This window comes from Corvus cornix, chromosome 1 (genome assembly GCF_000738735.6).
Source record: "Corvus cornix cornix isolate S_Up_H32 chromosome 1, ASM73873v5, whole genome shotgun sequence".
In the NCBI taxonomy this organism is placed as follows: domain Eukaryota; kingdom Metazoa; phylum Chordata; class Aves; order Passeriformes; family Corvidae; genus Corvus; species Corvus cornix.
The window spans coordinates 101,040,304-101,101,251 of record NC_046332.1 but is presented as its reverse complement, the minus strand read 5'-3'; the positions used below and the strand labels follow the sequence as shown (position 1 = coordinate 101,101,251).

General features: G+C 41.2%; 2 protein-coding genes across 2 annotated transcripts; one reads left to right on the top strand and one right to left on the bottom strand.

Moving 5' to 3' along the window:
- The first annotated feature begins 2,475 nt into the window (after positions 1-2,475).
- On the top strand, positions 2,476-27,718 carry ACE2 (angiotensin converting enzyme 2). Its single transcript, XM_010394433.4, has 18 exons — positions 2,476-2,696; positions 5,656-5,814; positions 7,708-7,801; positions 8,419-8,562; positions 9,916-10,028; positions 10,544-10,652; positions 11,366-11,463; positions 12,847-13,016; positions 14,092-14,318; positions 15,125-15,269; positions 16,829-16,927; positions 17,564-17,686; positions 18,036-18,208; positions 19,097-19,155; positions 23,659-23,759; positions 24,714-24,830; positions 26,058-26,252; positions 26,932-27,718. Exons 1-18 carry the CDS (start codon positions 2,508-2,510, stop codon positions 27,050-27,052), a joined length of 2,436 nt encoding a protein of 811 aa, XP_010392735.2. The 5' UTR covers positions 2,476-2,507; the 3' UTR covers positions 27,053-27,718.
- Positions 27,719-30,452: 2,734 nt separating this feature from the next.
- On the bottom strand, positions 30,453-52,472 carry BMX (BMX non-receptor tyrosine kinase). Its single transcript, XM_019282704.1, is given in 14 exon segments — positions 30,453-30,485; positions 30,487-30,528; positions 31,491-31,645; positions 33,436-33,548; positions 34,484-34,548; positions 36,500-36,665; positions 36,667-36,702; positions 37,361-37,428; positions 38,998-39,052; positions 39,839-39,898; positions 43,301-43,529; positions 51,209-51,340; positions 52,342-52,439; positions 52,441-52,472. Coding segments are annotated over 14 exon segments (1,284 nt in total).
- Between the last annotated feature and the right edge of the window lie 8,476 nt (positions 52,473-60,948).

The following is a 60,948-nucleotide window of genomic DNA, read 5'->3' as shown; positions in this document are numbered from 1 at the left end:
TTAAGTATGCAATAAAAAGAACATAGGAATAGGGCTGACAATTTGCAGCATAATTCAGTGTGACTCTACCTGCTCCATTTTCAGCTCACTACAGTGCTTGCATACACCTTTAAATGCAGGTGCAGAGGCAAACCCTATATGAAATGAGGTGACACCCTTCTCTGCCCTACAGGACTCCCCTAGAAGTATGCTACTATTTGGGGGCTCCTGAGTCATGTGTGTACCCCTTGGGGTTTCAGGCTGTGCACAGACAGGTGGCAGCAGCAGGCAGGAGTGAGGAGCAGAGGTGACTCCTGCACCATGGCAGGGAGTTGACAGCTACCAGGGCTGCCTCTGGGGAAGCACAGCACTGTAAAGGAGGAAAAATAACACCTGCATGTAAAAAGGGAGTTTTGGATCAGCCAGCCCTGTTTCAGTACCCTAAAAAGTACCCAGTTCATTGATTTTGCAATTAACTTGCCAGCATAGAAGAGAAAATAGTAGAGTTGAAGTGAAGGGTCAACATAGTCCCTGATCTCTACTGAAGAAGAAGAAGAAATCAAGGTAATAATAGGCATAATTCTCTGCTCTGACAGACAACAGCTGAAACAACAGCACAAAATCCTTTCATCATTTCACCATGTGACAGTCTCACTGGCACATTGAGAAGTGATGAGCAAGACAAGAATCACAAAAGGCACATAATTGCTTAGCAAACAGGCTTCATGGTTCTCAGTCAAGAAGAGGGGTCATTTTGGTACCTCTCCTGGGCCTTACTATATCCCATATCATCTGGATGTGTGAAGAGAATATGTATATATTAACAGGTTTTTGGGCATTGCCAAGCACTGCCAAGGGAGTCCTTTGAAGGATTACAATTCCAAATGGTCATAAAATTTTGAAAAATGGTCTAAAAATGGTTTTAAAAAATCAGTGTAAAGCGCTTCAGCCCAGACAAATTCACAGTGCAGCAACTGGTGCCACCCTAGAACCAGATGTACAGAGACAAAAAAGGGAATGGCTGAGAAAGTGGCACTACCAGAAAGGTCTCACCTGGAACATGAGCTCATGTTGGCAAATGTCACTGGAAGGAAGGTTTGTATCAGCGAGGCACAGCATGTAAAACGTGATTGGGTTACTGGTCATTGATACAGGTTCAGTTGTGTTCAGATATGGACACCCTTGCTGATGAAGCACAAAAAAAGCAAGTCTGGATGGCACCAAGAAGTGCAACATGAAATTTAGGGAGCATGACCTGTGGGGAAAGGTTGAGCAAATATTGCTAACTTTTGCTTGAAAAAAACGATTGTTAGAGGATTGTACATGGATGAGAGAGATCACTCACCCCTGGGTACCACAAGATATTGAAGCCAGGTGTTTCCTCAAGGGCCCTGGTTTCTGGCTGTGCTTGCCAGATGCTTGTTGCTAGTGGCCCTGCTGAGGCTGTGCTGGGTTCCCAAGGGCTCCCCAGGGCTGGAGCTCCTCTCCAGGGTTTGGAGCTGATTCCTGCTACTCCCATGGAGGCACACTCATAGTGGTTTTGGAGAAACTCTGCTGGGAACAGGAAACCAACCCCGTAGATGTGGCTTCAGAGTTGCATCTCAAAAAAGCCCCCACAAGACCCAAAACAAAACCAACCAAGTGATCCTGAGCAAAAATAGGTTAATTAAAAAAGCACTAAGGCATTGTGTGATCAATAAGACTCAACCCAAGCTGCATTTCCAGAGCTAATTCATGCATTGATTTTCCCATTGATTTGCAGTAACTGCTGGGTTCTTAGATAGATTAGCAAAGGTATTTAAATATTAAGATGGAGTCACTTCAGTAGCCTTAGTCACCTTAGTACTTAAATCCAGTTGATTTATAGTTCAGATTAGGACTCTACACAGGATGCTGTGATCCCACAAAGTCTCTTGCCGCTTTTTGATGGCTCAGTGAATACATTTAAAATTCAGGTTTTATATGCCCTGATTGCTTTGAAAATGAGGTCTGGTCCCCAAATCACCTGGGCTTTGCAAAATCTTTAAAAAAATTGCCCTAAACACCCAACCAGGTACCCTATCTCAGACTAACTAGGGTTTCTTCCTGCCTGGGAGTTTAGGTTCTTGGCTTGATGTTTCAGTGAAGTTTCTAAATATTTTTACAGCTTATCACCAACCTGTTAAAGGATTGACAGATTCTGTGAGCTACCAGAGACACGGGTAGGCTATAGATAAAGTGACCAGCTGTATCATTGACAGCACATTTGGGAAACATTAACCAAAAGTAAAAGCCTTTTATAAGAAGGCCATAAAATGGCAGGAGTAATTATGTTTTTCCAAAGTTAATAATTGACTTTTGTTTATTTGGCTTTTTATAAAAAACTTTTTCCTTTCTCTCCTATAATGAATAAAACCTATAAAAGGTACAGCAAATTGGATTCAGCCTTTCTTCTTCATGCTGGCCACGCTTGAAGGCTGATGAGGCAGAGACTGACAGAGAAGCTTCCCTGAGGAAACCTACTTCATTGGGAGGTTCTCATCTTGAACATGAATATGTTGGTCCACTTGTGGCTTCTCTGCGGCCTGAGCTCTGTTGTGACCCCTCAGGATGTCACACAACAAGCCCAAATGTTTTTAGAAGAGTTTAACAGGAGGGCAGAAAATATCAGCTATGAGAACTCTCTTGCCTCATGGAACTACAACACCAACATCACTGAGGAGAATGCCAATAAAATGGTAAGTGCTCCATCCTGTGGGCTTTACTGTTGTCTTAGGAATCTGACACTTTCTGGTTGGTTTTGCTTCCACCAAGCTTGGCTGAAATTGGAGTGTTGCTTCTCTGGTAGCTGTGTTTTAGTCTGGGGAGGGTAGAGGAGCTTGCTTTAATGTAGCAATGCTCACTGGATGTGCCTGGGCCACTACCAGCCTCTACAGCCTTGGGTTAGTACCTGGATTACCTGCACTGCACAGGGATGTCCAGAAGCTGGACTGTCCCTAGCCATCACTTCAGGTCACCCCAGTGAATGGAGGGAAAAGGCAAAGGGGTACTGCATGTTCATCCCCAAAATCTGTGTTGGATGGAGAGAGACACTTTCTTCTGCTGAGTCCAACACCATCAGTGCCTCCTGGTGTAGTGTTTCTCTGCAGTGTTTCCAAGAGCAAAGCAATTCCCTTTCTCTTGGAGAGGGCACATCCCAGAGGGGATGATCTTCCCTGAGGGTCTGGGGTGCTGCCCTGTGGTGCAAGGAAACAGGATTTGAATCTTGTACCCATGTGAGCTCAAATCTCCCACTTTCCCTAAGACCAAACAAACACTGGGCTTTTTACTGACACAGGCAGTTGTTTTACTTCTCAGTGAATATGCAAATATTTTCTGGATGCAGGCATTCTGTTAAATGTTTGCTGATGGATTTATATAGCAGCCTACACCAGTTACCCAGTAGTGGACCTTTCCCCCTGCCCCTATCACTCTTCTCATAGTCAGGGCTGTTGGTAGACTGCCTGGAGGTATTAGACTGGGAAAAATGAAATGAGATCACAGACTAACAAATGCCAGCAGTGGAGTTTCTAGTGGTCTAGTACATTGGTTTGAAAGTCCATTTCTATCTGCAGGAAGGACCACAACATTTTTACTTCCAACTGTCTTCCAACATAATCCTTGCTTCTCAAAACCAGCCTCTGTCTGCCCCAGTCCCGGGGGTCTCTAGGCAAGAACTTGTCAAGAGCAGGCAGCCATGTTCTGGCTGGTTACTGATATTGCCATGCCTCAGCTCAGCATTTCAAAATTAACAAAACCACCTTGTTTTGAGGCTGCATGTGTTTTAAAGTTAACTCAAGCCTTAGAGAAAGCAATTCAGAGGATAAAAATGTTGCTGAACATCCTACATCTATTTTTGCACAATGGCTGGTCTTTCACTTTGTGGTCATATAACTTAATTAAAACATGTTTTAATTATCATATTTCTTAATTAAAGCAAGGAGACTGATTGCTGGAAGAAATCCTTATGACTAATCATTGTCAATCTGGAACTTTTTCCGAGGCACCAGATACTTAAACTGTAATGTTTCCAAACACATAAAATGAAAGCCCTATATAGTATTTTCAACATTAATGAGATGATAATAAAATACATAAGGAGATATCAGCAATAAAAACCAATTAGTCTAGTGTTCAGAGAGAACATTTTCTCTCGCTTGATCTCTTCAGCAGCACTGATAATAAACCCACTGATTCCCCTCCTCCCGTTCTGCTCAAGGAGAGTTAATGAATACTGTCCCTTCTGGCTCCTTCACATCCATTTTCCTTGTAAATTGTGTCACAAGCCCTACAACTATTCCTCTGACTTATCAACCAATTTCTCTAATTGCGGAAATATCAGACAGCAAGATAACTTCTTTCCCACGGCTTTTGTAGCCAACGAGCCCCCCCTTCTGCCCTGCCACTCCTGAGGCACCTCTCTGTCCCTGCTCAGGACAAGGAGTTCAGGAACACATCTGGACAGTGATGCTCTTCCTCTGGGTTTTTATCAAGCTCTTGCCCACTGAGCTTTGCAAGCTGCTGAGGAGTGTCAGGACTGTTTGCTCCTGTGAAGGGCAGAGTTTGGAAAGTCTCCCAGTGATGGCTGCCCTCCTGCAGCCAGGATGGAGGAGGTGTGGGGATGGGATTACCATGGGCTTACATCTGCCACCACCTGTCTCTGCTGGAGCCTGGAGCAGGTGCAGTGGATGCTGTGCCCCTGTCACACAGGGCTGGACAACCCGGGCAAAGCCCTGCAGAAAATGTTGGCCTTGCTGTGTGTCTGCACAGGGATTATGAGTGCCTGAAGGAGCTCTTCAGGTACAATCTGACATTTGGGTTCCCTGACGCCTCAGCAGGGAGGGATGCCACAAGCTGGGAAGCTCTGGCATAAGCGCAATTAAATAAACTGTCCCAAGGACACAGGTTAATTAGTACTGTTATTCTTGCCATTTGGAATGGGTTCTGATGTGCTAAACTGTGTACAAACACATTAGAAAAAGCTGAATAAGACAGTCCCAACTCCAAATTGTGTTCTAATGCTGCTTCTTTGTGCGCTGAAATTTGGGAGTTTCGATGCCGTGGTCTGTAACTGCAGAAGCGTTAAAAGCAACCTTGTGCAAAATGTTGAGATTTTGCATGCCAAATTTGCGGACCTGTTTAGAGCCTCCTTTGTCCAAGTATAATCTTTTATTTACCAGCATTTCAGAAGAAAGTGATATTTGCCTTACAAACAGACTCAGTATAAATATCTTGGCTGCTGAGTGTTCCTGCTACTGCAGCAGAAGTGGGAATTGACATCTGGGCCACAGATCTCTTTGTGCCCTGGCTTGTTTCTTCACAGGTGGGTGAAGAAAAGCACTAAGGGAAGAAAATTTGATTTAGAGTAGCAGGAGACACAGCAAAGAGATGCTGGATCAATTATAACAAGCAAGGTGTGAGTAGACAGTCATGCTTTTTGCTGTTCCCAAAGAAAAATGGTTATCTGGGTGTGTGAATAAAACAAAGCCAAAAAGCTCTCCAGCCATTTAGCTATGAGGTGCAAGTGCTCAGCCTGCATTCCACAGGTGTTCTTCACAAATGAAGTTCTTCCCAGAAGTGATATTTTTGTCTGGAGAGGCATCAGGCCACTCCACTCCTTTGAAGAGGGTAATTCAGGGTTGTGTGAACCCCTTGCAGAACGAGGCGGGTGCCAAGTGGTCCGCGTTTTACGAGGAGGCCTCCAGGAATGCCAGCAGCTTCCCGGTAGACAGTATCACGGATGACCTCACCAAGCTCCAGATCCAGATTCTCCAGGAAAGAGGATCATCTGTGCTGTCACCAGAAAAATATAACAGAGTAAGTTGTTGAATGTAGTTCATCATTTTTGGTGTGTGAATTCAGCTGCCTCCCACAACACCCTCAAGCCAGGGCATGGTGCTGTCGCCACCCTGCTTGTTTTGGGATGATGCTGTGTATGGTATGGAAGTGTACCTGTTCTAGGTGTTCATAGCAATACAGGACTGGAGGGGTAGTCTGGGCTGGGAAGCTGGTTACCATTTCAGTCAGCAGTTTTGCCATGGAATAAATTTCAAACGTGTACATACACACACCTCAGAGTAGTCCTTGTGCTTATATCTGGGTTAGTCATAAAACCAAGAAAGGACATGTGGTAAGTGCTTGGTGTAGTCCAAACCGAGGGCAATGAGCAGAAAGAGATGGGTGAAAGGCCATTCAATGAGTCAAAAGGTGGAGATGGAGGAAGTCTTTCTTTCTCTGAACATGGTACATTATCACACTGTGAAAAAGAAGGAATGTTTCATTGCACTGGGCACCCTGGGATGCCTGAGAATGGAGAGGGTTCCACTGAAAGCTGCTGAAGGCCAGAAAGATTTGGCAAGAATCATAATGAGATTTGACATTTGCGCTGGCAAGTTCACCTAAGAGGCAGGTAGATGGATAGTAGATGGAGTGAGCAGCTATGCAGACTCAAAAGGGATTTATAACCAAACACTTGAGAGTTAAATTACTTTCCTTTTGCTGAAGATCAAATTGAAACATAGCATTGAGTCATGAAAGCCTACAGTCCAGATCCTACAGTCCTGATTACAGAAGAATCCTGAGATTTTCCTGCTAAGGTCAGCAGTGATGACCACCATACAAGGGAGGCAGCAGATTGGCTGGATCTCTTGTCTTATCCAAATATAAGATGCATTTCTGAAAAACAGATTGTGATGGTGGGAAGGCTGGCAGTTCATACAAACCTGTATTTATTTTGAATCACAACAGTGCACTGATGGTAGTGTTGTCTCTGCTGAGGAGGTGTGTTCTTCAGTAGCCTCCCTGTTTAGACACTTAGAATTTCCTAGATAATGGCCTTTGGGGCTGAAGTTGTTGATTCATGTTTGAAAGTGACTTATTTTATACAGTCTGATGGGATTCCATAGGAATATTTAAGTATTCTTCACTGACACAAAAATTTGCCTGGGCACCCATTTTTTTTATTGCTGACAGAGATAAAATTAGAGCTACTCACTAACTACCCCTCCCACTGACAGCTCTTCATAGCTCTGATTTAAAGCTCTAAGTGAGAAATTGCATAGTCCTAAAGGGAAGGCTAAAAGTGGTACATGTTTTCCTTGATGCATAAAGATATGAAAACATTAAAAAATATTAAAACCAGAGCTGCGTAGCATAGGTTCTGAGATAGAGCTGAATGATTTCAGATGCATTTTGGCCTTCAGCTGGCCCAAGACATGAGCCACAGCTTCTCTGTGATAGAGTCTAAGCAGATCCATGCAATCAGTGGGATGTGATGCTAAAACCCACAAGCAACAGTCAGCCTGGCAGCACCTGCCAAAGGGGCCCTTTCTGCTGCCACTCAAAGCTGCAACCTTCCTGCAAAGTTTATGTGGGTTCATAAAACTTTAAAAAAACTTTATTTTTTTATTTCTGCTGTGTATTGATAGCTCTCTTGTGACAGTCAGTGCTCATTGAATCCTGTCTGACTGGATATTAAGAACCTGTAGGTTATGTCATATATTTGGGAGATTATCTGTCTTTTCCAGCTAGGTCTGGTTCAGTAATGCATTTCGGCAAATTCTTTCATTAATCTCTACTGAGCTCAAACATATGCTTAAATATTAAGCTGGTGGGTGAAGTGTTGATTCTAGCTCTTAAGGAATTACCATAATTGGCTGTTATTTTGCACAGAGTGGGTTTCTAACAAGCTATCTTGCATCTAACTTGCAGCTGGGCACTGTACTAAATACAATGAGTACCATCTACAGCACTGGGACCGTCTGTAAAATCAACAATCCGACTGAGTGTTTGGTGCTGGAGCCAGGTATGACACCAACCACTGCCCCTACTGTGTCCTTCACCCTGAGGGTGCAAAAAGAGAAAGCCCAAGGGTGGCTGTGGCTCCTGACTGCAAAAGGACAGGCTGTAACGTCAACAGATATCTCCTGCTATCTAAAGCTTAGTAATAATTTAATTGCACCTTGCAGTTCAGGGACCTCCATTGGACCTTCTGCCCACGAGACATGCTGTCTCCTGCTTGTAGCAAACAAAGTTTGGGGAGGGCTGCTCTGCTTGTGTGGCAGCCTGCCTGTCACCTGGGGTTTGCCTATATCCCAGAAAATCTATTTTTTTGTTCCCTGCTATCAGTCTTGTTGGACTCAATGTTTTATTGAGGCCAGTCCTGAGAATTCCACCAACTTAAGGGAAGATAACGTGGAGAGAGCATTTAAGAGACTCATGATGTGCTCCATGCTTCTTAAAGACAAGGGGAAGACATTAAATTAGGAAAGGATGCAAGGAAATAATGGGATAGTTCAGTATATCAAATACAAAGTGTTTTCTTCTCCGTTCATGAATTTCTTTCACTTTGGTTCATTTGCCTGCTGTGAAAGAAAAATTCTGCTTTTTCAAAGCTTAGTACTTATTTTTTTGTTCTGACAGGTCTGGATGCTATTATGGCTGAGAGCACTGATTATCATGAGAGACTGTGGGCCTGGGAAGGCTGGAGAGCTGATGTTGGCAGAATGATGAGACCATTATATGAAGAGTATGTTGAACTTGAAAATGAGGTTGCAAGGCTTAATAGTAAGTCACTTTTTTTTTTTCCTTTTTGTTTCCTTTTTCTTTTTTTTTCCTTCTGGCTTCCAGAAACCAGTAAACATACTGCAGGGTTATATAACTTTCCCAGGAATTCAAAACACATACATAAATTGCACATGATTTACTCTTGGTGTGCATGTCTCAATGTAAGAGGCGATGCAGACAGCTGCCATTGACCAGTTTAGAGGTTTCTTCCCAGCCTGGAACAAGAGGCACCCTTTCTTTGGGATCCTTCCTTGTTGGCCCTTTTCCCAAAGGCCATAATGCATCAGTGTCCCTCATTACATACCACCCAGAACTGCACCATTTGTGATTTATGGACAAGCACACTCCATTTAAACAGCTTCTGAGTGTTGCTGAATTTTGGTGACGTCTCCTCTCTCCTATGGGCCTTGACCTTCTTGCAGCAGCCACAATCACTGGTACATTTATAAAGTGTTATTCCCTAACTGGAATGATCAGATGTGGTAGGCCTGGGACAGCAGGTGCAGCTGGCTGTTCAAAAAGGATTTTGTGCTAAGGGAAGTGTGCTTCCAGTCTGAGATCTCCACACAAATCATATTGAACTGTCTTTTTAAGGAACAATAGCAGCTACCTTCTAATTTTCTTTTGGGGTCTTCTAAGATAGCTTCTGAAGTAGCTACATCATCTGTCTCTTGGCCAAACTCCAGCTGTATCACCTGCTTTCCCATGCTCCTTGTTTTGCAAAAACTGTCAAGTTGCAGCTAGATAAGAAAATATGGTCCAAATAGTAAGGCATGGAAAAAAGCTAAACATTAAGGAATGGTCATTATGGCCTTCCTCCGTACCACCAAGGAAGAAAGGTGCCATTTTTACTTCAGGCTTGATGGAGCCAAGTGGACTGGAAGACTTAGTGGAACTGGGAGCTGAATGTCACTTCTGGTGTCCACATCTGTCCTGGTGCTTTAGTTTCTGCAAGAGCAGGCCCATATTCAATGTCCACCAGTTTATACCTTCTGTGAGAACCCCTTAGCATCCAGCCTGAGCAGAGGCTGCTGTCCCTCATAGCTACAGGAGCTCCAGTCAGGATTCATGATTTCCTTTGACCTCCATCTACAGACAGAATGACCTTAACTAGCACATAGCTGTCTCTGCAATTTCTGAATTTCTTGGAAATCTCATGAGAAAAATGTTCATGACACAGATCCTCAGAGAAGCTTTTTCCTCTCTGCTAAACCTGAGCTATCTTGCACTTTGCTGCTTTGCTTTGGGGAAAGGCTGCAGGTCTGCATGGGATCAGCAGGGAGCTGCACTTTTCCTGCAGACCAAAGCAGTGCCACATCTGGTGTCCTCATGTGATGCATCCATGCTTTACAGATTATGCTGACTATGGAGACTACTGGAGAGCAAATTATGAAGCAAAGTCTCCAGAAGATTACAAATACAGCCGTGACCAGCTGATCGAAGATGTGGAGAAGACATTTGAGCAGGTAGAGGCAGGAAAAGTTCTCACCTGGGTTGCAGGATTATGTTTTGAAATGGTGGGCTCATATGCCAATGTTATGGAGGAAGATGAAACCTTTAAACTAGCTGATCTCAGTCTGCATGGATTTAACAGAAACAGATGTGAGGAGACATACATGACATTTCTACCTGTGCAGCCATTCAGGGACCAGCTTGGTCCCAACGGCTGGGAAAAGGGAGCTCTGCAGGTCCATGTCTCTCCTCCCAGCAGGGTCCATGGGGTAGATGGCATCCTTGGTACTCCAGCTTGAAAGTTAGCAATGCTCCCTCCCTCATATCTGAACAGGACTTCTGTGGCTGGAATCTGGACTCAGTGCCTGAGCCCTGAGGCAGGGGGCAAAGTTCAGCTGCAGGTTTGGGGTGCACTTACCTGCAGCTGAACTTTGCCAGAGACAGCTTTGAGGCTCTCTGTTTAGGAGCGATGAGTGGAATAGAGCAAAGTGAAAAAAAAAATAGTTTCTTTCTCTTCCTCTGCCTCCAGATAAAACCTCTGTATGAGCAGCTGCATGCCTACGTGAGACACAAGCTGGAGCAAGTGTATGGCTCCAAGCACATCAGCTCCACAGGATGCCTCCCTGCTCACTTACTGGGTATGTCAACCTGTGTCCCTGTCGTGCAAACCTCACTTTATACATAGGACAGCCACCTTCAAGGCACATGGGAGGAGAGTAATGTGACTGTTTAATCAGGATATTAACAAAAAGGTTACAGATAAAGGGAAGGGTAGAGGAGAAATGGATAAATTCCTAGCAGAGATGACACAAGTGCTTAGCAGCAGTGGCAGGAAGGGAAGGCAGGTGTTCTCATCCTCGCCAAATGTCACTCAGCACAAAACTCTAGCACTGGGCTGGGATATTTCCCTCCCCTCTGTGGCACTTGTCTTCCTTAGAAATGAGAGTTTCAGAGAGACTTGTTTTTCCTTTTGAATTTTACTCTAAGATCCCACATTTCCTGACTTGGCTTTCAAAGTGTGCAGCATTAAGCTGCTGTAACTGTTGTGTACCTGAACATGGCACAACAATCATGTGGACTAACAAAAAGCATGTTCAGTTGTCATACACCTCTAGGAATCTAATCAGTCCTGAAACTATATTATACAAGAATAGCTGATACTGGGTAATAAAAGGATCCTTGATCTGAGTTTGACCTATGCATGACCTTTCAGAACTGCTCCCATCCACATCTGGATTGGGCCTTGTTAGATGTATAGGAGTCCCTATTCTTGACACTGCACAATTTATAGGCCTGTCTGGCACCTTTGAGCAATACATAATAAAGTATTTGTTTCTCTCTTTTTGTGAAGGTGATATGTGGGGTAGATTCTGGACGAATCTGTATGCCTTGACTGTTCCCTATCCAGCCAAACCAAACATTGATGTAACTTCTGCAATGGTTGAAAAGGTAAGACATGCCTTCATGCAATATGCATTATGTAACAAATCTAGATGGTATAAAAATCATGCACCACATATCAGCTGCTCTCTAGAAATCCATGTCTGCCCTCAGGCAGATGTACTGCCAACAAAGTGTTGCTTTTTGCATCCTTTTTTTTGCTTTTCACCTTAAAGTGTTTATGCATTTTTCAATGTACCTGTCCCCTTAGCTGTTCTTTTTTTTCCTCCACCCTCTTTGACTCCCTTAATCTTGTTTCCAAGTATATTTTCCTCAGAGACACTTATCCATTAAGAGATGTATTTTGTACTTATAAATATTTCATGACTCCTGGAGTGGGCTGGTATCAAATATGACCTTTGCTAGTTGCCATAATCAGATAGTTTGTATATCACAGTTTGTTTTATTTTTGTCAGTCTTGTTTATTTGGATACAGCTAGAGAAACTGCAATGCTGCCTGTTATCTTTTGATAACTGCATAGTACCATAAGGTCTGTGTTTGAGATCTGCAGAGTTAACAGCTGTGACAGCACCTTTACCAGACCAAGAGCATGGATGAAGATAATTCCCTGTAGTCTTGCCAAAGCCTCACTCCTTTTATAAACTAGAGTGATAGGTAGAATTTGATTTCTGAAATGCAGTTATTCACCTGAAATCTACTCTCCTGTCATAGGCAGCACTATGTCATAAATTTGTGTCTGTTGACTTTCCACTTCAAGAAGGGAAACATTATTTACAGAGCCTTTGAGCAATGGGTGGGCTCATCCTTGTTAGTGGGTGTGCCCAATTTGGGATTTTTGTCCAGATGAGCTGTTTGCCAGCCAGGTCTCTGTGAGAGCTCAGTCCAGTAAATGCAGAGTTCCTTCTGGGTAGAATAATAAAACTGCTGAATGGCAGAATTATCCTGGACATTGCCATGCAGTTACAATCTGATAAGCAACTCCTGTAGATACATTTGCCAGGTTTTACAGTTCTGCTGAAATCTCTCATGCTCATCTGCTGGGAATGCAGCTCCACTTCCTCAAATGAGTTGTCCCCAAGCTGGCTGAAGTGGCTGAAGGGTTGGATTGCAGATCTGACATACTACTGACAGGAATGCATTTTTTATCTTAGCTTATCTTTTATTGAGAGCTTCTCTGGTCTGGGTCAGGTGCTATCTGCTGAACCTCTGAGTGCAGAAACCTATTTTGTTTGCAGCAAAACCACTTCAAGTTCCCAGCAGAATTTACAGAACTGCCAAAGGCAGACACTACTGACTTGCTCTCAATAGGCCAGGTGGAGGTGTGAAGCTCCTGGGAACTAAATATGAAGTCAGCTGCCCTGCATTAAACAGGGCACTGGGAACAGGCTCCATGCGGAAGGAGTGGTTAATGGTGGCATTGTCTCTTTCAGAATTGGGATGCAATTAAAATATTCAAAGCTGCTGAGGCCTTCTTCTTTTCCATTGGCCTTGATAACATGACTGAGGGCTTCTGGGAAAACTCCATGCTCACAGAGCCGACCGACAACAGGAAGGTTGTCTGCCATCCTACAGCATGGGACCTGGGCAGAAACGATTACAGGTACTGGAATTGCTATGACCCCTTTTTATACCACCTCCTAGAAAAAACATATTTTCACTAAAGGAGCACCATGCTGGTTTAAGTTAGAATTTCTCCTTTTTTTTTTTTTTTTCTGGCTGATAAGAGGGGAAAGGAAGACAAGAGAGCAGGGATCCTTTGGGATTGTAAACTTTTCTGTGTAACTTTTCCTGTGAAGATCTACTGAAATTTTTTAGTAGATCTACTCAAGATCTACTCTCAAATTTTAGCATAGAAGTAACTAATATTTTTATGAATTAGAGAAATGATGACTATGTTCTAGGGCTTAGCAAATAAGCAGAAATGTGTGTGGATACTGGTGAGATTTGTGGAGAGCTGCACATTTTTCAGCAATGGCAGCGGCTCCCTGGGTAGGAAGGGAAAATCTCCTGTGAGCCCACTGTCCATCTTTAGTGGGGTTATCCAGTTTCATCAAAATCCATCAGTCTCTTCCATATTTACAAAGGGAGTGGGACAGCAAGCTCCCACACAATGAATACTTCTTGCAGAAATTCTGACCCCTCTTGCAGTCCCCAGAGTCACCCAGGGAAAAAAGATGGTGCCCAGCAGAGCCTTAGTGATACACATCAGCGTCACACCTCAGCAGTCTGGGGAAGGTGAAAAGAGCCCCTCTTTGGAAGGCATTCCTTTAGCAAATAGTACCTACATGAGGATGAAGTAGCAGGAGTCACCAACACAGAGAGTTTTATACATTACTGTCTTCCTGAGGTTGGTGGTGGTTACTCAGTCCCATACATACAGTGAGTTTATTGCCAGGTTTTAGGAGACAGCTGTTCTCACAAAACAGCAGTTTTCTCTTACTCCCTGGACAATTTCAAGGTGACTGAAGGTGTTTTGCTGAGTTCCCCATGAAGTCTTGCTGTAGCAGGAGGATGTGAACTGCATACTAGGATGTAGCTGCCCAGGTTTTGCAAGGGGCAAGAGGCATTTGCAAGCCTGGAGGGGCTTTGCCCCATGGCTGTGGCAGACAATGCTCAGGCAGCCTCTCTCTTGGCCACTGTCTCTCTAACCACAGACACTTTGTTCTGGTGTGCAGGATCAAGATGTGCACCAAAGTGACCATGGATGACTTCCTGACTGCACACCATGAGATGGGCCACATTGAGTACGACATGGCATACGCAGGGCAGCCCTACCTGCTGAGGAGTGGTGCCAACGAGGGCTTCCACGAAGCTGTAGGTGAAATTATGTCACTTTCTGCAGCCACTCCTCAGCACTTGAAATCTCTTGATCTCCTAGAGCCGACTTTCCAAGATGATGAAGGTAAATAAATGTATAAATATTATATATTTATGTGAAAGCACTTGCTGGCCTTATTTTGTAGCAGAAGATTGCGTCTGAAAACTCAATATTCAGCTGACAGGCTTCTGAAAATCTAACTCTTCTAATTTACCAGAAATACTATTTTTTCCGCAAATCACATTGTGCAGCAAGGATCCCTGCTTTACAATGCTGCTACATAATTTAAAAAGAAATAGCTAGCACTTCATTACCTTCAGTACTGAACAACTCATCCTTAAATCTTCGTAGTTCATTTAGATGAGTCTCCAAAACTCTTTTCAATCTCTGTTGCATGAATCCGTACATATCTCTATCAAGATATGTATTTAGCAGTTCAAATGAAACTGAAACCTCAAGATTTACATCTCCCACTTAAGTGAATATTGAGTGACAACACAGGTAGGCCCTCATTATAATGCAGTTCGTCTGGCTTCTGAGTACTGCCTGAGACAGATAAAGATGTACATTTTATACATTTTGAGATGTCTTCAGATCAAAATTCCCGGAGACTGGAAAGGTTCACAGTGATGGCTAATTAAATGTAAATGTCAAAGGACTAGGTTATTTAAGAGTTTGGGGGAAAGAAAGAGAGATAAAACTGTGTACAATTCCTAAATGATCTTATCTCATGTTTTTTTCTAGTAATATTCTTCCTTCCACTTTTTCTTTAGTGAAAATCTGTAATTCAAACAAGATGTAAGCATTAGCTGTAATGGGAAGTAACTTTAGCCATCTAATCAGATACTAATTGCTACCATAACTGTTACCTTAACTGCTTCTCTCTCCAGAAACTGAAATCAACTTTCTGCTCAAACAAGCACTAACGATTGTTGGAACAATGCCTTTTACTTACATGCTGGAGAAGTGGAGGTGGATGGTGTTTAGGGGTGAGATTACAAAGCAGGAATGGACCAAACAGTGGTGGGAGATGAAGTAAGTTTGAGAAACAAAGGGGATTTTTTTCATATGAACCTGCAAACTCAACCCTAGTTACTCAATGTACTGAGGTGCTTGTGCTCCTGTAGGGCAGGATCTGTGTCTCTGAGTGTTTCTGTAAATACCAGTAGAGTGCCAGATAGAAATACCCAATAGTGGTGCAGACAATGCCTCATAAGCCGTGTGTCCCCATTAACTCTGTGTATATCCTCTAGCACTTTACCCTGCCTCTCAAAAAACTTCCTCCTTGTTTCCTGTGTCAGCTTCCTGATAAAGACAGCCCATGGCCTTTGCATGGCCTTTCAGATCAACATTTCTGTCCCCCTGACACATTCCCCAAGACATCTTTGTAGCTAAAGTACAGCCCTTCTCTAAGTCTCATTGGTCATGTGTTCTGGTTTGCTCCCCACATCCTTGAGGACAAGTGGAAAGTGAAGTTCATTGTACTTGCCAGCCAGAGAAGCATGCAGATCTCAATCCACCAAGTATCTGAGCTCACTTGTCTGCTTTGTGTTTCCTCCCCACTGTATAGTGGTTTTGGAGGCAAATTGTCTGAAAGATTTCAGACTGAATCTTTCCTTTCTTGCGTACTAAGATACCACTTTTCTCAGTAATGAAAATACAGTTCCCTCAGCAAGTAACCACCAGAGGTGCCTTTTCAGATTATGCCCATCAATCAGTCTATTTTTAGCACCTTGGAGCACAAGATTAAAAATCAGTATGATTCAGACAGGAGTTTGTAATTTCCCAGGTTGGTTTTAATATGAGGGCAGAAAAATGCAAAGAAACCAAACAAGCCTCACACTGAAAATGGAGCCTGAACTCTAACACGAACACGAACAGTAAGCCTCCATCAGCAAACAGAATCTATAATATAACTTGATATATGCAAGCCTCCTGACCCACTGTAAAAATCAATCAGCTTCAATGTATTCAAAAGTAGCAGAGATGTCAGAGAAACAGAGAATGACAAACTGTTCAGCAAAGCTTATCACGTCTGTTGCAGAGTGCACAGCTCTCTGCTTGAAATACAGGTTTATGAAAAATATTTCTATGGAAGCTTATTATCATTTTCAGAACTTAAGGCAGGGGTTTGTTTCTGTAGTACTTCTCAGGAGAGGAAAATAAAAAGAAAGCTTGTCTCTGGCCCAGTGGCACAGGAGACCATCTACCTTTTGGGTTGCCCAGTCTCTGCATGCCCTTGCCCAGAATGAAAATGCAGGTCTCTAAACTGGGGATGTCCCAGGGCATGAGGGCTGTGTGTGTGAAGCTCATGTCTTGTAGATTATTTCTTACCACTAATTTCTCTCTGCACACCCTGCTATCATACAGATAGATCCCTTCCTTGCACAATGAGTTTACAAGCAGCTTCCTCTCTGTGCTTGCCAGCTGTGGAGCAGAACTCGCTTGGGCTTACTGGGAGCTGTATGGAATTCTTCTGTTTGCAAGTGAGAGGGGTGGCCATACGTACCAGACAAAACAGAAGAAAAGCTGAGTCGGATTACCTTTCCTTATTGTCTATAAACAGAAACCCTATGTTTTTCCTTCATCTCCAGGAGAGACATAGTTGGTGTTGTGGAACCAGTCCCTCATGATGAAACCTACTGTGACCCTGCTGCGCTGTTTCATGTGGCCAATGATTACTCCTTCATAAGGTAGTGCAGTGTTTAACTCATGACTTAAATTTTGTCTACAGAACGAGCCCGAACTACCTAAAACATCTGCTGGAGAGTCTCAGGACCCAATCTTATTTTGTTTAAAGCCCAGACCGAAGGTTGCTGATTTCAATGGGAGTGTTTCTCTGCACATCAGGGGTTGTTCCATAATAATCTCTGAGCAGTGAGGAGGCTGATGAGCTTCTTGCTGAGGAGAAAAGTTTCATGCTGCCATCAAACCAGCAGGAGCACTTCTGTATGAGGTGTTTGCCTTCTGGGTAATCACTGTGCCCCATGCCCCTTGGGCCATGCACATGCAGCCCTGGATGTCCTCTGTGTCTCAGCCACCTCATTTAGAGGGCTCAGAGCAGAGAGCTGGATCTTAAAAACTTTACTCTCTCGTGATTTATGTCGCAACAAACAGATTTGGGGCACTTCTAGTCCATTTGATCTTGGCATTTTGCTAAATTTGACTTAGCTTAGGCTATAAATATCAGCTGGCCTCTCTCCCTGTAGTGCAGTCTCCCAGGAGTGACAGCTGACACAGCAGAGCCTTCCAAAGGCCAAGGGCTTGCAGGTTTCCTTGACAGACAACTAATAAAACCTGTGCCTCCCTTTTCCTTGCCTTTCCTTTAGGTATTACACCCGCACCATCTATCAGTTCCAGTTCCAGGAGGCACTTTGCAAGGCAGCTAACCATACCGGGCCTCTTCACAAGTGTGACATTACCAACTCCACTGCAGCTGGTCAGAAACTCAGGTAACGATGTAAATTTCTCGCACGTAATAAATCAGAGTACAACAAAGCCTAAGTCATCCTTGAAAATTTCTGGAGTCAATGAGGTTGCATCAAGAATAAACCTAGCTTATTTAGTATATACCAACCAATTCATTTTGACAGATTGACTAAATTTATGTACACTAAGGTTCTAAGCATCAAAGGTTTAATTACTTGTTTGTGGGAATAAAACATTTTTTTTAATAGGAATAATGGGAGAAAGGAATGAATTCAGAAGCAAAAAAGAACACTTTTATACTGATCACAGATTGTTTTTCTCATCTAGACAGAACATGGCAATAACATATTACTTCTCATTTCACACATACAGAAAATTGCTGGAATTAGGGAGATCCAAGCCCTGGACTCAAGCGCTGGAAAGTGTAACAGGAGAAAAATACATGAATGCAGCTCCCTTGCTCAACTACTTTCAACCTTTATATGAGTGGCTGAAAAAAAACAATTCTGGCAGATTCATTGGCTGGAAAACAGACTGGGCTCCATGTACGTATGGCTTGTGGGTAATTTAAAGACACTTGTTAGTCTTCACAACCCTTGATTAGCAAAGCCCCTCTCCCTGGTAGCTGTTGGAGGCTATTCCCCCTAGAAAAGCAGGGTTATGGGAAATAAACACTGAGCTGTAAGTTTTAGTCACAGAAGACAGACTGGCTGCCTCATGGCCAGAGCTGGAGAAGTCAGCACAGGTGCTTGTCAGAACCCCACCCAGTTCCCAGAAACGGAGGTGTCTTTTTTTCATAATGGCAGCACTCAGAGTATGGGATGACTGTACAGAAGGAAGAAAGACCAGAAGCTTGGTCTTGTGTGGCACTTGCCTGAAAACAGTGTGCCTGTATTGCAGGGCTGGGAGCTACGGGTCCTGGGAGCCAGGCATAGGGGCAAACCAGTACAGAGAAACTACTGCTATGCTTTTTGCTAACATGTGTTAGTCAAAGAGGGGAGATCAAGGGGATGAAAAGGAGGAGACTGTGGAAAAATGCATTTTTCATCTTATTGTGACACTGAGCGATGAACCAGCCAGGTTATATATGTGTAATCACTGCCAGTACTGGAGAGCACCATAACTCTTACAGCCCTGTCCCAGTCTCTGAAAGTGGGATTCACCAAACCAGGCACCAGCATCTGCATCTAAGCTGCTCATTCCCAGTGGTGGGAAAGAGGAATTTTCCTTCTATCTTCTACAAAACCAGACTTGGGAACTCAGATGAGTGTGTTTGCAGTAGAGACGACTGAAAGGAAACAAAATCAGTCCCACCAAGCTCTCCAAGGGGAGCAGGGGAACCTGTAAGGAAACTTTAGCCACCTCAGCACTTCCCAGGAACAGACTTTTTGTTGCTGCAGCTCTAACATGGCCCTTGTTTCTTTTTAACCCAGATTCTAGCAATGCCATCAAAGTACGCATCAGCCTGAAGTCAGCTCTGGGGGACCAGGCGGTGAGTGTGTTTGTCCTGTGGCACCCTTCTTACTGCTTGGGCAACAGAGGTGTTGTGATAATGGTGCTCAGAAAATGGGTCAGGGTATAGCTGATCTTTGTGTCTGAAGGGTGGCATCAGCTCAGGTGAAGGGTTATCACATATAAGATGTCTTGTCTGAGTTTGTGGTCAAGACTCCCTCTAGAATTATTGGAGGAACTCCTCCAGGGAGTTACCCACCCATTTTAGGAAAAGCATCTCACCTAGATGAATTGAGTTATTCTGTAGAGATACCAATCATGATTTTTTGCCTCCTACAGAACAGGCCTGGAGGGCTAACATAGGGGAACCTGTGTACATGAAAATGGCTGTATTTTTCCCAGATTTGCTGATGTGTCCACATAAAGCTTCTACCTAATTTCCTCTAATTGCCATTATCATGGCTATGGTGGCTGCCTTCAGAAGTTATTAGAGCAGCTACTTCACATTTAAAAGCAGGCTGGTGGATCCCACTCTCTATTCTTAAGTACTCTTGATTTCAAACTAAAATCTATTAGCATTTCTCTGTAGATTTTTGTTTGCCTGTTTACTGTAATATTTCCAGGCCCTGGAAATATTTGCAGCTGATATATTCAGCTGCCTCCCTGCCCTCCAACCCTGATGCAGAGACAGCTTTGTTATTGAGATTGCAGGGGACAGTGCAGTGCAGCTGCTTCTGTTTCAGATGAGGAGAAGGGCTTACATTCTCAAGAGTTTATCTCTTTCCCCAATTATACCAGCTGGTCCAATAAAATGTATTACAGCAATGAAAAAAATCTCATCAAAGCCAAAGATGGCTTTTACGATTTTAAACAGAGCATTGCCTTAGCCCATCTGCTTAACCCAGGCTGAAAATTCATTCCTTATTCTAACTCTTCCTCTTTATGCTAATCTCATGGAGGCAGTGTAGAAGGTTTAAGTGCAGACACTTCATTCCTGTTAATAGCCATTTTCACCTTGCAGGACATAAGTAATTTTCCAAGAACGAGTATGTCATCAGGCAGGTCATTTAGACCTGCGTGTTGGAGCCTATTGCACTAGCAAGGACACAAACCATGGGCTCATTTTTCATATGAATTGATGCTCTTGCTTCTATCACTCTCTCACATGCAAGCCCTACTGGAGTTTTATTGCTTCCTAGACTGCCTAGTCAAGTTAGATACAATTCAAAACTGATATCAGCAGCATGAAAAGGTTCCATATTACAACACATTTATTAGTCATTATGGTTAATGTTTAGCTTAATATCATTTTTATGCCTGCCTTTAGCCATCATAGTCTTTTGTTGTGCAATTGAGCAGCTGTAAAACAATCTCATACAGATTACTTAATTTGAATTATTGTATGGATGGTAGGTTCCTAAGATCTGAAGAGCAAGACATACATTTTCCTCTCAAAACCAGTTCACATCACCAACTCTCAAGAAACCTTTTCTATTAGGTTGCTTTCTGCCTCCCCGCAAACTTCCCTTTTGCTGAGCCCCCAGGGACATGGCTGAATGCTGGTATGGCAGCAGCAGGTAATGGTACATGCATGACCTGGCATAGAGAAAGGCAGGGGGAATCTCGGGCAGGAATCTCAGCCCATCTATACAGAGCAATGTGTTTTGGGTGCTTTTCATGGCTCACAGTGCACAGAAGCTGTGGGCCCTGTGCAGCTGTTTGTTTAAGGTGTATTTTGAGTTGCTTTGCACTAACCTAACAAGCACAAAGCACTCTGAGTATGCCAGCAAACGTTTTTGCATTTGTGTTCATTAGCTCTGGAGAGAGCAGGCAGGGAAAGATTCCTGCTCTTGGGCAGAGGTACAGCTGTGCTGGGGGTGCAGGGCAGCTGCGGCTCTCGGCCACGACTCAACCCTGGCTGGTACAGCAGGGAAGTTTCAATAGCCCCAAGTTCCGGCAAATTAAACATCCAGACTCTCGGATGGGCCCAACGCCAGCTGTACCAGAGCGTCCACTGCCACAATTACCCTGCTAATTGTTTTCAGCCTGATGAGATTAGAGCTGCAGCCGCAGCATCCCTGGATCACCAGTGCAGCTGATGAGGCTGAAACATCCACAGCTTTGCTTCAGCTGGGGCTTTATGAAAGTGCCCGCACAAGGGAAAGTGCTACAAGATCCCCACTGAATCCCTTGGGGTCTGTCATATTTAAAATAAACAGGTCCAGGAGTGCCAGCCTCTGACTGCCACTTGAAAACCAGACCCCTCTTCAAACACTCATTCAAAATTCTCCACCATGTCAATGCCACATGTGTGATCACATTGTAAAGGGCTGCCGCACAAGACAGTGCTAGGGAACTGAGAGCTGTCAGCCTGCAGGCATTTAGATGTATTTTACAATGAAAAATCCTTTTTGAATCAGAGGCCACACTTACACTGTCTTTCAAGTGGCATGTGGGATCTTGGAGGCAGCACACTGTAACAGAGCAGAGGGGCTTGGCAGAGTTCATTTCTCTCTGGAAGCAAAGCGGCTTCTGTAACACGCAGTGTGAGGTGGGCTCCTCAGATGCCTGGGGAAGCTGTGTGGGTAGTCATGACTCAAACACAGATCAGAAGCCAGCCAGGTACTTCCCATCCACACAGCTAGTAATAGTATTTATAAAGGCAATTGAGAGCCACAGTGGCAATTAAAATACATTAGACTGAAAAAGAAAAAAATATAAGCTAGAGAAATGAATAAATGATTAAAAAGTTGACATGCTAAGTACAGAAAGCATCAGTAGAGGAATCAAGCTCAATTAGATTCTGGTAAAAAAATTATAATAAAACCAGCACCGTAAGCCTTAAGATGTTGGGCATGAATAGAAAATAGAGAAACCCCGACAATAGCTTCTTAGCTGTGATAGTGAACAGTGCCAGCTGCCGGAGGCAGCAGCAGTAACAAGAAGAGGTGCTTTGGTGCAGGGCTGTGCAAGCAGGAGAAAGCCAGGGGCATTTTAACTCACAAAGGCAACTCAGCCTCAGCCCTTCCTGGTGGGAACAGCCAGGGCTGGCACAGCCCCTGCCCTCCAAATGCCATGGGGACTGCTCTGATTGCCATGGCTTTGGATACTTGCGCCTTTCCTGGGACCTGGTCCTGAATGGACTGAAACCAGTGGGTTCTTTCTGCTCTTTCCTCCCGTGTATTAATAGAATCAGGACAGTTTAGGTTGTGAGGGACCTTTAAAGACCAGCTAGCCCAACCCACTGCAATGAGCAGGGACATCTTCAGTTAGATCAAGTTGCTGTAAGCCTCACCCAGCCTGACCCTGAAAGTTTTCAGAAACTGAGTATCCACCACCTCTCTGGGCAACCTGTTCCAATGCCACACAACCTTCACAGTAAAGAATTTCTTCCCGGTAACTAATCTAAATCAACTCTTTTAGTCTAAACCCATTACTCCTTGTCCTAGTGCAACAGACCCAGCTAAACAGTTTATCCCTGTCTATCCCTGTCTTCCTCATAGATATTTATACATCTCTCTCATTTTATATCAGTGTCAAAGAGGTGGATATGGTTGAAAAATGTAGCTGGGTTTTATAACACCTGTTACAACAGAGCTGCCTTCTACCACACATTCCTGAATAACACTCAAGAAAGTCAGGAGCTGTGTAAGTCTATCACTGACAGCATTTACAGGCCTTCCTGCCCAGGTACCATAAACACAATCAAATCTATGCCTTAGGGGAATAAAAAGATATTGCCACGGAGTTCAGCTGGGAATTTTCCCTTCATGCACGCATTCTATTGCACAACAGACCAGGCTGCTTTATCACCTCCTGTGGTGGTTTTTGCCCCCTGTAAAGCTCTTGGTTCCTGCACCAGAGAAGCTATTTTTGTCTTCCACTGCAAATAACTTTGGACTCATAAGGCAGGCCAGGAGAAGCCTGCACACAGGCAGTACATTTTTTTTATATCACCTATCTATTCTCCAGAGAAAAACAACAAATATGTGTTTGCTGCAGAAGTACAGATGCAAAGAGTTTTTTACCAAAACAGATCCCAAACAAAAATCCCAGCTCATCGAGGAAATAAATTAGCCACCTTCACACAACTCTACCACAAAGGTTCTCATCCTTAATAGAACATGCCTGCAAATAAAATTATGTGATTAAAACAAGATATAAATTATGAAATCTTTAAAATTCAAAGAGAATGCACAATATTTTGTAGGAATAGCCTTGCTGATGCCTTTTCTCCCTCTAAGGCAGGGAGATGTGCTGGGACAGCAGCATATTCAGCAGTCTCATATAAAGGTACCAGAGATTGCAGAGGGACAGCATGATGTCTGGCAGCAGGGATGCCTCCTTGGTTATTCTCCTGCACAGTGCCCAGATTAATGGAGCTAAAGAGTTTGGGTCGGTTTCTGATGTGCTATCATGGCACAAATAAATAATACTGAAGTTCATGCCAAGCATTACAATTGCTATTTCTTTTTAGAAGGATTTCTCAGCGTCTCTGATTTGTTGCCATCTCTGATGAATTTCTCTTGTGCTGTTTCTGCAGTATGAATGGGATGAAAGTGAGCTCTTCTTGTTCAAGTCATCCGTTGCCTATGCCGTGAGAAAATATTTTGCGGAGGTGAAGAAACAGGAAGTTGACTTCCAGTGAGTGGCTTGCTTAATTGTGCCAGCTCTGCCTGCATTGCTTCTGATTGGCTAACGGCATGAACTGGTGGAATTAATTGTGCCTTCTGTCAAATGTAAGGTGACAGAAACAATGTCAAACATCAGCTGTTTGCAAAAGGCAAGATGCCAGCTTGGCTACATGGTGTCTTTCCACTCAAGAGCCTGAAGTTTAGGATTAATGTGCTAAAGTTAGGTAAGAAGGCTTTGTCTCCCACAGCTTATCAGTGATGGAGATGAACCTTGACAATTTGTGCCCAATGCCTATATAGGAACATCAGGGAAGGTGGACTGATTAGAAATAAACATTTCTAGCAATGTATGTGTATGATACTGAATATCCAAGAAGTTTGGGGCCAAGGAAAGACAAACATGTTGACTATAAACCACTAGAATTTGGTACAGACTTACTAATCTTATCTAAGCTCGGTTACAAACAAAATCTTTCACCTGAAAATGATTTTGGTAACCCTTTTGATTAAGTATCTTCAATAACGTTCAGGAGCTGTCTACTTAAGCTATTAGATATTACTTTATAGAACATCAGTCATGTAATATCTAGAATCTACTCTAGAAAAATAAGGAAGAAAGCTTTTTTATTTTTTCACTTGGTACTTCATACATCACCTCATCCAGGGGGCCAGCCCCAAACACTCTCTGTTCTGCAAGTGATTATGTGCTGTAGAAAATTATACCAAGGATTGTCTTAGGTATGAGGTAGACTCTCTCCAGCTCAAGATACAGATTCACAGATAGAAAAAGAAATTCTGGCAGGAAAATTGATTTCGCTTCCCAGCTGATTTCACTTGAAAGCATTCCCTAGCATAAACTAAGCCCCTGGCAATGCCAATCAAATACAACTGTTCACTTGCCCAAATTTAAAGCTGTTGTCATCTTAACAATGAAAATAACCGTTCTCTTCTGTTTCTCCTTCAGAATTACTGACATTCATGTTGGGGAACAGACACAAAGGATCTCCTTCTACATTACTGTCAGCATGCCAGGTAACATCAGTGATATTGTGCCCAAAGCTGACGTGGAAAATGCCATCAGGTGAGATTTTGCTCTCTGGGGGAAAAAAGCCCCAACCAAACAACCAGATGAAAGGGTGGAAGGGAAAACACTGCTTAAGTCAGCTGAGGCAGAAGCAGTGACAAGGGAGTCAATATTGCAGTTAAAATGGAAATAGTGGGATGTGAGAAACTAGGATGAAAACTATTATGACAGAAAGGAAACAGTCCATCTATCAGATGGTGTCTTGGACAGCAGCCAATGTAAAATGCTTCAGGGAGCTTGTAAAATTGCCAAAACACATCTCACTGCATCATACCTCGTCAGCAGATATAATTGCTCAAACTTTAAAAGGAACTATTTTTTATTCTGAAATCCAGAATACAGTAACAATGTGTGCATGTACACGTGTGTTCTTCTTCTCATTAATGAAAAGGCAGTGCAAGAATTATTGTTAACAAGGACTCCAGAATAATGGTGCACTAGAAAGACAGCCAGATGTATTTGATTATATAGAAGAGGTCAGAGCAGGAGCTAGTTTCCACTTACAGGTCAATGAGCAGCTCTTTTATAGCACGGTGTGACACCACTGTAAGTCATTGCTATAAAAATGATAAGTAAAACTGCAACTCTGCAGAAGATCATGGGTAAGGTGCAGTGGGAAGTGAAGAGGGCACAAATCTAAAAGTGGCATCAACATGAGATGGGGTTGAAAAAGCAGTGAGATAAGTAGGTGAACTAAGGGAAAAGAATATGGCTGTGAAAGTCACTCTCGGGTTAGCACTCAATAGCAGATGTGGAAATTTAGGGAAAAACCAGGCCCAGATGATACACCAGGGAAAGGGTTTTCAGGGCAGTGAAAAACACAAGAATAAAAATCGTGTAAGATTGTAGGGGGGAGATAGGTAAGATGTCAAAGGTGGGGTTTTATGTGTCATATCTAAGAAACTTCTGGATAGAGAATGAAGGGCAAAATACAAGGAGAGAAGAAGATCAGAAGGTTCATTTGATAAATGTTAAGACTGAGTTTAAGAGTCCATACAGTGTCTGAACATGTCAGTTAAACTGCTACAGGTGAAGGGTTAAAGTTCCTGTGGTTGTCACTCATATCCCAGAAGGAATATGGGTTTAGCAGTATCTCCTCTGCAGTCCTTTCAACTGAGCAGTTCAGGGAAATCTTGGCACACTGGAGATATATAAAACAACTGAAAACTGTTCCTTTCCTTCCAATAAGTGTGTGAAACTCTTTGAATTTGCATTTGATGGCAGGATGTCTCGGGGACGAATCAATGAGGCTTTCAGACTGGATGATAACACGCTGGAGTTTGTGGGAATACTTCCAACCCTGGCTGCACCTTATGAACCCCCAGTCACCATCTGGTTAATTGTATTTGGGGTGGTCATGAGTCTGGTTGTCATTGGAGTTATTGTCTTGATCATCACTGGTCAAAGAGATCGCAAAAAGTGAGTAATATTTTTTGATACTATGACCATGACCACTGGAAGATGTCCCGATAATTAAATCATCAGGATTTTTTACAAATTAGGCTGCCCAGTTTACCTGAAGCAAGTTAAGGAATGAAAACTTATTATCCCTCTCCCCTCAACAGTGACAGCTAAAGGTTCAGCTCCCTGTCTCTCAGTACATGGCAGCTTTGGCAGCTTAATGCAATTTCCCCACTGCCATCAGTTTAACCAGTGCTGTGGCCACAGGGAGCTGCAGGGTGTCCAGGCTTCTGCCAACCCTGCTGCAAGGAGGATGGGATGTCCTGCTGGGAGCATGGTGCCTTTTCCAACAGCAGAGTTGTTCACATTTATCAGCACCTACAGTTTTCTGTAATCTGATTGTAGGCTGTACAGTAATGAAGTCTTCCTTAAATATTATTGCATTAACAACAATAAAGTTTGGTTGGTTTTCTATGACTCTCCACTAACAGGGTTTCTAAGAACATAGGAGGTTTGCTACAGTTCTTCTTAAATCTAACTTGATTTCTTTTATATAAAAGAAATATATATATATTATGTTGAGAGATATATATATATATGTAATGTTGAACACAGTATTATTTACAGTGTGGGATTCTGGGGATCCAGGAGGACTTGAACAGAAGACTTTCTAATATAAAATGAATTTTCATTACAGGAGAGCAAGAGAAAGCAGAGGTGAAGTAGGATCAAACAGTGGAGAGGTGAACCCTTATGGTGAAGAGGGGAGAAGCAACCTGGGCTTTGAGCCAGCTGAAGAGACACAAACAGCATTTTAAAAGGTGTGGGTACACTAAGGGCTTCTGGTTTTTTTTTTATTTCACTTTTAACAATATTGCCTAGCAAAGGAGAAAACCACTATGGACAGCATCAAACAATGTCCTCTGGTTGACCATTAATCTACTGGTTCATGGCCAATAGCAACTAAATCTGCTATTTATGTGGCAACTAGAAAAAACACATGGCTTTTCTATGAATTATGTGCATAATATTACACACCATTTGTGCTGCTTTTCATCCAGCTTCTGTTTCCTGTGTCATGAGATACAAAAGCTTGGAAGTATACAGTTGTATACAGACCAATACACACATAAGAATAATTCATATCCTCCTGAAGAACATCTCGATCTTTCCAGATGGAGACCTCAAAAGTGTTCTAAGGACAGTGACAAAAAAACCACCTGACTATCAGAAGAACCTTAGTGATGAAGAACTCAATTTGATATGAAATAACTGCAATTTTTGCACCTTCAAGAAATCTGTATCAATGTAAAATTGATACTGGATGAAGACTAACAAGCACTGGAAGTTTATTAGGGAGTTATAAGTTATTTTTCTAACAGTTTGCTTGATAAGTATTGTAGAGACAAAATAGCCCATGCTCCCTCAAAAAAAAAAAAATCTCTTTTATGTTGACATTAAAAATGGAAACTTCCTTAATACTAAATGATCAAAGTTGTTTTGGTTATTTTAACCTATTCCTTGGGCATTGCCTCCACTATTACAAATACTGCATTTCAAATGCCGCATAAAACAAGTACACTTGTGCTATTACATACAAGGGGCAGTAGGCTGAGGCTTGGGAAGTTCTGGTTGCACCTGAAAAACAAAATCTGTTCACATGGAGGATAGTGCAGCACTGGACCAGGTTGCCTGTTCTGTACTCTGTGAGATCTCCACCTTTAGAAGTGTTCAGAGATCAGGTAGACAAAGGTAAGGCTGATGGACCAATGGGTATAATCCACTCTGAGTGAGAAGTTTGGCTGGATGACCTCCAGAGGACATTTTCAGCCAGATTTTCTGTGATTCTGCGACTTGTAGGTCCCCCACTGTAGCTGCAACCATGCCAGTGTGTTTTTTTCTGTACACACCCAGTCACTGAAACTCACAAGGTGTCTGATACTCAGTCCTGGATTGCAACAAAGAGCCAGTAGCAAACATGATCCTGCATGAAAAATGCTCAGAAAATTAATGGACTCTTAAAATCATGGACCTCCAAAATGATCACAATCTGTAGAAAGCAACCAAAAATATATTTGAAAAGTATATCTGGGCTCTACAGGTTCACAAAACACTGACATAATGCTCCACATTCATTTCCAATTTAAGAGACAAGACCGTTAAATGAAGCAGTTCAAAATGGTAAGCAGATGATACTAATTAACTGCAAACTAGACACTAATGCAAAGGAATGAAAATACTTTTTTTTAAGTTGCTTATCTATACCACATATTCCATTGCCATAACATCCCCAAACCTTAGTACTTGAGCTGAACTTTTAGGAGAAATAAATCAACTATTTGTGGTCTTCCTACTTACTGTGCAGTAACACAAAAAAGGAATGGCAAAGCTAGAAACAATCAAATAAAGTAATTGGTCATGACAGCCATCTTCAGATCTGTTGTTAAGATTAACTTTTTCATTATGACAAAGCTTTAATTTCAATACAATTAATTTTAAAAGCTGTGCTATGAATCAAAAAACACTATTGAGAATTGTCAGCACAAAAAGCCACTAAAAGGATATAGCAGGGTGTTGGAAGAACATAAATAAAAAGGCTTTTATATGAAAAAAATCAGCTGCATGCATTAGCCCCACCAATAGCTCTCACCTGTGCTGGGGGGCCCTCCCTCTCCTACTTTCTCAGGGTCAGCACCCCTCCCTGACCGTTTCTCTGAGTCAGCACGCCCTGGCCCAGGTTGGTTCACAGGCAGCATCATAGCAAGCCCTACCCCTCCCTCCCGTGCAGCCTCCGTGGCCCCCAGGCCTGCACAGATCCCAAGTCATTTGCATAACCCCAAATGCAGCTTTCCTTCAAACACACCTGCAGCTCCCCACGAAGACAAGGATGTGCTCTCCGAGCCAGCTTCCAGTGCTGGGACCAAGCAATGCGGGCAAGCACAGGCACGGGAGCCTCTGTCTGGCCAGAGACCTTCATTTCTTTCTCCCCTTCCCCACATGTCTTCACCCTGCATTTCTTATTCCTTAGGTTCAGGAGAGCTCAAACTAGAGCTGCAGAGGGGTCTCTTTTAGGGCTGGGCCAGCTCCATCAGGGAAAGGGCAAGCAGGCATCACTTGGACTCTTATGGGCATCATACGCTGAACTAGCTCAGATGTGAGAAGAGAGAAAAGGAATTATTTCAGAAATTATTTTAAAACCTCTTTATACATATTAGATCAGCATTTTGCAACTGTCAGTGTCTAAGTTTAGATCCCTCTGTTACACTTACGTAGCTTCAGATGTATCTGGTATCTCAAGACTTGCTGAAGTTAGCACTAATTTTTGTAGTGCTGTGCACATTTGAAAGGTGGGTGCTCCTATTCAAGCACTAACATCAGAAGCCAAATTTCAGTGCCTCAGGAGTAAAATATTTGGCTAAGCAATTATATTAATGCATTTTCATTTATCTTCAAATTTTTGCTTCTCAAGTTTTATAGAGATCAGCAAATTTACCGTTTACTGTTTCAGTGACTATAGAATTCCGCATAAAACATTATTTTCTTTATTTCTACCAGTTATTGCAGGAAGCAATAACACTCTAGTAGATGCCTCATATGTTGCTAAATTGAAAATATCCTAAATATGCAGCTTAGAATGAATTTCAAATCAAATATACGCCTTCAGGGCCAAAACTAAAGTCAATAATACTGATGAGAAAACAGATATAATATTTTACCTGTAGTAATTTCTAAGTAATTGAAAGTAAGACTATATCTATTTATGTTGCTGTCACTTGCAGTAGTTCTAAATTTGACTTTAGGTGTCAGCTTCAGGTGATTATGAAGAAAAAACACATTCAGATGAGTTATGATAATCAGAAAACCTACCAAGCATATATTTCCCTTTTACACTTCCAGTTAAGGCCAAATAACGACAGTTTGGAGGCACTGAAGGAGGGCACATAATTGGTATATATATCTCAGTGTCTGAGAAGTCTTGAAAAAATGCTAACAAAAATTATATTCTTCTACAATATCATTCCAAATTCTGTCACCCACAGAGTGTCACAAACTCTTTATCCATATGCTGCTTGGTCAACCCCCTGATTAAATGAGAAGAACACTAAAATACAGAATAATAAGGGTGGCTAATGTCAGGCAGATTTTAGGTTCAGCTCTTGTATAGCAGGCAGGTGATATGGAGCCAGTATGCAGTCATCCATTTCTGAATCCTATTTTTCAAGCTCTGTTACCTTCTCTCAATGCCTCAAAAGAATGGTAACAGCTGATAAAATGCAGGGAGCTGTTCTGGTAGGTAAACAAAGCAAAGATGATGGGTATAGTAATTTAATTTTAAAATAATTCAGGAACTGTAATTTGCATTAGTTTTTCATGATTTTAGCTTGCAGAAATTCATAGAGAGTGATGTTGCTACAAATTTCTGCATGCTAAAATAAAGTTGCAGGAGGTAAATATAAATAAACTTAATTATCTATCTTACATTATGATAGTTTAATCTTCTTTCTTTGCATTAATATGTCCTCTAATATAAGTCACTTTACTCATTTTCCTGACAATTATATTAAAAAAAGGAGAGAACATCACAGTCATTTCATGGTGTCATCAATAATGTGCAAAACAGTTCTTTGTTGCTGGTGAGAAACAAGTCATGGTCTACAGAGAGCTGATCAAAATTTAGGTCAAGAGGAACAATAAATCAGGGTAATTTTTGGCACAGAAGATGCAGATCTCAAAACCAAATGAGCACGATCAGTGTCTGACGTAAAACTCCTAGAAGCCTCATGGATGGGGTAACACATCCTTCTCGTTGTAAGGGCAGGGTTATTTCACACAGAGTTACCCCTAAAACTGGAGTCCTCTATGTCTGTGAGAGGAAGGGCAAATGACCATGGGGAGATACCAGTAACGGTCCTGTAATCATGGAACAAATTTAGACAGTGAGTTTAGCTCAGCACACAATTTTTAAACTGTTAAAATTAGGTGAGAGAAATCTCATCCTGTACATTTTGTTGATGCTGAAGGGCATTATGTTAAATATGTGCTTCTGAAAAAAAAAGAAGCCAACCTGCCTTTGTGCCCCATTTCCTGCATTAACCATGTCCTAAACTAGATAATATAGCATGTGTTACTTACAAGCAATGGCTTTTATTAAAGGATATTTTCATTATAAGCATCAATTCAACTATCAGCAGAGACTCCCAGTGACTCCTATTACTTTGTTTTCTCCAGTTTGTATGTGCAGATGTACACACATACCTCATACCAGCAGTTGTCCGGTATCTGGTAGATGATGGTTGAAACCTGCTGTGGTCTGTGAAGTCTGTATCCTTGAGAAACTTTCTGCATATTACCATGAAGCTCACAGGGCTGCTTTCTCAAAGTGAACACCTCCCACATTAAGATATGAAATGAAAGTCAAGAAATACAAGATTAAGTCCTTTTTCATGAAGCAAGATACACATGCAACATTAAACTGCTCATACTCTGAGAATATTGTCCAAAAAAGATGACTGACAAGTGTGATTCTGTACCTGAATGTAAAATAACTCCTACTGCAGAAGTAGATGCATTTAGGTGATAAGGTTAGTTATAAAATATATTTAATGGGAACAATGTTGGGCTGAATTTTCTGCAGAATACATGCAGACATCCTCTTATGTATGTGTGTGTGCACAGAAGGAAGGAAAAACAAAATGAAAATTATAGGTATCTATGTCTTTCTAAAATAATAAGAAAATATTTACTGATTTTTCTGAGTGTGACATACACTTCTTTGGTATCAGAAAGATTTCCAAATATTTTACAGTGTCAGTTACACATATGCTTAAAAACTGGATTACACAGAAGCAATAGAAATACTGAGTAATATAATAATCAACAATTCATAATTATAGCCTTGCAAGAAACAATTTTGGTTGTAACTGAATATATGTGATAAACATGCCTACCCTAAAGAAAAAAAAAAGTGAAATATTTATTTCACAATGATATATAATATTGGCTGTAAGAAGTTTTTTTAAAAAAGAAATTTATAGGGTGTTTGATCTCTCTCCAGCTTGAAGACTAGAGCATTGTAGTGTCACAGTGACACTAAAATGGCATCCAAATCCCAGCTTTCTGTGATGAGAACATTAAAAAACCAGGATTCTTTGTTCTCTGACATCTGCTTTTGGGATATGAATACATCAGATCTGTTCTTTAGCCCTTTAGAGGCTCATTAGTTAAAAACAATCAAACAAGAATGGACTGATCCCACCCTCCCCTTGCTTCCACAGCATCAATGGATAGTGTTAAAATGATAAAAAGATCTTCTAAGGAAAAATAAAATTTCTCATTGAAGTTAACGCCAATATTGAAGTTAATGACAGCAAAGCCTGGGGCCAGGATTTAATCAATAGGAGCAAAGAGAAAATGTATCACCACAAAATCCAACTTCTGATTTAATTGTATATATTATAAATGACTTCTAAAGGGCATGAATGAGCTGTTTTTCTGCCAGAGTTGCTAACACGGGGAGACTAGCTGAGGTTAAAGATAAGAAGCCACCCAACATTCAGAAACACTTTTATCTGCTTTATTCACTGTGGTTCAATGCCAATCTTTCATCGATTTGACAGCTGCCAAAATATTCCTGCTAGAGGAGCAGATCCAGGTAAGTGAAATTCAAGCCTGTTCACAAAATATTTTCTTTCCTTTGACACCTTTTGCAGACTTTTAGAAACACTGAGCAGACTCCAGGGATTTGGAAATCACAGCTTGAAACCACAGAAGTAGAAGTTCAAATGTTTAAAATTCCTGGTGGAAAGTGATCTGCAAACAGATACACTTTTTGTTGAGATAGAGTCCTAACTCACAGAGACTCCCACAGCTGGGCAACACTGATTTATGGTCAAGGCAGACTAAAGATTCGACTTGATCTCCACTGCCAAAGTTTACTTGACCCTATTAAACACATATGTAGCAAATATGGAGTGGGCAGTTTCTGTTTGCCTTAAGGAAGAATCCTAGGGCTAAAAAAATCCAGATAGGATAGGGCTTGTTTGCATAAAAAATATTAAAAAAGAACATAAGCTATAACTGCTTTTTATAGCCCTTCAGCATGTTCAATGTCTAACATTTCTGCTTAACAAGCTGATGAAATCCAAATGTAATGGCATACATACATACAAATTCATATGTCAAATTCCATGCATAGGAAAGGCCCATGCATCTGACTTGCTGCTAAATTTGGTGTGATGAAAAACTTCTTGTGCTGACCACTTCACTGGAAACCTGGTTCCTAGAGAACTTATATACAGGTTATCCAGACCATACCTAAAAGGCAAGAACCAAACTTGGTTGTGAATGAGTTACAGTGAAATACTATTTACTGCTTCTTCCTTGAACATCATAAGGCTCCTAAAGAAAGCCTAGGCAGAACCTCAGATTTCCAAAGAATACCTGATAGAGACATTACCTATAATCTTGAACAGATCATTGCTATCAGTTTACTAGGGAAATGATGCAGGATCACAGAAACACCTGTTGTCAGGCCAATCTAGCCCAGCCTTCTGCTCAAGTAGGGTTACTCCCAATATCAGAGCAGGTCAGCCATGGATCTGCATTGCTAAGTCTTAAGAACCTCTAAAGATTGCCATCTTCCTGACCAGCACGTTTCACTGTTCCACCACCCTTCTGGAGAAACAACTTCTCTTACTATCCAGCTTGAACTTCCCAAGTTGCAGCCTGTGGCCAATGTCTGCTGTTACATGACCTGGCACAGATAAGACTTCCTGGGCTCCAATAGCTTTGTAAGTGGCTATAGGGAGCTTTTAGATCCCATCTATCCCCCTCTTCTCCAGGCTAAGCAGCTCTCTCCCTCAGCCTCTTCTCAGAGACCATGCTCCATCAGCTGCTCATCCTCTCCAATTTCTCTTCATTGAGGCCACTGATTAAGATGCCTGGTCCCCAAATCAGGTGCAAATCTTGTACTCAAGGTAAACTTTGAGATTTCTTTACAAACATGACTACTGAAATCTCTCAGCTGTGATTTGCCTTTAAGCCTTACCTTTTTGCGACAGCTGAGGGACTCTATATTCTTTATTCTTATTGCATAATGACTTATGGTCATTAATGGAAAGAAAACACAAAGCGCTGTGTCACACTCCATGTCTTAACTTCCCTGACAGCCAGCTGCAGCTGATCAATGCCAGTAAAGTGCATATACACCAACATCAGAGCTTCACCAGGCTGCCAATTCTTTCACCTACCTTGTCATCCCAAGGTCAGATACTTTCACAGTAAGTTTGCTGTCAATCAACCAGTTCCTAGCAGCCTTTAGTGGAGAAATGAAAAGAGATGAGTGGAAAGAACACAAAGAGGACCAAAAACCATCAGGTGTTTGCTAATAATTACTGTTCTTTCGCATTTCAATGAATAATTACATCTTTGATTGACGCATTTAAGTTTGAGACTGTTAGGGAATAGTAAGTCACTCTCTTGTTTCACTTTTTGACTATTGATTGAAAAAACATTCTGTAGCATTATCCCAGCTTTAAAAATAAGGAAATTGTAGGATGAGAAACAAAGGTGAGAAACCCACATTCATCTGGAAAAACAGCAACAGGGCAAGAAACTAAACAATATCTTTTAAAAGGCTTCCTACTCTGGGCCCTTTTCAGTAGTCTCAGAATTTTTCAAGGCATCAAAAAGTGAAAAGCATTGATTGGATTTTTTGCAATGCACTACAAACAGAGTGAAAGCCAATTTAAGCAGTTTAATTTATGAGAAGTTCAGTAGAAGCCTATTTCTGCAAATGATCACTTGAGAACATTTATCTAGGGCTGTATTCTCTGTGTGCATGCTCATTAACTTCTGTGATACTGTTTGCATCTGCAGTTTTCAATCTGAAATCAAGCTCAAGTTTTATTTCTGCTTTCCCATGGTGCACAGCCAGTTTTCAGGAAACTGACTTTATATTTACAGCTTGAATTCTGCTACTTAAGGTCTCTGATATTTCTGATTTCTGAATCAGTTTGTGGTAACTGGTGAAGTATGGATGTAACAGCTTTGTTTACACATAAAGGCAATTCTTTGAAAGCATCAACAGTATAACAAAAATGCTACCTGAGGGGACTGCACCCCAATTGAAAAATAAAGCAAGACTGTAACATAAATTGTCAAAAATCTTCAGTATGTTTTTGTCTAGAGTTAGAAGGCAAAATATTGCTACTGACCCTGAAGTGTAATGCACCAGAAATTTGGTTGCGTTCACTATTATTAAGCCAATAAAATAACAGTTTATTTCCCCAATGAAGGACAGCATTTTTGAAAGCTAAGTTTTACATAAACTTTAGGTACAAGACCTTGAGAGGACTGATCCCCTCATCAAAACAACTTGAAATACTTGCTTGTAAACTTGCAGATAAATGCGGGGTTTTCCCACCATTAAGGCCACACTTTTGTGCTGCTAAATCCTATTTCAGGTTTTGGCTATAACACTGTAATTTTGTCAATACTGAGTCTTCTTTTGATTGTCATCAATTAAAAGTTTCAAAGTAATAAGCAGAAGAACATTCAATCCTTCTTGAAATGGAGTAATTGAAGTCTGAGATGGGACTCAGTTTCAGATGGGATCCAGTTTCAATGATTTCTTTCAGTACATTGTATTGATATTTGAAGAACAAAACTTAGAGAAATGTACAATAATTTCTATTTATTACTTCACGATTTTATTTTTTTTTTATTTTGGGAAACTTAATCATCCCAAACACTTTGTGCTGTACAGTGTATGCTCAAAATTATATTCCATATATTTTTTGACTGAATACTTGTCTAATGGCTGTTTGGTCAGCTACTAAGGAGTCATGGGAAGGGATCCTTCCTACCCGTTACCTTTCTGGAAGTATGTTGGATGTCTGTGCTGCGAAGCGGCACGTTAATTCCTGAGCCCAGAGCCCATGAAGGCAGGCAGCACAGTGTGCATTGCTGTAGAACTGTCAGCTCCACTCTGCAGCAGAGTGCATTAGAATGTAGAATATCCTGGGTTGGAAGGGACCCACAAGGATCATGTTGGGCAGTGCTGGTTACATGTGACCTTAGTGCTGCTCCTCCAGAGCTGCCTGTGCTGAGCCAGCTGGGTGTCTCTGCTCAGCAGACCACAATGCTTTCTGGGGAGACTGCCAGCAAAGGCAGTGCAGCTGTGGCTGACCCCGAGGGGTACAACTGACCAGTGTTAGGTCATGCCCCTGCCTTCCCAGCACCACTTCTCCTGTGGGATACCTTACAAGATCTCCTTGCCTGAACTGACAGCTCTCCAGAAACAGCACCAAAAACATCCTAACGTACTTCCAGAAAGCTAAGTTGTGCTGGTGGTAGTGTATAACTTTGGGAATTGATTCAAAGCAGTAATTTTCAGTGAGGTAGTACTTGTTCTCAGGGGTTTGTACATATGTAATGCTTAACTGTTCTTTTTTTACTAATTAAAAACATCACATAATGCAGTACATGGCAAAACCTTGCAAAGTGCCTTCCAGCCCTTGTGTTAATAGATTGGTTAGTTGTTGCATGAGCTGCAGTGCTCCAGCTGGCCAAGTAAAAAAAATACGTAGTAGATGTCACCAGGAAAACTCTTACATTTGCCTCAGCCTGCTTCTGCCTCCTGAGATATGCAGTACAGGCTCCCTGGAGCCCACTGGAGGTTCCTGCAGCATATTCCAGTGAAATCTGATGGTTAGCAGTTGTCTCCCAACAGTTACATCTGGAGCAAAAGACTTTCACATTCTGCCCTTGCATTGGTTCTACATCCAATTTTTAACATCTTCCCTTCCTCCCCCTCCTTTTCCCCATCCCTTCTCCCTTCCCCTTCTTCCCATTCCAGCTCCCATTCCCATTCCCTTCCTTCTCTCTCACTCTTGAGACTACTCTATTCCCCCAGATTATGTGCCTGCTACATGTCATTGTTTCAGGGTCCCATTCAGGGAGCCACTTTCATGTTCAAATTCAAAGAATGAATATGACCCGAATGTGCCCCAGGTTAATTTTTAACACAATGTAGAGATTTTGCTGTTGACCAGTCACACCAAGCCATGTGTCCATGGCACACTCATAGAAATGCTACACATTCACTGGATACTCAGCAAGGAGCCTTGTTGAGTACAGACACAGTCTACATTCCTGCCTGGCTAGACAGAACCAGAAAAGCACCTTCTTTTCCCTAATTTAAAAAACCAAAACCAAACCAAACAAACAAACAAACAACCCCCCAAAAAACCCCCCACTTACAAGAAACAAGCAATGAGGTTGGGATTAATTTCAGTGAGTTCAAGGCTTTTACAGCGTAATGTCCAGAAAGAAGGAGACATGACTCATCCGAACTCCTTTAAGGACTACATTAGGACAAGATGAATTATGCCTGAGAAATATTTCTTTCCACTAAAGAGAAGGTCTAGGTAAGTGGCTGTGGTATCCCACTATAAATATTTAAAATTAGATGAGTTCTACCCCAGCCCAGACATGAAGTAAGTTGTTTGCAATTTTGTTTTGTTGCAGAGATATAGATCTGTAAGTGGGGAGATGAAGAGTTATTAACCTCATGTCCCCTCCAGCGGCTATGCAGTTTATAAGACCCAATCACCACCACATATAAGAGCCCTACCCACCACACTTAGTTCCTTTACATTAAGAATTAGACTGATGTATTTTCTATTGTCTAAGTATTTCTGAAATACTGAAGAAGTAAAAAGATTCTCACTGTACTCTATCTTTGCACTGTTTTTAGTCTTTATGTGGTTCTCTAATCCTAACCTTTGCTATCCAACTTTACTTCTGTTAATGGTTTGCCAGTCTGGGCTGGAAATTCTGGTTTTCAGAGTTCATTTAACAGCTACACCTCTATATTGCACGGAGGAAAGAAGAAACCTAGAAGTTCATTGCTGTGAAGTTTGAAGGAAATTTCCTGTCCCCTAAAGTTAATTGGAGCCAGTGGTATCCAGCATCTTTGGGGACAGGGACATAATTTTGTCAATAATTTCCCAATCTTTTGGCCACACTTGAACTTCATTCTGAACCTCTTGTGCAGGTCTAAGGAAAAGGACAGTGAGCCAAGGCTCCCAAAGGATCGTGGTCCATCAAAGGAGTTGGTGGCTGAGTACCATCAAGACTGAGTGAGAGCAAGTAGCAAGCCACAAGAAGAAAACATGATTACACAGCACATCCAAGAGGAAAGCATGGAGGAGGCTGTGTCTCTTCCAGAAAGAGACATGGACAAGTATTTGTGCAGTCATCTCCTTGTGCACCTGACTAGTCCTGTGATGTTGTCCATCCTTGCTCCGAGTCAGCTGCATCCAGTCCACACTCAGTGAGCACAGTGCTGAGTTTGCTCAGATAGTGTTCTTGTCCGGGTGAGCTGCTTTTACTCCACGTTTGTATATCCTAAAACCACCTCAGAAGATTCCTCTAGACTGACCTGCAGGAAAAGCCACACTGGAGCAAACAACACAGGACTAGAGGTGATAACTAAAAAAACAGAGCTTGATGGGAAATGCACTCAGTGTGACTTGGTTCTAAGACTATTTTAGAGGTGCAAAATTTGTTCATTTATGTAGGAGAGGCACTCTTGGAAATATGACTATCAATACCAAGTCAGCACAAGAATTTCTAACTGACAATACTACAGCTATTTGAAGAGCATCAGCATCCTCTAGCTACACAGCAGAGCAAGGACAACAGACACAGAAACCGTTCTGTGGTTGTTCATAGAGAAGCAATGAAGGATTTGTAGGACCTTCTGACAGGGCAGCTGCTCAGACTGGGCATGGGAGATATTACCTGCATACCAACTACAAAGAGAAATATTTGGCTTATTATTCTCAGGATGGTTTCTGAATAAAGTCCAGCAGACGCACAAAAAAATACCAGACATTATAAATATTTTCAAAACTGCTTTTAAAAGTGAGAGGGTAGATCTGGGACTTGTCCTGCATATGTGGTTATTTGCCATGAGATTACAGGGAAACCATTAGTTCCCATCTGCTTCCCCTCATGAGCGGCTCGCCTTGCCCTAAATGTCTGGGTCCATTCTGTGACATTGACTTTTTACAGTAACTACTTAGAGGAGGATCCTGCTGCCCTCAAGTTCTGCCAGGAGCTCTATCAGAAGCAGTTTGCTCTGTCTCCTGCAGACCATGACACAGTCTTAAACTTGGGAGGTACACAGCTCTCCTCTAACCTTATTTTTATTATGTAACCTTCTGGTTACATAATATTTAAGTAAACTAAATAAACTGAGAGTTTCCAAATGGGAGAAACAATCCAAACATGCTCTGTCAGATCAGTTCAGGGAGCCCCAATGAAGTCTTTAATAGCAGTTCCCTTTCATGTAGCATCATTTTGGTATACAAGACTCATTTGTCTAAATGACTTTTTCTTTCCCTGAAAACAAATACCTTCATGCCTTCAGAGGTCTGCAGGCAGTTGCTGATGACAATATCTATAATTATTATCATTATTAGCACAGCCATACACAGGATACCATTGCTGTATGTATAGTGAACATGTAAAGTGGAAATGCAAGCTCTGCCCAAAGAATATTCTGGTTCTCCTGAAGATGGGTTCTATCAACTCACTCATGCTTAGCAATGCTCTGTTCTTCTGCCAATGTCAGTTCGCTGACACAGGAGTTTCCCCTGCAATGAAAATACAATATGCTAAAATTGTGAAAAACTTCCAGCCTTTCAATACTTAAAAGGGCTTGCCAGAAAGATGGAGACAGGCTTTGTACTAAGGCCTGTAGTAACGAGGCAAGGAGTAATGGTGTTAAACAGAATGAGGGTAAATTTGGACTGGACGTAAGGAAGATACTTTTCATGAGGAGGGGGGTGAGATGCTGGAACTGTTTGCCCAGAGAAGTTGTGAATGCCCCATCCCTGGAAGTGTTTGAAATCATGTTAGATGGGGCTTTGAGCAACCTGATCTAGTGAAAAACATCCCTCTCCATGGCAGGGACTAGATGGTGTTTAAAGGTCCCGTCCAACACAAACCATTATAAGATTCAACGACTCTATGAAAAACTCCTTTCTTGGGTTGAAAACAATGCTATGTATATTTTTTTCTTGAGTAGTTATGCCATGGTCTAAGATAATGATTTTTAAAAATTGACACATATAATTGTCTGGATTTTTTTATCACTTGGTGAACACTCAAACAGCCTTTCTCCTCCACTGTGCAGTATGTTAGAAAGCCAAATATTCTCAGGGCATGCTGTAACAGGCAGTGACACTACATATCCCTTTAGTGACCTTATGAGGAGATTGCATCTACCTTTTCAGAGACTACATGGAAGCTTTCCAAAATTGCACAACCTTAGACTTTCCAAACAAATGTTCTTAGCATGACAGATAACAGGAGTTCGTGTGACAAAGAAAGAGGCCTCTAAACTAACCTCTTGTTCAGAAATAATAAAGATTCTTTTTTATGGTTCCTTTCACAGGATACTAGAAGAGTCTAGATTTTTCAAGGAAATATCTGAATTTTGTCCAGTATAGTTTATTATGAGACAATCTATTCCGTTTCATCCAAATAGTTTGGCATACATCTAATGCTTAAAATGTTATGTTGTCTTACTAAAAAGGGAAAGATGGATCTGATGTATCACTTTGACAGATCTGGACTCCCTTTATCCTGCACTGGACTACTCACATACATACATACAAAAGCACAGGAGTGCTAGCAAGGCAGATTTAATGTTGAAATAAGAGTACAAAGATCGAAATCCCAGCATCATTGAAGTCAGTGACAAAACCCTACTGATTTAAATGAAACCAGGATGGTTTTTGTATTAATGTGTGAGTCAAGATAAATTTTTTCTGATTCTAAGCATTTCAGGGAACTTTATGCTTAATACTCAGAAGATTATTTAAAAAGAAATATATTCCAGAAATATTGCCTCATCTTTACTAGACTGGTGTGGAAAACACTTAAGCAGTAGATGGCTGCATATTGATTAACCTTGGCTTATCATCATTCCAAGGCAGCTTTCTCAAGTAAGTACTTGGTACAAATCCTTCATTCCCACAAGATAAACAGTTCCTGGTTTAAATAGCATACATGACTGCACCTTAGATTGGCCACTTAAAACAGCAAAAGGAATTAATCAAAGACCCACTTTTTAGAACGCCACTAACAGAAATGCTCATGCTTAAAACATTTCTGCTTTTATTTGCCATGCATAAAAATACAGAAGCAATTTATTGTAGAAAATTGCATTTCAGTGAAGAACTCTTTTTGCTAGACATTGAAATGGTTTCTTCCTCCGTGGCTGTTTTCATTGAGTGGGAGGTTGGAGCAGCCATTCAAGGATGTCCTCGTGTGCCATCTCAGGCACTGTGATGGACACCAGTGACTAATGGCTGCCTGAAAACTAGCCAAGGCTGATCATGAAAAGCCAGTAGGTAGGCTCAGCACTCTTCCCTGTACAATGCCAGATGAAACTGAGAAGCTAAGTGAATATGGACAGCTGAACTACCACTCAGAGGAGCTGGCATGATGGATCTACGTTAGAGGGGCCAACAAGCATCCTTAGGTTTAAGGTGGTGGACTGGATGTCACACCCATCAGAAAAATAACTGTGGGGAATAAATTGTATATTTGAATACGGGTGGATATGGGTGGGAAGAGTCCCTTTGACACAGATCTCAGTAGCACAAGAAAACTGATCATTCATAAAAACAGGTGAAACAGGTAAGTCCTGATGTTTGTTCTTCCTACATTCTAGAAATCAAAATCTTCATTCTTTTTTTTCAAGCAGAATTTAAAGGTTTTGTTACGGTGCATATGTGACTTTTCCTTATGCAATCAAGACTGCAAAAGCCTCAGTTTTTCAACCCAAAGGAAAAAACCTGTAAATGTGCTTCCTTTTTCTGAATGCCTCTCTGCTCCTTCATCCATCTTAGAGCCCTCTATTCAGGCTCCATAAGCAAAGCTGCCTGTATCATATATTTTTACATAACCCTAAATGAAGATGTTTAGGAGTGTATCTCAGATTACCAACTTATCATTTTCTTTGAGTTCCCAGGGTCATGTGCTGCTTTCTTCATCCACAACTGTATGCAGTCTTGTTAGTTATGAAGTGCAGACACTTTACCTCAAGTTTAAGTGGCTTTATTTGTTGGTTTTCTTGTAATTGTAAACTTAATCAGGGAATTATGACTAGATCAAATAATTTCAGTCTGTTCCAAAGCAATTTGGGGATCCCCTAGCTCAAAAATTCTTCCCTTCCACATTTCTGTCAAGTACTTAAAATTAAACTCAGCTATTATCCATCCTGAGACACACCACGAACCTTATCTCTTCCAGGCATCTCCTGTTTGTTGTACTGCCTTGGTCTCCAGTGAACTCCTGAAGCTGTTTCTCATTTAATAACTTGGAAAATGTACTCTTTTCTGCTCTTGATGGATATTAATGAAAAAATCTTATTTTAATTTGCTGAAGGGAGTTTCTCCATTTGTGAACCTCAAAAAGAAAAATTAAACCATTTTTAATGGCCATTTTTAATGGCAGGATAGGGATGCCCTGTCTTTGGGGAAAAGTATTGCTAAAGCTGAGTTGAGACTGAAGTCACACAGGATTCATGCCTCAGCAGTTCTCACTGGCCTCCCATGCTGTCTCTACTACTGCAGTTGTAATGGTGCTAATCTAAAACTGGTTTGCACACAAACAGGAGGCAACATTTGTTAGGAGAGATTTTATCTTTTTATTCATGTAAATTAAATAGTTGGAAAAAATGTGTACACACAGGTTCTGTGTACACAAGTCCTTCTTTAGGCACATATAAAAAATAAGGCCACTGGATACTATCTTAGCTATTGCACTAGGCAGTGACTGCTGTAAGTTTTATTCAACCTGCCTGCCATGGATGGTAATGAAAATGGAGTTGTACAGAAGACAATTCTAGAGCAATGTTTAAATCTACTGAGATAATTCTAACAGATCCTGAAAGGTGCCAGGGCTGTCTGCAGTCTTGTCTTTGAAGATGAGGTATGAGGAAGACTTTGGTCATGGAACAAAAGCATTCTGCAGGGCATACTTACCCTTCCAAATCCCTTACTGTCCACCAGTCAGAGTGATTTTCTTGTGATACACAGTATTTATTGCTTCTGACAAGCTGGATAGCTGAATTTCCTCTGTGCTCATGGTTGCATTGAGCCACAGCCATATTCAGGGCTGACTTGTCTGGTGGCAGACCCTGGGGCAGGACAGGCTTCTGTGCTTCAGATTTTGAAGACAGAGAAAATAAATGATAAGGCGATGCTGCACAGGCTGCAATAAGAATTAACAAATGACATGAATATGATCACTTATATCTTCAACATACATAATGAATAATCAAATTAATCAAAGTTCAGAAGATGGGGACAGGCATGCAGCTTTTTCCTTTATCCATTTAGAATGGATGAGGAAAGCAGCCCAGGCGCTGTTGTTCACATGTGAGAGACAGGCGAGTACAGAACAAAATTCCATGATGATGGCACCAGAAGCAATTAACCTTGAGTGAAGACTGACACTGCTGTAATAGGAAGCTCTCATTACCAGAATTACAGGATAGACCTGATTTGTGTCACAATCCTGCCACCTCTCTGAACTGTTGCAGTTCCTGCACTCCAGACTCCACTTGACCAAGCTGTGCTTTACTATAACTAACTGTGATGGGGTACTGTTGTATCAAAAGATCCCATCAGAGTATTTTAAAAATAACTTCAGGAGTTTTTTTTAATGGCTTTTGATCAATAGTAACATTATCATCAAACACAACAAGCATTGATCAACTGTTTATTGCTAATCACTGAAAGCCAAAAGCTATGCTAATTCTAAATCAGTCCCTTTCCTTTACAGGCATTTCTGATGTTTCTCTGCCAAGCATGCTGGATATAAGGAATCTCACTCCTTGGTGCCTGACTTTCCCTGGGCAGAGTTGAATGTAATTGGTATGTAACTATGGGATTCATCTCACAAAGTTTTCACCCATGTCTTCACGTGAAATATGTCATCCTGCAGAAGTGTCTACCTTTCATTCGGGGCTGTTCAGGATATCTGTGAAAATGACTTGGACGAGAAGCCTGGCATTAAAGTTAGGTGACATCCATCAAATCACGGGCAAAAGCCTATCTAAAATGAAGGCACTGAAATGCATTTAGAAATCAGGAAAATGTCAGACATCACAATGCTTTAATTAAGAGCAGAGAAAACTACACTTGAAACCCTGACAGCTAAGGATGAGAGAAAATAAGAATGACTTAGGAGAAAAGGCTGCAAATGCCACCTATTTATTTATTTATCACTAAAAACCACTGTAATGCATTGTCAGGAAATAATGCCAAGTGTCTTTCAGCAGGCTGTGATTCCTTTAAATCAAGTCCAAGTGACCATGGCATTCTATGTATTCTATTTATTGACATTTCTTAATTTAAACAAGAAGAAAACGCAGAACCTGATTGAATCCACTGAGCCAGAAGACACACATAAACTCTTCTGCAAACAAAAAATCTCAATCTCATCACACCAAGCTCCAACGAGATACTCATTCTTTACAGAGGTATCAGTCACAGAAGAGTCCTCTTCTCTTGACTAGAAGTAGACCTGTTACTCATCAAGTAATGCTACTTGGTGGTCCCTGTTGGTCATATTTGACTTTGGTGGAAAGGACCTTATAGCGGAGGGCCTGAGTTAGGCAGGACTCAAATCCTGGAGTGCCTTTGTGGCTTTGGGGAATAATGACAGAATTAGAGTTGCCTGCAGTTGTCAGAAAGATGGGAAAAAATATAGTCCAGAGATTAAACTGTTGTCTCTTTAGAGCACCTAGAGATGTTAGAGCAAATTGATATTCAGTAATCATATTTATGAGCTGATGTGCACCTCTGACATTAGGCCTTTGTAATTTTTGAGAGTTTTAAAGATTAAATTGCTCTTTCATTTCCTGTGAGGTTTTTTTTGGACATGATCAGAGTGTCATCCTCTAATGGAAATTTCATCTTTTTGGGTGAGCAGAAGAAACTAGAAAACATTGGGAAAAGTAAATGGTGTATAGAATTATTATAATGGAAATTAATTTTTCTTTGTCCAACCTGCCAGGGAAAAGAACAGTCCAAGATGAGCACATCTGTGTTTCACTCCTGGATGTATATTTGACTGTTGCAATATTCTGGACAGACTTCATGTGTAGTCTGGTAGAGATTAATGTCCTGTTTTGTGTCCATATATACAGCTTTCCATGTCCAACACTGGCTGAAAGTCCCAGAGCATTGCCTGAGTAACTGAGTGGATCCTATTCTTTCCTTTATGCTTGCAGTGGTATTATTGTGGTTTTCATAATGATGACTGTGCCACAGCCATCTAGAGAGGGCCACCGGTGACAGTCTGAGATTCAGCTCTGATGTGCACATGAGGAATGATTAATATCTGCAGAACTGCATAGCTATTACACATCTGGGAGCATGTGCTGGATCACTTCAGGTGCCATAAGGCTTGTCCAATATGTAACAATGAGAGGATATGTGTGTTCACTCAGTGAACTTCATCTGCTCTACCAGAGTCTTGGTCTGACCTACGTGAACCATTGTCCATTGCAAAGGCAGTGGATGCCAGGCACCAGTAGAGGTGAAAGTGTTTCTCAGGTAGGAAGCTCCTGCTTCCTGTGGTTATCAAAGCACAGAGGAAGTGCCCTCTGGCTCCCATGAAGGGACCTTTTGTTCCCAATATTCTTTGTAATGGCATCACTCTGCAGGCTCCAGCTCCTCTGTAGCAGGTGAGAGGTATAATGCTGAACTGATGAAAGAAACGGAGGCATCAAAGGTGCAGGATGCGAGATGCAAAAGTAATGCCTTGTACAAAAGTGACACCTCGGGTCAGTTGGGAAGAAAGCAAGGGAGAAAGCCTTGCAGATGCTGGAGAGGTGAGGGACATGAACTGAGAGGGAGGCAGAAAGAAGGCCAGGGGGATGGTGATACCTCTGATGATCAAACTGAAGGGATGAAAGGACAAAGTAAAAATGTGCTGAGAGCTTATAGAAGTAGCTTTGTGACTAAATATAGACTGTTCCTCACTATGAGAAGTCAGTATTAGCCTTCTAAACCTGATTATATCATATGGCTTGGGAAAATGTAGTCAATTTGTTCTATCCAGATGTGGTAATTATTACAGCTTCATTTACTGAACCTGTTTCAGAAGTACCCATCAGAAAACTGTCACGTCCCTGCTTTTTAAACTTCACTTTAAAAATATCTTCTCTGAACTCAAGCAGATAGTAGAAATGAATCATAAAGACTTAGCAGAACCCAGAATGTTCAGAAGCAGATTTGCATGACTGATGATCTCTCCAGACAGACAAAGCATCTCCTGATGGAACCCAGGCATAACAGACCACGATATTCAAAACAGGCTATGCTGCTACATGTTCACAATGCTATTGCTTTCAAGTCTCACTATCAGAAAAAAAAGTCAAAAGCTTCTTTGTTCATAGCTTCTCTCTAGGGCTTTATTATTATTTCTTCTCGAAGCTCCATTTTACAGCTCTTGTGATTTTTATCTTCTGTCTCTTGACAATCTATGTGTTTCTTAAAGCCCTGGCTCTTCATATCAACTGCACAAATAAAAATTCCAGCTTTTCTTTCTTTTTTCTTTAAGTTACTTTCTGATAATAGAGAGAAACTAGGAAATAGACCCAGATCTAAATATACAGAAAAGAAAACAAATTTTTAAAAGTGCAGGAAATACAGATTTAAAAATCCTGTGATTCGAAACATAATCCATTTAAATTTGTCAGAGGGTGTGTAATCATCAGTCAGACCCTGCTGTTAGTCCTTTTATTTAAGAGATAAACACATCGTAACTTAAGCTGCTTTGGTCTCTTCTCTTGTCATCATTACCTCCTTCCCACCTATGAATGTCAGTAATTAAGTTGGGCAGTAAAACTAAGGTCAAAGATATCACTATTGCTGTAGCATTTATTGAGGAGGAGATAGATGAGAAAATAAACAGAGGAAAAAATCTTCAAATTTACTTTCATTCTTAACTCTGTCAGCTCTTGACCTTTTTGATCAAGCAACTTTGTGCTGAAGGACTCAGGTCAAATTGAGCTCAAGCAGTACTTTTTGGCATCCTGGTGTCCTGTTTGTCTCTGGGTCTGTGAAATCCTGCCTGTTTCAGACAGACAGCACGGCCCAGCGAGTGCTGCTGGGACGCCACACTTTTGGGTTTCTGTTTGATATAAAGTCTAGCTAAAGGCAAGAGCATGTAAAGAGCTCAGATGCACCTCCCAGTTCATTAATTTAGAGGCTGCCTCTGTAAAGTTGGGCTAAACTGGCATTCCTAAGCAGGCATCTGTACCCATGACCCAAGTCCAGAAGAGCACAGCTTGGGACTGCCTGAGAGAAGTGCAGTTCACCATTTCTCACCCTGCAGGGCAGGTATAGCAGGTATAGCATAGGCACAATGCTTGCCCTGCACTGTTTTCACTGTGGAGGGTGGTGGAGAGGACATTTTGGGATCTCTAGGAATGGGGATCTCCTACATACCAGAGAACTAATTTTGATGGTGTACCCTGATCCCTCTGGAAATAAGCCTTTTACTTAATAGACATTTCTACAATGACTGTAGCCAGTATTGCTACCAGGATTGGCCTTCTTGGCCAGCTGGGCACACAATGGCTCATGTTCTGCTGGCTTCAACCTTGTTGAAGTTTTTTTCATTGACTCTTTTAGTCTAGGAATCAGTGATTAGGAAATACTGCCTTCAATTACCCAGTGGTCACAAGCTTGAGGCGGTTTGGAGCCATCCCTGCAGAGACCGTCTCCCTGTGCTCCACACATCTCTGTTAGCAACACCAGAAACTTATTTAGGAACAAATTCAGAGTACATTTAGGAACACAGAGTACAGCATGCATGCATTATTATCTGACATAACTGAAGTGTTCAATATGCAAAAATTATCTTTCTAGTTCACTTGGCTAAGTCATCCATGACTGGTAATGGGGTGTTTACTTGCCCTTGCAGCTGACTGGGGGTTTCATGGCCTTATTTGCTGTTGTAACAAGTGACTTTGAAGCTACATGAAGCTCTTCAAACTACTGTCACAAATCAATTGACAACTCTGTACATTTTTAAGTATTCCATAATGATGAAACCTGTGGTAATAGTAGATAAGCCAGTATCATTAATTTCAATTTTCAAAATTGATACAGGCAGTCTCACAATCATAAATCAAGTTCCTAACTGCTTTCAATTACATTTTTGGATTAACTTTTCATTTTGGGTTCATACTTTTTTATTTTTGACTGTAAAAGCTTAAGACAAATCAATCTACAGTCTTCTGCAATTTCAAATAATCACAATTTAAAAGTCTGTAGCCCAAATATCCATAAACTGCTATTCTTTATACCAAACATGGTCTTTTACTGTTTAACATGTACACAGACATGAGAGAATTCCCTTCTGAAAATGTGACACCCACGGGGTTACTGTTCTACAAATGTTCCTCTCTCAGTCTATACAGATAAAACCTAAAATCCTGAAATAACTGTAACTAAATTGTACAAAAAATATGTCAGAAAATCATGTTAAAATAAATTATGCAAATGAAATCACATTGTTTAGAAAAAGAGATATTAATGCAAGAGTTTAGCTTCTAAAACTGTATTGTTTTACGCTCACCCATGCACTCTCTTTTGCTCAATTTCTATTGCTCCTACCCATCCAACTTATGGGACATCATGACTAGAAGGGTCTTACAGCCAAAGATTAGAATTTAACTAGAGGTATTAAGAATAAAGACAAAAAAACCCCATCTGGTTTATTCAGTAGGTAAAAATGTCACAAACTTTTTGATCAAACATGGCAGATATAATTTATTGTTTTATTTCCCCTGCTTGTACTAAAAGCTACATTGTATAGCAGTTATGATGTTGAGAAAAGTTTAACACACACATGAAATGGTATAAATTCAAATATTATAAGAGTGTACTGTTTTAGTCAAAGTGTCCTAAGGACAGTTGCAGAAACAAAGGATGGCATCAAATATTTCTGGATATTCCCATCATCTGTGTACAGAAGGCTTTATAATCCACATGTAAACTCTTTCTTTCCACTTCAATTTTTCCACATTCATCCTCCAGCTTCTGGCTCGTGTGACACAAAGCCAGACCAAATGCTCATCAAGTCCAGGAACCAGGCAGCATCCAGTAACAAGTACTGAGGAAAAAGACATGCTCAAGGCAGCTGTACAGTACCAGAGAATCCTGATCCAAAGGTGGTGCACTTATACCTAATACCCCTTGAGCAGTATATTTCTTCTGTGAATTCATTGTTACCTTTTTAAGCAAATAACTAGGATCTATAATGTCCTTCAGTAAGTAGTCCTACAGCTTAACTACTACTAACAAAATAAACAATCAGCTTGTTTGACTTGTTTTCAGCCTATCTTCCTTCAATGCCTACCTGATAATTACTAACATCTGCTTGGCTTTTTAGATTATGTTTAGTACTGGGCTATCTCTGTGTGTGTCCGTATTAGGTCAGGTTTCACTTCCCTTGTGTACATTGCTTTTCAGTCATCTGTACAGAATTTCAAATGCCACTTTACTGCTTTTGTATGTTAGCCCAAAGAGCTCTTGTTAAATGTTTACTCCCACTGGTGAGTACACACATATTGATCAATGTGCTTCCTGTCTCCTTATGCAGTGAAATGGTGGAGCCTGTGAGCTTTTCTCTTTAACATGTTATCCATCCAATCTATTAGTCATTGTCAAGCCTCTCCTTTGACATCTGTTCAGCTCACAACATCTTTCTTCAATTACAGTCACCAGAACTAGACACAATATTCTCTTGGTGATCACAGCAGTGTCAAAACATGTCGAGTGCTTTTACTCAATATGTGCCTGCTTCCATGTCCAAGGATGCCATTAGGTCCTTTGGCCACAGTATCACAGCAGGAATTTATGTTCAGCTATCACGATCCTAAAGTCTCTTAGAAACACTGTTTTCCCAGTGCCCCATCCTGAAACTATAGCACACACTTTTCCCTACTGAACTGAATTATGTACTCCTGACATAAATACGCTAATTTAACATAAATGTGTCATTTGGTGCCACAACACTGAGGGAGGGAGAAGGAAAAAGAAAGCTTGGAATGACACCTAGGATCAACCAGGCAGTTAAATGTTATGTTTCTGTCATGGGCTTGCTCTTGGGCAAGGCAATTATTGCAAGGTCATGAATTAATGCACTGTTCAGTAACTCTAGCAGCCTGCTGCTCGTGGTGGGGCAGTCTGTCACTGGCACTCCAGCAGGGAATCTGTGACCATTTCTCACATCTGCTTGTCCCACTGCCCACAGAACTGGGATTGATGGAGGCTCCTGGAGGAATCTGGGTTGGGCATCTGAAACTGATGAAAGGCAACAAATTCGAAGTTATACTTTTCTCATGACATTAAGTTTTTGAACAAATGTGCTTTGTGCAGCTGCATCTCCTGATACAAGGCACAGCCTTGGATTTCATGAATGTGGAACACTTGTATGGCAGTCAGGCAGTCAGGGGGCAGATCCTGCTCTGGCATCGAGGCCAAAAGAGAGGAGTGGAATTAGACAGAGAGAATTAAAAGAAGAACTTTATGTGCTTAATTCTGCTTTAAAATAAATGATAATCACACAGATATATTCCAGATAAAATTAAAGCAAGTATCTGATAGATTCGTGAACATGAAAGAAGCAAGACTTGATCTAAATTCCATGACAGTCAATTAAAATATTTCAGGAAAGTTGCAGCTTCAGTAATAGGGACTGGTTCTTTCCTTGCTGTAAATATCTTAGAATTACAGATGTGTTTAGGTTGGAAAAGAGCTTTAAAACCACTGTATCCAACCATAAAGTATCAGTATCAGTAGCTCTCAGCAATATCAGGTTAGGACAGGGACAGAAAGTGTAACCTTAGGATAACGGGCATATTTCACAAGAAACATAAATGAAACAAATTTCATGGCTAACCTGAAAAGAATATTGTCTTGCAGAAGGCATTATTTCCTCAAGATTCACTATCTTAACAAATTTGATTTTCTCAATCCTAATTGACCCCCCTTCACTTTCTTTCTTCCTAAGAGAGAAAAAGCCACAGCAGATTGTAAACTAAAGTTAACACAATATGAAGTATTCTAGTTGGATGATTTTGTATAATGTTGTGCTTCAAGATGTATAAGCCATAGCTTCAGGTTTGTCAAATTTTAAGAGAAAGGTAGTAAAAAATCTCCTTGATGCCCTACCTGCATCTAATATACAGATCAAATTCCTTCCTAAGTCAGTTACAAGGTTTACAAGACTCAGCCCTACATCAGAGAAAGCATCTGCTTCAGCTGCAGGAGTACGAGGCAGAAGGGGGGAATAGGACAGAAAAAAGGAGGAATTAAGGGGAAAACACCTCAATTGCAGGCCCAAAGCCTACCTGTGGCATTGATAATTTTGGTAAGGCAACGGAGTTTATTCTCAACGAGCTTCCCTGCAGTTTTGTAATGGGATGTAACTCACAGCAGGAGTTCAAATGTATGGAAAGGAGCAAAAAAATGAAAATGAGTTGCCTGGAACATATATTCCCAATGGGAGATCTTTTGAGTGAAAGGCCACCCTTTTGTGATATATAGTCATTCCTTAGGAAAGAAGGACGGTTTAACCATCTGCTTTGTGCAGCTGAGGGATGAGATTCTGCACTAATTACGTCTCATACAGGTAAATTCTGAAGCCAGTTATTTACATCAGTTGAGAGCAAAACCTCAACAAGGAAAACATCCCTATCCAAGGCAGTGTGTAAACATATGTCAATGTTAATTACTCGCTGAAGTCCCCCTTGGAAGGACACAAACAGATGCTCAAAGGTAAGCACAACTGTAGGGGTTGTTTTGAATATAAACACTCTTAAGCCTGCACATAAGTGTTTTCCTGAAATGAAACTAGGATTTGATACCCTATAATTCAACTCAAAACAAAGTGCAGCTGTTTTTCTAACACATAATATCTAATCAAGTTTCAAAGAAGAAAATGAGAGTGGCACTGGAAAATCTTAAAATAGCTTATTTTAAAAATATATTTCATATGCCTTTGTCATATTCATAATCAGAAGTGTTTGATTTTGTCAGAACAAAGAACCTTTTCTTGTAATTAATTGGTGATATTTTTCTTCTGTTATGACTCCTTTAAAAGTTCTTCTAGAATTGTTTTTTTCTCCATTATATTTCCCTAAAGTAACATCACAATTACTTTTATTGCCATTATTAATTAACACTATTTATTACTACTATTTTATTACCACTATTAACATAAAAACACCAATTATGGAAACTGTAATAATGAATATATGATCACTGTCCTCTATATGTTTTATATGTGGGCAAAGAAGGAGGAGGCACCCCACTCCAGGAAATTTCTCAGGCATTACAGGGCAGGTACTTGCCCTGACTGACTCCAGGAGAAGCTAGTATGAAGTTAGAAGCTAGTTCATCATAGCTTAGAGAAGCTGTCACTGCAATTAAAATATTAGGTTTGATAGAAAATGTAAAAAACCTTGTGAATCCCACTGAGGTTCATGGGGCTCACAGGGGTGCAGCAGGCCAGGGAAAAGGATGGGGGAGATGGAACTTCAGCTACTTTATTTTAAAGCACTATTTGCAGGTCCTTTTCCTGGGGTTGTCACTGTGTGATCTTTACGAAACTTCTTAACCTACTGGTGCTTGAATTAATCAGATCAATTGCCTGAACTCCCAGGACTGATAATGTTGCTCATTGAGACCTGGGTCCTAATCTTCATCAGCTCTAACACTGTGACCACTGAGACCCCAGACAGCAGCAGCTGAAGCCATGGAATGACTACAACCTACACTTAGTGGGGCTTAGAAAATAGGCCAGGTACTTCCATTACTACTTCTAGAAACACTAGCAAAACAATCTCTGGCTTTGAAAAAGCTGTGCCAAGAAATGAGTAGAGACAAAAGGATTTATCATAATATGTAATTTCCTTCAAATATTAGAGTTTTATGTTCTTTAAACTGCACCTTGCAACACTTCTTTGTTAATAAATAGTATTGAAATGCAGGGAGAGATGTTAAATACATTAAATACAAGTTATGAAATAGCTAGTAAAATCCTACAAGATTTATTAAATATATTTACAAAATAAAATTATAAGTACAGTTAAATATAATAGTTCAAATTTTATTTTCTTGATAAAAGACACATGCTCTTTAAGGTAATTAGCTGAAAACAATATTCTGTTCAATTTAGGTACCTGGTGTCTGTGGATATGCCCTTGCATAATAAATGACATACTGGATCCCCCTGTGATCTAAAAGCACACCTTCTGCCTCTTTGACTGTGGGCCTGTGGCAGGCTCAAGACCTAGTTCTAAGGGTGCAATCAAAGGTTCAAGGTACAGGTTAAAAGAAACACCTAAAAGACTCAAAAAAGCCTGTACATCCCTTGTTTCTCTGAAAGAGCATGTTGAGTATTCAGCCTTTGAAGGAGCAGCTGCTTATGCTGCAGCAAGTATAAACCACTTCAGTACAGGATCGCTCTGGCTGAAGTTTAAAAAAAGTTACCCAGATTTTGACTTGTCATTACAATTCAGGAAAGAAAACCATTTCAATCCCTCAAAAAAATCTTGACAGCAAAACTAAACTATTTCCTGTCCAGATCCACTGCACAATGGTCTTCTTTTTTTTGCTCATGGAAAAGAAATCACAACAGTGGAAATTATGCCAGATGAAATGTTTGACTTTTTCTTTCTCTCTCTTTTTTATTCTTTTTTTTTTTCCAAAATGAGGTTACAGGTCCAGGAATAAAACATGTCTGTGTTGCACTGCCTTTTCCCTGTGCAGGCTGCCCTTGCTCTGTGAGCAGAGTCTCTTGTGCTGAGTCAGTTTGTGCTTGCATGGTTGTGCTGAAGGGATGGATGGCTCTTCAGGGCAGAAAGTGCAAAGAGTGGCTTGTGCTGTATACAAATTTCTGCGAGGTATGACAACTGCCCTTTTTCTGGATGTAGCTCAATTCCTTCAACTGTGAAATCTAATTTCTCCCTGGAAGAAAATAAAAAGCCATGTGGAATCAGCTGTAAATGTTTGTTTTATACGATTTGAAGAAACATGAAAGAGCTAAGGATCTCTGATTATTTTTCCAAACTTGAAATTGTACTTGTACTGAGGAGAGTTGCATTTTCTTTGCTTTCTGTAACACAGGGACAAATATAAAAGGTTTGTTCCCTCAACAGATCTCAGAAGCAGGGCTTGGAAACTTTCCCTGTCCTTCAGAAAGAGGGTTGTTGTGAGACAGCTTCATGGAGTCATAGAATCAGAGAATATCCTGAGTTGGAAGGAACACACAAGACTCATCGAGCCAACTCCTGGAAACTGGCAGAAGTGCCTAGGACATGCTAGAGGTTAGAGGTACTTTCCTTAGCATTCTCTAGCTGCTGCTTCTGTTTCCTTCTCTGGCACAGGGGTTTGGATATGGTCGCTGCCTATAAGCATTTTCTGATGGTAGGTTGTAATGAAGGGTATCCTGGCTGCTTCCCTCCTGGTAACCTCTTTGTTCAGGAGAGTGAGCAGCTGGAAAACTAAGATGGAAAGGAACAGCAGTCGTGACAGGGGAAGCTTGGAGAAAAATCTGACTGCTCTATGGTTGCTGGAGAAATAGCCATGTTGGAAGCTTGGAAATGCTGGCAAGGTGGAGCTCCTGACTCCCAAACACATGAAACATGTTCTCCACCCAGATGAAGTAAACAAGCTGGTTGGGAAGTGTTTGTCATTGTGGTTTGGCTCTATATCCTCAACAACACCAGCCAGCAGGGGTGGGCTGGGGAGGGTATGTGTGGATGTTGAGGAACCAGGGCAGGATGATGGGGTGGGTGGGCTGGGACAGGCAGGGACAGGGACAGAGCTGGTGGGGCAGGCTGGGCAGCAGGAGCAGGGCAGGATGGGGGAGATGGGAGGAGGAACAGGTAGTGATGGGGGCAACTGCCTGCAGCAGGCAGGGGCTCTGCAGGGTAAAGGCAGGGCCTTGAGCAGCCCTGAGCAGGGGCTTGGGCAGCTGGTGGGGAGGTAACACAGTCCTGGGCTGGGCAGTGGGCAGGGCAGAAGGTGGGGTCGAGGGAGGCAGGAGAGGTGGCAGGCAAGGCAGGTGGTGGTGATGTGTCAGTCAGGGTAAGCTGCTGGAGAACTGGAGTGCTCCCATTCTGCTACTTGGACAGCCTTGAGGAAAAACTCTCCATCGTCTCCCTCCACCCCTGCCCCAGGAGCAGGTCTCCTGGTGTAAAGAAACTGCAGCAAGATACGCTGGCATTGCCTGTGCTAAAGATGGCCAAAGACCACTGTATTTATACTTTTTATACTTTTTTTTTTACTGTTATACTTTTTGTTTTACTTTTTATAAATACTTTTAGTTTTTATTACACGTTTTATTTTTAATGCATTTTTTCATGCAGGTTCAGAGAGAGCTTTTTCCTTCATTTCGGGTGAACTGTTTCATCTAACTGAGCTGTTTATTCAGAGCTCGGAAACAACACAGAATTTGGAATAATACAAATTTTCTTTTCAGTTCCAAATAAAGTAGATGCAGAGGGTGAGAGGTACTAATTCTATGACTTCCAAGTTTTGGATAGACCTGCAAAACCAATCATCTCTCATTACTTACAAATTCTATTCACCTTCCTGATGAGACATAAATTTTTTAAGTTTGAATGTTTTGATAGACTGACCTTTTCAGTCCACCACACTTGAAGTACATTTCAGTTAATTAAACCAGTTGCAAAACACTATCTTGGTGTTTATAATTTATAATAAAGGTGATTCTAACACAAACTGTGCATGAAAAACTATCTGAAATGAGGCAAGTAATTCATTTTAATATGATAAAAATGAAAACATGAAAAATTTGAACATATTTCCATCAAAACATAGTATTTAAGTATAGATATCTATAATGCATTCTCTTGGTATTCATTTTAGCAAGTCATATTTAGGCTAAGGGATGGAACAGGTTCCTGATCCTGGTGTAATGGAAACCAGTCCTAATAATCTTAATCTTTTCTGCCTTCTAATTTTAGAACATAATTTTAAATGGTGTTTTAAATTGTCCTGCATTCCAGACCTCAGTTTTCAGTGAAAGGGTATTATGTATTTTTCCTCACATGACAAGTCATCAAAATTTCTGCAATATTGTACTGACTGGTTTGTATGTTAAGCAGGAGTATAATTTCACTCCATACAGCAAACTCATCCCTCCTTCCCTCCACCCTCCAAAGCTCTGTTGGTCCATCAATCTTTTGTTCTGTGCAATTAAAAAATTGATGAGGGACAGACCTTTATGTATACAGGATATAAAACCAAAAGTACTTTGTGGAGACATGACACAATAATTAATTATTTATAAAGGGGTATTAGTGGGATCTAGCCTAAAATCCCTTAAAATATGATCACTGAAATGTGCTTAAACATGCATTTCATTTACTCTGGTTTAGGATTATCCATTTGTTTACAATGTGCCAGATGAGTTCTGTGTGAAATGGGATATTACTCCACAGGGTGACCAATTGCAGTCCTACTTGTTCGTGTCATGATGCAGTTGCCCACAGCTGGAGCTGTGCTTTGAGGAGGAGGTTGAATTCAATGATCCCTGAAAGTCTCTTTCAAACTGGACTGTTCTGTGGCTGGTTTTGATTGTTGCTAACACTACGCAAACAGTACCTCTTACAGGAATAGGTGAGAACCTATTTTCTTGTTTGAAGGTCTCATCAGTCCTGCACTTGGTGGCACAAAGCTACAGCTGAGGGCCAGAGCTGCCTTACAGACATTTAGGAAGCAGGGCAGGGCTGTGTTCCTTAAAGGAACAGTCAGGTACTCTCATATGAGCACTATTGTACTGCTTTTGTGACCTGAGCTCCCTCTGAAAGCAGGATGGATTTAACATATCTGTTATCCTGTTAACCTGCCTTTTAATCACTGAGGTTTTGCAGTATTTCTCAAGCCGTCACCTAGAAAAGTAAAGCTAACAGTGTAATTTATATACATTTGTATATATCAGGTATGAAATAATATCTTCATATAATTGCCAAGCAATCAAAGTAACAGGTGTCAAATGACCACAAGATTGAAACCAAAAATAATTGTAAGGCTTTTTTTTAATCACCTTCAGATCACTTAAATATTTTTACACAAACTTGAAAGCTGGTTTTAACATTAATGAGAACAGATTCTTTTTACATACTTGCCTGGTTTCAGTAACAGAAGATTAAGCAAACCATGAAGTGCCTTGGAATTGCTCTATCAAAGTTTTTAAATAAGGTATTTCTGACAGACCTGTGTAGGTGTGTAGCCACCAGCATCGGCTCTGTGCTAAAGAGCAGGGCTGGAACAGCACACACCAATAGTAGTATCAAGGTGACTATGGACTGTCTGTAAAAATTAGAGCTAAATATATAAGAAAAAAGATGGGTGGGACCTGCTTGGGTGTATTTCAGAGTGCTGAGAACTTGCTGGTGTCATTGCTAAGATATGTTATCCTTTTTGAAAAGTCACAGAAACCAGAGAATTGGAGAAGAGAAGAGAAAGAGAAGAGAAGAGAAGAGAAGAGAAGAGAAGAGAAGAGAAGAGAAAAGAAAAGAAAAGAAAAGAAGGTTTGGGGAGAACTAGTTCCATTCCAAATATTAAATTAATTAAATATTACATATTAATTATTAAATATTAAGAGGTATTTCTGGAGAAGGTGGAGACACTCTTCACACAAATGCACAAGGAAAGGGCAAGAGGCAACAGACAAGTTGCCTCGGGAAATTCTGTCTGTATATAAGGAAAAAATACTTCACTGTGTAAAGAGTTATTGAAATTGTCCAGAGTGGGGTTGGAAACAGCTCAGACATATACAGGGCCATCCTTTCCCGTGGGAGTTTGGGACTCCGGCGGCGATTCCCAGCCAGTCTGTGTTTCTCAGGAGTGCCAGAAGGTGGCACGGCTCAACAGCAGTACCAGTCTGCAGGGGCTTAAGGGCTTCATACTGGAGTAACTGCTGAAAAACCACGTCGATTAAGAGAAAAGGGGCTCAGTAAGAACCAGTTCTACTTTAGAGAGGGTAAGTCATCAGAGTTTTAGAAAAAAAGCTTATTTTTTGGCCAATTTTGTATTAAAGGTGTTTTCTGTGCCTGTGTGCCCATGCCAGGTAACGCTGCTCTACTCTGGTAGCCCTTCCTGGCATAGGGTTACCCTGCAGCTTAATGGTGGCCTTCTCTGGCTCTCCTTTGCTGACAGGAAGGCCATGTGACAGGTTAAGGAACACCTAAACAGCACCTATAAGTGCTTTATAGGCAGGCAGTTTCAGTTTCATGTCCACATGTGTCGAGTGAGTGCAAGGCATCGTCCTCCAACACAGCAGGGTATTACAGGCTGGTCCTCAGAGAGGCGCCTCACCAGTCACCAACGGGACAGGAGCTTGGAAGTCTAAGGACAGAAGGAATTCGAGACCTTGCTGCTTACCTGTTTAGGCCATATCATTCCTGATGTGTGTCTGAGGAGTCCCTGGGAAACACAGAGGCAGGGAGCAGGCTGCACTCTGAGTGTGATTGTCTTCAAGTGAACAGAAATGGTTGTTAGGCTGATTAGGCTCCATCTAATTTTATTGTTGATTTGTTCCGCTGTTGGTGTTACTGCACTCTGATAGAAGGCATGAATATATCAAAACCAGTGTAACAAGACAGACTATTTCTGGTGATGCAAAAGAGTTCTGGTTGAGCAATATTTGCCTCAGTAAACAGATGTGGATGAAAAAGTGAGTGAATGATCACAATGTACCATGTGCAGGTACATCCAACACAAGTGAATGTTGGAGCTGAGAGGTTTTCCCAAGCTCTTGTCATCTTATATGGATGCATTACTTTAATCTTCGGAGGAACTCATGGAAATGAGCAGACATGTAATATAAATTTTTTTATAAGCTGATAACTACTCACACCTGAGGGCTTTGGGATTACTGTTGGTTTAAAAAATTTAGTTGAGTCTTGGAGTAAAAGCCGATTTATCTTTTTAATGATGTATTTATAGTATTGAAATGCCATTGCTTCTAATTACAGGACAAAGAGGCAGGTCCAAACCAAGCAGTTTGAAGGTGCTTAATATGATGACGTGGAATACATTAGTAGGAATGTTTGAGGAGAAGAGTTTGATCTGACAGAAGTGGTATTTGATGGATTAATTGTGGTAGTGGGGTTAATTTGATGAAACTTGTTTAAAATTAATTCAGAAACAAATTTTGAAGGACTTAGCGTTAGCCCTGGAAGCTCACCCTTGTAACACAGTGGTAAGAGTATTGATTTTGAAGACTGGGAGAAAAAAGAACACCTTTTCTTACGTTATTTCTTTTCTATGTTTGGGAGAGAATTTGAAATGTGGTCCTGTGGGAGCTTGTTTTGTTATAGGCTCCAGGGAATTCAGGGTGGTTTCTTCTGGTTTTTGAAACTGCTTCTGTGAAATATGTACTGGATTAAGAGATGAAACCAAAAACTCCCAAAGAATTTGTTAATCCCCATCACAGTGTCAGTCTCTTTCTCTGTGGCCAGTAGTTGTCTGGCTACTGGAACTGATGGGAAAGGATGAATGTAATGGTTGTCCTCCTTTGCTCAGAGCACGAGACAAAGCTTTAGTTCAAACTTTTACTCACAGTGAAGCAGAGTAAGAGAGTGAGCTGCACTCTGCAAAGCTGCCAAGACTGCTGTGGAGGACATTAGAGAGATTTCAGATCTGTTTCTGTGTCCTAATGAGTTTAACCTTGTGTATAACAGAAAATGCCTACAATGACAAGCTTAAGAGGATTGTGTCTGGGGTTTTTAATGTCATCTTTTGTCAAAAGCATTATTTTTAAAGCTTTGTATTAACAGAAATGAATTTTTGTTTTGATTAAGTCACACACCCAGGGATCTTGCATCTTGGAAATACCATAGCTGCATTAACATGGTGCTTCTCAGCAAGGGCAATTAGCCCACAAATAATGAGGTTCTGATGTAGTTACATTGCTGCTTGTTCTGGAACTCATTTACTGCTGACAGTTTGAGGATCTTTGTGCCATACTCCACTGCTCAGTGTAAGGGTGCCCTCAGTCATTTTAATGTCTTCCTTATGTCTTTTTCACGCTTTCACTCTGAAAAAAAAATGACTGCTCCTGTTCCTCTTAATGTCTAGCGCTTACTGAGTTTAGCAGGCAAGGTGGGGCTTTAAAATTCAGTCAGTTAAATGAATTGGTGGAAATTTACAGCAGCAGAGGCTGTCTGGTGGGCAGACATGAAGGGGAAATGGAGAAGAACAGAACATTTCAGTCTATCTTCATCATGAAGCCTGTAGAGTCTGTTGGGTCACTTAACACTTAACCGAGTGCTGAAGTAGGGAGCTTTTGCCCTGGGGATGCTGGAATTTCAGTATGTTTCTTTGTCATCAGCCTGATAATGTCAGAGCTCTGACACCAGGACCCAGCCATAACAAAGGGTCGTAGAGCAACATATGGTTGTTTTCAGTCTAAATCCCCTTTGAAGTAAAACTAGTGCCATTAAATAAGGCTGAGAGTGAGGACAGAAAAGGGGGAGGAGGGGAAATACGATGCATCCTCAGACGTGATTCAGGGCACAGGAAACTCACTCACTGTGAATGCATACACTCTTCCTGTGGTGTATGTGCCT

Bases quoted from the DNA above. Each gene is read 5' to 3' on its own strand.
- ACE2 (XM_010394433.4), top strand. From the start codon at position 2,508: ATGAATATGTTGGTCCACTTGTGGCTTCTCTGCGGCCTGAGCTCTGTT. The intron at 10,653-11,365 runs GTATGTCAACCT...CTTTTTGTGAAG, and splicing joins CCTCCCTGCTCACTTACTGG to GTGATATGTGGGGTAGATTC. The intron at 15,270-16,828 runs GTAAGTTTGAGA...CTTCATCTCCAG, and splicing joins AAACAGTGGTGGGAGATGAA to GAGAGACATAGTTGGTGTTG.